The 72089-nt window shown below is 43.2% G+C and overlaps 1 protein-coding gene across 1 annotated transcript; it reads right to left on the bottom strand.

Annotated features, from left to right (window-relative positions):
* Window positions 1–39129: 39129 nt before the first annotated feature.
* OTOR (otoraplin) lies at window positions 39130–42619 on the bottom strand. The gene is made up of 4 exons (XM_063125870.1): window positions 42490–42619; window positions 42030–42169; window positions 41315–41425; window positions 39130–39153 (listed from the first exon to the last, which is right to left on the bottom strand). Exons 1-4 carry the CDS (start codon window positions 42611–42613, stop codon window positions 39130–39132), a joined length of 399 nt encoding a protein of 132 aa, XP_062981940.1. The 5' UTR covers window positions 42614–42619.
* Between the last annotated feature and the right edge of the window lie 29470 nt (window positions 42620–72089).

Here is a 72089-nt window from a genome sequence, read left to right as displayed (position 1 = left end):
AGGTTTATCTACTCCCCAATTCATGGCATGTTGGGATTTCCTTTGAAATGGCCACTGTCTGCAGCTTTAAATCCCTGAGATACTGGGGTGTCCGGTTTTCAAAAATTCCCAAAAAATCAGGGGAGGCTTGGATTGGCTTGAGGCTTGGCAAGCAGGCAGCCTCTCCTACTGTGAAAGTCAAACGGGCTAGTCCTCAGTTCATTCACTCATCACAAGTGTTATCTTTGAGACGCTACCTCACACTGCAACTCATGGCAGTCGTTGACTTCACCACAGCCACTACTTAGGCTTTGCCCAGTGGTTCAGCAGAAACCAAGCAGTCCTCTGTTTGCTCTTTCATTGTTCTTCCAAAAGAAGGTGAAGTGCGTATGAACAGTTTAAGTTTTCTGGGAAGTGAGCTCTCACTTCAACTCATGTCAGTCATTGACTTTAGCACAGCCACTACGGTGGATGCAGTGGTCCTCCAGGATGTGGGTGAGGATTAGCAGCAGCTGGCCGAGGCTCTCTCCTCAGTCTCATCCCACCCCTCTTCCGCTGTAACCCCCCTTTAAGAAGCAACCTGTCACTTCAACTCATTGACTTCCCCTTTTTGAAGGAGCTAAGCTCCAGCAGTTGACCGGTCTCCCGTTGTTACACTCTCTTAAAAGAAGGTGAAGTGCATATGAACAGTTTAAGTTTTCTGAGAAGTGAGCTCCCTCCCAGGAGGAGCACAGTCCAGAGGTATTGGGCACAGGCTCTGTCTGTCTGCACTGCCATGGTTGGGCAGAGAACTACCACAGCCACCGACAACAGGCAGAACACTCTAGCAGTCCACTGGTTGCCCTTTGGAGGGTGCTGGCTGAGGATTGATTTCTCCAAGTCATCCAACACATACATACACTTAGAGGTGAATCATCCAGCAACGTTAATGCTCTAAGCCAAAATGTGATTGATTGCCTGCATCATCTGCTACACTCAAAGTAACTGCTTCAATAAGCTACCAATAACCTGCCTGCCCATGCCTGCCTGCCTGGGAGCCGTCCTTGTGAGGTAGCTGGATCTGCTGGTACTGACTCCCCCGGAGATCTATGGCTTACTTGTGCAAGGTACCAGCTCCTCTGGGCCCGCCAACCCATGCCTGCCTGCCTGCCCACCGTCCTGCCTGCCTGCCTGCCTTTCCCCACCCAGGGTGCTACTGTGGTGGGGCATCTGCCGGGACTGACTCCTCCTCAAAACTAGATCTATGACATGTCTCTGCCTGCCTCTCTGCTAGCCTGTCCTCCTCCTCGGTGACCGACTCGCTGGGATGGTTTGCGTTTTGCAATGCGTGACTAACTGCTGGCTTAGAAACCAGCCATCCTTGCCTCACTTCCTTGTGCCCCTAGAAATGCCTGCTGCCTGCCTGCCTTCCCTCCCTCCTCCCTCTAGGAGCTGTACTAGATGATGGGCTTTGCGGTTCATGCCTAGCAGCCTCTGGCATGCTGGCTGCCAGTGGTCCTCCTCTGTGCCCACCCGCCCCGCCTCAATGCGTTACTGGCTGCTGGCTTAGAAATAAACAAGCCATCCTTTGCTCACTCATTACACCCGCATCACAGTGCGTTACTGCTGGATTAGAAAGAAACAAGCCATCCTTGCCGCACTTCCTTGTGCCCCCAGAAATGTCTGCTGCCTGCCTGCCTTCCCTCCCTCCTCCCCTTCCCTCCCACCTCGCCTCACAGGGATGGTTTGTGTGTGTCTTGCTTTGACTCAGGGGAGAAGTCCTTCCTGCGCTCACTTAGACTTTTGGAAGTTCCCAATCAATTTTTCAAGTGTGGAAGAAGATTCATATTTAGGTTTATCTACTCCCCAATTCATGGCATGTTGGGATTTCCTTTAAATGGCCCCATTGAGCTGTCTGCAGCTTTAAATCCCTGAGATACTGGGGTGTCCGATTTTCATAAATTCCCCAGAAATCAGGGGATGATAGGATTGGCTTGAGGTTTGGCATGCATGTGTATACATACATGAGGTGTCATGGTGCCTTATTTGAGGTTTCTTACATGAAAATTGACGTAGTTCTAGCATGGGACTTGATTTGGGGTGAGTTAAAAGGTTAAAGCCCCGCCAAAAATCAGGGGATGATGGGATTTGCTTGAAACTTGGCATGAATGTGGATCTAGATGGCATCTGTGAGGGTGCCTGCTTCAATTTTTTTATCTGTCAAAATGTCAGAGTAATTCCCATGTTTGAAAATGGGGTGTCCAATTTTTAAAAATTCCTGAAAAATCATGGGATGATGGGATTGACTTGAGTCTCGGCATGCATGTGTATCCATGGATACACTATCATGGTGCTGAATTTGAGGTTTCTAACATGAAAATTGACAGAGATATCGAAAGGGGTGTGAATTGGGGTTATGGGTAGTGCGTTAGAGGTTAAAACCACGCCAAAAAATCAGGGGATGATGGGATTTGCTTGAAACTTGGCATGATTGTGGATCTAGATGGCATTTGTGAGGGTGCCCACTTCAAAAAAAATTATCTGTCAAAATGTCGGAGAACAGTCCATGTCTGTAAATGGGGTTGTCCAATTTTCAAAAATTCCCTAAAAATCAGGGGACCCTTGGATTGGCTTGAGGCTTGGCATGCGTGTGTATACGTCCATGAGGTGTCATGGTGCCAAACTTGAGGTTTCTAACTTTAACAGAAAAAAGTTGTATACTTTTTTTGGATTTCAATGCAAGCCTATGGGGGGAAAGCGGAGCTCCAATCCAGATCTGGAGCTTTGTAGTGAAGCGGAGCGGACCATAGGTGGAGCGGGGCGGAGCAGAGTGGACCCGATCCACAATTTGTGGATCTGGAATAGAAGCGGATCGGGGGGTCCGTGCACACCCCTACTAGTTACTGTGTTTCCAACCTGCTTAGTAGAGAACGTGACAAATCCCAGCACCTCCCATTCAGTCTATCGTTCAGTGCCACATTTGTAGATCATCTTCCTTTTTAAAAAAAATAATTTTATTAAACACTAAATAAAAAAATACATCAACATAAACATCACACACATAAACTAATAATAATACATGACAAATTACTTGATTATTTAAGTGTTAACATATATAAACATAGTCAAAAAGGAAAACAAAGTGTTCCCCCCTTCCCTTTGGGATCATTCCTGATTCCAAAACCTTAAGACCTCTTCTGGAGGCGGTTTCCTACTTCCCTTAAAAAACACATATTCAAGGAACTGTCTCTAAATCCCCTAAAATTCATTCTTTTTTGCTATACCTCTTCTTACTTTAAGATTACATGTCGGGGGGGTGGAGCTTGGCGGCCATGGAGCTGGTAAGAGTTTCTTAACTTTCTAACCGGCCACGCCGGAAAAGTCAATTATCTCCTTTTAAAAGGGCATAAATTTCAAAGGAACACGATGCAAAAGGACTATGAATATTAATTGTTGATGTTGCTGATAATGGTGTAAAGTTGAAATGATTTAAAAGTGAGAAATTTGAAGCAGTTGGAGAGCTGTACAACGTCTCTAGTTGAAAGTGAAAGAGACTGCTGTGTGCTGGGAAGTGCACGGCAGTTAATTGCTTGTTATTGTTAGAGACGCGGACTTGATTTATGGCAAATCTCACTTTTTATTGGAAAGCGAAGAGCTGTTAATTACCGGCTTTACAGAGTGAAAGCAACCCAGACATAGACTGATGGACGGTGTGCTAATTTGAGATTATAGGGGGGGGAAATGGACTGCAGCATTTGGAGCACTTGCAGCATTTGGGGAGGGGAGACGACTGCTTGATACTGTTGGAACTGTGTTTTATGGTTGTTCGATCTCCCCCAGCGAATGCTGTCTTGATATATGGTGAAATTTCCCCCCCCCCGCAGAGAAGAAAGAGTTATTAAGTATTGAAAAGTACAGAGCGATAAAAATAGCCTGGGCAAGATGGGGAGCCGGGACTTAAGAAAGAGATTTATGCCCTATGTCGAATATAAAAAGAAAATTAAAACGGAATTTGCAAAAGTTACGTGGTCAAGGAAACGACCCAGTAATCACAACCTCCCTCATTTGGAAAAATTGGCTTCGGAAGAAGAGCAGGGAGATACAGACACAGCAGCAGAAGATACTAAAATGGCAGAAGGTGGAAAATCAGCTGGCAGCCAGACAGCCACCTTAGCTGAAATCAAGAGTGTTATTGCAGAAAATAATGTAATCATTTTTTAAAAAAATGGACCAGCAAACGGAAAAATTAGACAAGCGGATGATTGTGTTGGCTGATAAAATAGCACAGAATGTCAAGAGTATAAAGGATTTGGAGGCAGGAGCAGACCTGATCGAGAAGAGACAGGAGGCTTTTGAAAAATTGTCCAATGTGCAATTACAGGACCATGAATTAAGGCTGATAGCTTTAGAAGATCAAAATCGTCGTTCATCACTTCGTATAAAACATTTAATTCAAGTTCAAGGAGAAAATTTGCGAGATATAATTCTGCAGTGATTCAAAGAGATGATGCCTGATTTGGAATTAGAGGACTGTGATCTGGACCGAGTCCACAGAATGGGGGGGGCAAATTATAGAGGAGCTACCAGAGATATTTTGGTGAAATTTGGCAATTATTATAAAAAAGAGCAAGTTATGAAGAAATTGAGATCTATGGCCCTGCTACAGTATAAAGGCAAATCAGTGCAAATTTATAATGATCTTTGTCAGCACACATTGAATTGGAGATGCAGTGTCAAGCCAATAACGGAAATATTAGTGAAGAAAACAATAAAATATACTTGGGGTTTTCCTGTATTTTTAAGATTTACATATGGTGGGGGAGAGCACAGAGTAACCTCTTTGGATCAGGGAAAGGAGTTGCTGAAGAGCTTGGGTCTGTATGAGGAAGCAAATGTGACTGAAACAGGCGGGGGGAAGTGAGGCTGGGGCATCTGGGATGTAATAGAATTGTTAACTGCATTATGAGATAATTGTAGATAGAAATGTTAAGCATAGAGACCTTGCCGGCCAGGCGCAGCACTGCCTCCCCCCCTCCCCCAAAGTAGATGACTGGAGTGTTAGACTTATGGGGATTTGGGGGGGGAAGAGGTGGGGGAGGGGTGGGGGGGAGGGGGGAGGGTGTGGGTTAGAGTAAGGGGTTTGAGGGTTTTGTTATGGTGTTTGTGTTTTTATGTATGTGAATTTGAGTTACAGAGCACAAGGGATCGGAAGAGACATCAAAAGTGTGAATATGGATAAAAAAAAGTATCAACACTCAATGTTAAAGGTTTGGGGGCAGTCGTGAAAAGGAGGAGAATAGAACAAATGTTTAATAAGGAAGGATCTGACATTATTATGATGCAAGAAACACATCAAGGGTACGAAAATGTAAATATGATAAGGACAAAGTGGTTAGCTTATTATGAAAAGTCATTGGGGACTTCAAAAAAAATGGAGTGGCCACTTTGATTTAAAAAAAAAGTGGATTTATATTAGAAACCATAAAAAAGGATGATAGTGGTAGATATCTTATGATAAAAGGTAAAATTGAAGGAAAGGTATATACATTAATTAATGTTTATGCCCCAAATGAAAGACATAGAGAGTTTTTTATAAAATTATTTAAAGAAATAGAAGAATTCAAGGAGGGGTATGTTATCTTAGCTGGGGATTTTAATATGGTTATGGATAATAGATGGGACAGGTCAAACCCCACTAACGTTGAAAAGAGGAATGATATCACTATATTGAATAAATTAGTAAAAGAAAATGATTATGTGGATTCTTGGCGTCTACTTAATGGGGCCAAGCCTGGGTTTTCATATTACTCCCCAGTTCATCATACATACTCCAGGATAGATCACATATTTGTCTCAAAAGATTTTGCAACTAAGATTTGTAAAATGGAAATGGGGGTAATAAAGGTAACAGACCACGCATTGTTAAGTTTAGAATTTGCAGTTAAGAAGAATTACAAAGAAGCGTACAGGTGGAAAATGAATATAAAAATATTGAAATATAATAAAGTGGAAGAAAAAATTCAGAGGGAATTGTCAGAGTCCTGGGAAATTAATGAAAAGGGAGGAACAGCTGGGTCAGTTGTTTGGGACACCATGAAGGCTGTAGTAAGAGGAATCTGTATTAGAGAAATGTGTAACTTAAAAAGACAACAGCATGCAGAGCAGGAGAAGTTAGAAATAGAAATTAGGAGTTTGGAGGAAGAATATTGGCAGGGTAAAAATAAATATAAATTAATAGAAATACAAGCTAAGAAGAAACAATTAGAAGATTTAAATTTAGAGGAAGTTCAAAAAAATTTAATATATATGAAAAGGGAGTATTTTGAAAATAGTAATAAGAATTCTAGATTGCTTGCCAGACTCACACAAAAGGAAAAAGCGAGAAATGGGATAGGAGCATTGAAGGATAATCAAGGGAATTATTGTCATACAATGAAGGATAAAATAAAAAATTTTCAGAAATTTTATCAGGAATTATATAAGGGTAAAGAAATTCAAAAAAAGAAGTTGGAGGACTATATAGGAAGGTATATAAAGAAGGGAATAAAAATAGTACATAAAGAGCAAATGGAGAAGGTAATAACTCAAAGAGAAGTTGAAGATGTAATTGATAATTTGAAAGTGGGTAAATCACCGGGAGCAGATGGTTTAGGATCAGAATACTATAAGGTTTTTAAGGAGTTTTTAGTTCCGAAATTATTGAAACTGTACAATGCTATATTACAAGGAGAGAAGATACCAGAATCATGGGAACACTCATTGATAATATTAATTCCAAAACCAGACAAAGATTTGACTACCCCTGATTCATATAGACCTATTTCATTAATAAATCAAGATGCTAAAAAATTTTCATCTATTTTGGCGAAACGGTTAAATAAATTTATATCAGAATATATAGGAGAAGATCAATGTGGATTTGTGGCGGGGAGACAGATGCATAGTTTAGTGGGAAGAGTTTTAAATGTAATACATGCGATAAAAAAATCAAAGATCAAGGCAGGAATTTTGGCATTGGATATTTTTAAGGCTTTTGATTGTGTAAGCTGGCAGGCATTAAAGATTATTTTAGATAAAATGGGATTTGGAAATAAATTTAAAACTATAATAGAACAGTTATATTCCCAAAATACAGCTGTAGTGGTGGTAAACGATGGACTCACTGATAAGATACGACTAGCCAGAGGTACAAGACAAGGATGTCCGCTCTCGCCGGTCCTGTTTGTAATGGTTATGGAAGTATTGGCGAACACAATAAGAGATGATGGAGAGATAGAAGGAATTGGAGATGAAAGGAAAATAAAATTGAATATGTTTGCGGATGACACCCCATTGACTATTAAGAATCCAATAAGAAAAATAGATAGAATTAAACAACAATTGAGAGAATTTGAAGAAGCTACAGGATTAAGAATAAATTGATCCAAATCAGAGATGATTTTGTTTAATTACACTAAGAAGGAAGAAAAGGAATGGGAACAAAAGGGAATAGAAATGAGAGTTAAGGAACAGATTAGATATCTGGGAATTAAAATTACAAAAAACTTAGATAATTTAGAAAAGGAGAACTTAACAAGGTTAAAAAAAGAGGTATTAGAAAAATTGGAAAAATATAAAAGACTAAATTTATCCTGGTTTGGAAGAATAGCATTAATAAAAATGAAGATTTTAGCAAAGATTAATTTTGTGTTTAGGATGTTACCAATAAAAATTTCAGAAGTTGAGATAAAAAGTTGGCAAAATATTATAAACAAATATTGTAACGGAGATAAGAAAGTGAGGGTAAATAAGAATAAATGGTATTTAAGCCAAAAAAAGGGAGGATTGGGTCTTCCAAATATAAAATTATACTATGTAGCAAACAGGTTAAGACATATTGTAGAAGCAATTATAGGAGTAGAAGATTTAGATTGGATGGAGGATAAAATTACTTGTAATGTAGAGATGAGTTTGGAAAATGTTGTTTTTAAGGAAGGAGAGAGAAAGTGGGTTGAAAGTATAGATAATCCACTCCTGAGGTCTCAATGGGAAATTTGGAGTAAATTTAAAGGGAAGCTGCTTCGGAGCAACTCTCCCTTGTCACTGGTAATAATTAGGGGTGTGCACGGACCCCCCGCTCCGCTTCACTTGCAGATCCGCCATTTTCAGAGCGGGCCGCTTCGCCCTGCCCCCGCTCCGCCCACTTCCGCTCCGCTCCGCTCGGAGCTCCGGATCAGGATCGGAGCTCTGTTTTTCCCCCCATAGGGTTGCATTGAAAGCTAAAAAATTATACAACTTTTTTCTGTTCAAGTTAGAAACCTCAAACTCAGCACCATGAAAGCTTATCCACGTGTCCACACGCACGCCAAGTTTCAAGCAAATCCCATCATCCCCTGATTTTTGGCGAATTTTTGAAAATCGGGCACCCCATTCAGACCCCTTGGGATAGCTCCGTCAATTTGCACGTTAGAAACCTCAAACTCGGCACCATGATAGCTTATCCATGTGTCCATGTATAAGAATATAATAATATGTTTAAGAATATTACTAAACGTAGGGAAATGGGACAAGAAGTGTGTGTATGCTTTCCCCAAAATGCTCAATATGTGGCTGTTGCACTACACAAAAGCAGTGCACTGCACACACTCAGGCTTTAAGAGAGGGGAGGGGGGAAATGAACCAACCAAACAAACACACACTCCAAAATTTAAAAATAAAGTTTATATTAAATCAAAGTAAGAGAAAAACACAGAGCAAACTAAGCAAAAAGTCAGAAAGAAGCAAACAAACACACGCGCCAAGCTAAAATCCTAATCTATCTCCAAAGTACACAGCAGCAGCTAACGAACGCTAAACCCACAAGACGCTGAGAGCTCAAAGATCTCAGGATGACTCTGCCTTAGTCCCCCCCTCGAACGCTGGGATTGGAGGATGCTTCATGAGGAGATCAATTATCTTCAGGATTGGGAGTTGAATGTGCCTGTCATCGCTTCAAAAAAAAAAAAACCAAACCATTTGTTGACCCGATTTTTAAAAAATTCTAGCACGCGACCCGCACGACGTAGAGAGGTGAGAGTAGTCTCAAAATGACCCCCATCCACGACTCTCTGTGCACAAGAAGTTTCAGAATGATAGCTTAAAACCCCCCCAGTTATCCCCGATTCTTTCCCGCAATGCAATCCTATGGGCGAAAAGCCGAAAACCGCCGTTTGAGCCGCTCTGTCCCTGTTTGTTGACCCGATTTTTTAAAAAATATAGCACGCGACCCGCACGACGCAGAGAGGTGAGAGTAGTCTCAAAATGACCCCCATCCACGACTATCTGTGCACAAGAATTTCCAGAACGATAGCTTCAAAAACAACCCAGTTATCCATGATTATTTCCCGCAATGCAATCCTATGGCGAAATGTTTTCAAGATGGCGATCGGAGCGCTCCGCCTGAAAGAGGAGCTCCGAAAAATGGCCGCTTCTCTTCGCCTTGCTTCTAGGGGTCCGCGGTCCGCTTCTACTCCGCCTCTGGGTAAGGCGGAGCAGGCCAATCTGCTACTGCTTCTCCGCTCCTAATTGGAGTGGAGCACATGCCTAGGAATAATGTTAAAGAATTTCCCAGAGGAACTGAAGGGTAGATTAAGTAAAATATTAAAAGAGAAAAATAAAATGAAATTAAAGGATTGGTTAAGAGATATAAATACAAGAGAAGATATGGAAGAGCTGTTAAAGGAGAAAAAATTATCTTGGTTAGAGTATAGGCAATTAGAACAGTGGAACAAAAAGTGGATTAAAGAAAATAGAGTTTGTAGAGAAATGACGAAGTTTGAGGAGTTAATAGTTAAAAAGGAAAAATGTAAAGGAGGAAGCTTAGTCTTAATAGGGTTAATGAGCGAAATATATAAAATATTGTTAGAAAAAGGGCTAATGGATAGTTCAGGAAAAATGGTATGGGAGACAGATTTGAAGGTACAAATAGGGCGACAGAGCTGGGAGGGACTGTGGAAACAAAGAGTGTTGAGAAGTATGTCAGTGAGAATAAAAGAGAATTACTTTAAAATTTTGTGGAGGTGGTACCTAACCCCGATTAGACTGAATAAGATAAATAATCAGCATTCAGCAAATTGTTGGAGAGGTTGTGGGGAAAAAGGAACGTATTTACATATGTGGTAGGAATGCAAATATGTACAAAGATTATGGAAGATGGTGTTTTTTGGAATTGAAGAAATAGTGGGAATGAAAATAGAACAAACACCAAAAATTGCATTACTGTCACTATTTGAAGATTTAAAATGTGGAAAAGAAATTAAAGAATTGATATTGAGTTTGCTGACTGCAGCACGATTGATGGTAGCTAGGAACTGGAAGATTCAGGGGGAATATTCTATTGAAGAATGGTATAGAGAAGTTTGGGATATAGCTATTAATGATAAATTGACTTGTAATATTAAGTGGAGGAAAGGTATAACTAAAATAAATGAGTTTGAAGGAATTTGGAAACAGTTCCTAATATTTGTGTTTTCTAAGGGAAGTGGGAAACCGCCAGCGGAAGAAAGCATGAGATTTTGGAAGCAGGAATAGATCCCGAGGTGGGGGGTGCACTTATATGTTAAGAATGATTATATTGTATGATAGGATAGGTTATAGTTAATATTTACTCAATATATATGTATTCAACATTTATTCAAAATGTATGTAGTATGTTGTGTTGTTGTTTCTTTTTTGTAAGATGTTTTAATTTGTGGTAAATAAAAAAAAAATTAAAAAAAGATTACATATCAGTTTATCCCAAACTTCTTTATACCATTCGCCAATACTATAATCTCCTTGAGTCTTCCAGTTCCTTGATACAATTAATCTTGCAGCAGTCAGAAAATTAGTTATCAATTCTTTAATTTCTTTGGTACACTTTATATCTTCATAAAGTGATAATAATGCCACTCTTGGTGTCTCTTCAATCTTTATTCCTAAAATATCTTTAATCTCAATAAACACCATCTTCCACAATTTTTGAACAAATTTGCATTCCCACCACATATGTAAATACGTTCCTTTTCCCCCACAACCTCTCCAAAAATTTGCTGAATACTGCTTATTTATGATATTTAATCTCACAGGAGTTAAGTACCACCTCCATATAATTTTATAATAATTCTCTTTTATTCTCACTGACATATTCTTTAACACTCTTTGTCTCCATAATCCTTCCCAACAATGCTGCCCTTTGTACCTTCAAATCTGTCTCCCACACCATCTTTCCTGAGTCTTCCATCACCCCTTTCCCAAGCAATATTCTATATATCTCACTCGTTAACCCTTTTATCACTCTATTATCTCTCCTATCAGTTTCTTTTTAACAATTAATTCCTCATATTTTGTCAACACTTTACAATCTCCATTTACTCTTACCCAATTCTTCATCCATTGTTCCAATTGCCAATAATTTAACCAAGTTAATTTCTTTTTTTTAACACCTCTTCTATTTTCTCACGTGTATCCATGCCTCTTAACCAATCTCTTAACTTCATTTTATTTTCCTCTATTAAAATTTTATTTATTCTGTTTTTTAAATTCCCAGGGAAATTCCTTAACATTATTGTAAGGATGGGGTTAAATCATACAAAGAAAGGCTGTTTTAAAATGTTAAAATGTTTTATTGTTATGATTTTTAGGAGCGGAACAGATAAGCGCCAGCTGCATGTGGGTGTTCTGGCACATTTGGAACCTCTTGGGGCAAGGCCGATCGGCCTTGAGCGAAAATTAACATCTCAGGGAAGGTGTGAAAGATCTTCGCAAGGGAGGGGGGAAAGAGCAGGGGAAACTATCTATAAAGAGTATGCTTTTGAAAGGGTTTTTTTGTTCTGAGCTGGATGACCACATGGCTGGGTGAAGTATAGTTTGCAACTTAGTTATTTAGTTTGCTTAGACTGGGTTCTTATTCTGTACCTGCATGTTTTATCCATTGAATGCTAATCTTGTATTTCCTACCCTTATCCTCAATAAATTTGGGCCTAACCCTCCAGTTTGGAGCTGTGTGCGTGTGTTCTTGGGATCTGTGCAAAATCCAGTGGAAAAGCCAGCTTTGCTGGCGCGTGCTTCCTTTACAATTATCACCGGTGTTAAAGGAGAAAAACTCGATAGTAACTCCTTTTTATATTTTCTCCAAATTTCCCAATGGAACTTTAAAAAAGGATTACTTATACTTTCAACCCAATTTTTACTTCCTTCTCTAAAAAATATATTTTCCAAATTCCAATCTATTTCCAACCATTCTAAATCTCCTACCCCTAACATTGCTTCTGCAGTGTGCCTTAACCTATTGGCTACATAATATAGTTTAATATTGGGGAGTCCCAATCCTCCTTTTTTTTTTTTTTGGCTTACATACCATTTATTTTTATTTATCCTCACCTTCCTATCCCCATTACAAAAATTGTTTATAATATTCTGCCAACTTTTTAATTCTATTTCTGATATTTTTATTGGTAGCATTCTAAAAATAAAATTAATCTTTGCTAAAATTTTCATTTTTATTAACGCTATTCTACCAAAACATGATAAATTCAACTTTTTATATTTTATCAAATTATCTATAACCTCCTTTTTAGTCTATTTAAGTTTTCCTTCTCTAAATTATCTAGGTTTTTTGAAATTCTAATTCCCAGATATTTAATCTGTTCCTTAACTCTCATTTCCTTTTCCTTTTCTTCCCAATCCTTCTCTTCCTTTTTAATATAATTAAATAACATCAACTCTGATTTTAACCAGTTTATTCTTAATCCAGTGACTTCTTCAAATTCTTTCAAATGTTGTTTAATTCTTCCTATTTTTTCAACTGGATTTTTTACCGTTACCAATGTATCATCTGCAAACATATTCAATTTTAATTTTTTAATGCTTTCTATCCCTTCAAGCTCCCCATCATCTCTTATTACGTTTGCCAATAGTTCCATAACCAATACAAATAGGAGAGGTGAGAGTGGGCATCCTTGTCTTGTTCCTCTGGCCAGACATATTTTATCTGTAAGTCCATCATTTACTAAAGCTGTATTTTGAGAATATAATTGTTCTATTATACCTTTAAATTTATCTCCAAATCCCAATCTTTTTATTATCAACTTTAATGCTTGCCAACTCACACAATCAAAGGCCTTAAATATATCCAACACTAATATTCCCGCCTTAATCTTAGTCTTTTTTACTTCCTGAATTATATTTAGAACTCTTCCAACTAAATTATGCATTTGTCTACCTACTACAAAACCACATTGATCTTTTCCTATATAATTAGCTATAAATTTATTCATTCGTTTAGCTAAAATAGCTGAAAAAATTTTTGCATCTTGATTTATTAATGAAATCGGTCTATACGAATCAGGGACAGTCAAATCCTTATCTGGTTTTGGAATTAATATAATTAATGATTGTTCCCATGATTCTGGAATCTTCTCCCCTTCTATTATTCCATTATACAAATTTAATAATTTTGGTATTAATAGTGTTTTAAAAGTTTTGTAATATTCAGTTCCCAATCCATCTACCCCGGGGGATTTACCCCTCTTCAGATTCTCTATAACTTCCTCAATTTCTCTTTGAGATATGCTCATTTCCATTAATTCTTTATGTTCTTTTATCAATCCCTTCTTTATATACTTTTCAAAGTAAACTTCCATCTTCTTCTTCCCACAATCCTTTTCTTTATATAATTCTTGATAAAATTCCTGAATTTTTTTTATTTTACCTTTCATTGTACAACAATAATTCCCTAACTTATCTTTCACTATTCCTAACGAATTCTTAGCCTTTTCCTTTAGTGTGAGCCTAGCAAGCATCTTAGAGTTTTTTTATTATTTTCAAAATACTCTCTTTTCATGTAAATTAAATTCTTCTGAACTTCCTCTAAATTTTTATTCTCTAACTCTTTTTTCTTTGCTTGTAATTCTATTAGTTTTTGTTTATTTTTTGTATACCAATACTCTTTCTCCAACTTCTTGATCTCTTCCTCTAACTTTTGCTGTATTACAACCTGTTGCCTCTTTAAATTACATGTTTCTCTAATACAAATCCCTCTCGCTACAGCCTTCATGGTATCCCAAACAGTTGACATTGAGTTTCCCCCTTTTCATTAATTTCCCAAATTTCTGACAGTTCTTTTTGCATTTTCTCCACAACTTTATTATATTTTAAAATCCTAGTATTCAGCTTCCACCTAAATGCTTCTCTATAATCCTTCTTAACTGTAAAATCTAAACTTACTAATGCATGATCTGTTACTTTAATTACACCCACATCCATTTTACATACCTTAGTTGCAAACTCCTTTGAAACAAAAACATAATCTATTCTAGAATAAGTATTATAAACTGGAGAGTAATATGTAAAACCGGGCTCCCCCCCTCTAATTAAACGCCAACCATCAACATAATTTTTCTCTTTTATCAACTTATTTAAAATTGTAATATTGTTCTTCTTTTCCGCACTAGTGGGGTTAGACCTGTCCAATCTATTATCCATAACCATATTAAAATCTCCAGCTAAAATAACATATCCTTCTTTAAATTCTTCTATTTCTTTAAACAACTCTTTATAAAATTCTTTATGTCTCTCGTTTGGGGCATGTACATTAACCAACGTGTAAAGTTTACCTTCAATTTGCCCTTTAATCATAATATATCTACCTTTCCCATCTGTTTTATTTTCCATATTAAATCCACTTCTTTAAGAAATCAAAATGGCCACTCCATTTTTTTTAAGTCCCCAAGGACTTTTCATAATACACTGACCATTTCAGACGAATTTCATTTACACCATTCCTTACTTGATGCATTTCCTGCAAAAAGATAAAGTCAGATCCTTCTTTATTTAACAATTGCTCTATTCTTCTCCTTTTCACCACTGCCCCGAGACCTTTGACATTGAGTGTTGTTATCCTTAATTTCTTATCCATATTCACTTTGTTCATGTTCTTTTAGATCCCTTGTGCCCACCCTTAACGATAACACAAATTCAAACACATAATAACACAAAAACCCCTTTTTAAACCTTCCACCCAACAAAAAATAACCCTTCAACATTTTTTATCTATTCTTGCCCCTCCCCACCCCCCCTTGTCCCCTTTCCTTCCCCCCCCCCACCCCTCTACCTCTTTCCCCCCTCTAAATCCCCGGGAGTCTAATACTCCGGCCATACTAATTACCCTAAGGGGGGGGAGATGAAGCCCACAGTCCCAAAACAGTAAGCCTTTAACTTTAAATTTGCTACTTTTTTATTATCTCCATAGTGTAAATGTCACATTCCAGTTCCTCCAGCTCCTTCCTTTCCTCCTTCCGCTTGCTTAGACATGGCATCATCGTAAAGTCCCAATTTTTTTAAGAGCTCCTGACCCTGCTCCAGTGAGATTACTCTCTGTTGTTTCCCCGCATATGTAAATCTCAAAAAAACCGGGTAACCCCATGAATAAAACACTCCTTTCTTCTTTAGCTTCTCTGTAATTGGCTTAACACTTCGTCTCCGATTAATAGTTTGCTGACAAAGATCGTTGTAGATTTGGACAGACGTATTTTGAAACTTCATCATAACAATTGACCTTAATTTCTTCATGAGCTGCTCCTTTTTAAAATAGTTGCCAAATTTCATCAGAATATCCCTTGGAGTGGTTTTAGATCTTTGTCCACCGACTCTATCCACCCTGTCCACATCTTCATAGTTAATCAATAGATCTGGCATCATCTCTTTAAACCAACGCAGGATTAACTTCCTCAGATCTTCTCCTTGGGCCTCAGGGAAATTTTTAATTCAAATCGAAGAACGTTGATTCTGACCTTCAAGCTGAATCAGTCTCTTTTCATGTAAATCAAACTCCATATTATGCTTCTTTTCAAGCTGATCCATTTGCTTTGACAGATGACTTACTTCTAATTGAGTTAGTTTAATATCTTTGTCATTTTGAGCTACCTTTGTGGCAAGCTCATCCAATCTTTTATTTACATCTTCTCCTACTTTGTCTATCCTTTCAAACAGAGCAGTGTTGTTACTAAGAATAAATTCTTTAATCTCAGACACGTCATCACTTGGCTTCTTTCCAGCTTTTGACGCCATTTTATAGCTAGGATCCGTTTCTTCTTCAGAATCCGTTAAAGATATTTTTGTTAATCGGGCAGAAGTATGGTTAGAAGGATGGGCTCGCAATCTGCACCATGTAGTTTTTTTTATCTTGTCCCCTCTCGAACTTTTCACACTCGACATCAAAGTCGACTGGTATTCATTCCCAGATGGAAGTCAGCTAACTAGATAAATCTTATTCTTTATCACTCTTCCTTTGTCTGGGGTTAAAATTAGGGGTGTGCACGGACCCCCCGCTCCGCTTCACTTGCAGATCCGCCATTTTCCAGATCGGGCCGCTCCGCCCCGCCCCCGCTCCGCCCACTTCCGCTCCGCTCCGCCCGGAGCTCCGGATCCGGATCCGGAGCTCCGTTTTCCCCCCCCCATAGGCTTGCATTGAAAGCTAAAAAATTATACAACTTTTTTTCTGTTCAAGTTAGAAACCTCATGTTTGGCACCATGACACCTCATGGGGATATACACACGCACGCCAAGTTTCAAAGCAATCCCATCATCCCCTGATTTTTGGCGAATTTTTGAAAATCGGGCACCCCACACACAACATCCCTGCGAGGTGGGCAGGGGAGGAGGGAGGGAAGGCAGGCAGGCATGCAGCTGGCATTTCTGGGGGCATAAGGAAGTGAGCCAAGGATAAGCCAGTAATGCATATAAAATGGAATAAATCAATCAATAAACAAAGGAGGGGTGGAATTAAAAGCAGCAGTGTTGCTCAATAAACAGCAAGAAGAATTTTTTAAAAAAGGCTATATCTGTCTTTTACCAGCAATAGGGGGACGTGCCCGGGGGAGGGGAAAGTAGCTGCCAGTTCAAGACAGCCACCGACAGCTCTGAGAAGAAGTAAAACGCTCACTTCAACTCATAACAGGCATTGCTCCACCACTGAGAAGTAAACGCTCACTTCAACTCATAATAGGCATTGCTCCACCGTTTTACTCTCTTTGGAAGGCTCTAATGGCCTTCCAGTGCAGGAGAGAGTGGGGGCACGTCCACGATGAGATGCCCTAGGGGAGCTCATCCCCTTGCACCACATCTATTCAGTTGTTCACCAAGGTTAGGGTGGGGAGTAGTGCTGTGTTTCTATCTCTTATTCTTGGCTTAGTATATGATTTCAGGTTGTGTTTGTGCATTTGGTAGGGCTACTGTTTTAAAAAACACGGGGAAAAGCCCGTTCAGATGAAGAAAGAGAAGTTTCCCAGAATCCCAAGTTACCCGTTTTGCCTATCCCCTCCTCTAACTTTGGGATCATGTGATCATGACCGGGAGCTGACTCTGCCCCTCAGCCCTTTGAAAAAGGTATTTTTCCCGCCGATTTTTAAAAAACTTCTAGCGCGCGACCCAGACAACGCAGAAAGTTGAGAGTAGTCTCAAAATGACCCGCATCCACGACTCTCTGTGCACAAGAATTTTCAGAACGATAGCTTAAAAACCAACCCAGTTATGCCCGAGTCTTTCCCTCAATGCAATCCTATGGGCGAAAAGCCGAAAACGCCGTTTGAGCCGCGCGGTTGACCCGATTTTCACAAAAATATAGCACGCGACCCAGACAACGCAGAGAGGTGAGAGTGGTCTCAAAATGACCCCCATCCACGACTCTCTGAGCACAAGAATTTCTAGAACGATAGCTTTAAAAAGAACGTAGTTATGCGCGATTATTTGCCGCAATGCAATCCTATGGTGAAATGTTTTCAAGATGGCGACCGGAGCACTCCGCCTGAACTAGGAGCTCCGAAAAATGGCCGCTTCTCTTCGCCTTGCTTCTAGGGGGTCCGCGGTCCGCTCCTACTCCGCCTCTGGGTAAGGCGGAGCAGGCCAATCCGCTACTGCTTCTACGCTCCTAATCGGAGCAGATCACACCCCTAGTTAAAATAACTTTACAGGTCTTCCAAATAACACTCGATCACTTTTTATCTCTCTGCTCTCCGACAGACAGCTTTACTGGACGTTAATTAGGCTGCGCTAATAAACAGTGTAGAAATAGTCCTACGCAGCCTTAAATGCCACAGTTTTTTTTTTAACTTGCCGATGGCAGAGACATTCAGAAATAACTTCATTCCAAAATCTTGCCCATTGATTAGAGATAATAAGGTTTAAAGGCTTCCTTATTCAGGAGCCGACAAAAGACCTACCGGATCATCGGACTGCCAGGCTCCGCCCCCGTAGATCATCTTCCTAAAGAAAGAGTGACAACTTCTTCCAATGTTTCTTCAGCAACTGGAACTATTTCCAAGAAGTGCAATGTACCTTTCTATCTTGACACCACAACTGTACGTGTTTATACCCATACAGGACAATCCTGTTCATGACTTCTCAGAAGTAAGTCCCATTTAGTTCAATGGAGCTTCCTTGCAAGGAACCGAATGGGGATAAAACCGCATCCTCAGACAGGTAAGATACTAACCCAGCATAACAATAGCTGCTGGAAAGCAGGAAACACCATTAATACTCCAAACACTACAGTCATTTTCAATGCTGTGGCTGGCAGTGTTGTAATTTAAAAGTGTTCCGTTATATAAGCAAACTCAGAGGGCTCATAATTTTCAACTTGGCAAGCCAAAAATTATTAGATTTTTTTTACTTTTGTTTTTTAAACAGAGATGTTTGCTCTGAGAGTGGTTTTCTGAATGCCACAATGACAAACAAGAACGTTCTAACATGCCCACAGATATTTATTTAACCCAAGAAGTAGCAGTTTTATGGCTCAATATGATTAATAAATAATGTCAAAATTTCCATGAAGAACAGAGTGCTCTTCAGAGCATTCAAAGTGGTGGGAGCCACCAATGACTATTCCTTTGTGAGGCACCGGCAGGCTCAGTTTCAGCTGGTATCTCTGTAGCTCCAGAAGTAAATCATGGGTGAAGAAGAGAGGCAGGCAAAATGTTCTGAACGGGGTGTTCCTTAAACATTGTCCCCCATTACAGCACTGTGACCACTAAACACAGCAGGAGGAGTGGGTTCATGCCCACTAGCCACCACCATTCATGCACCTGCTAGCCACACACACCCCTGGCTGCTATGCATTCAGCATTGGTGTGAAGGGGTGCCATAGCCCTACAGATGCCAGTGTATATGGGCTCCCCTATGCAAGTAGGAACCCTGATTGGCCAGGATTCGCACTTCATAGAGGCCCCATGCAATACATGCAGGTAGTGCCCCCTTCATACTACCAATGAACATGGGGCCACCATGGGCATAGACAGAAGGGTGCCGGTGTCTGAGAGCACAGGGTGAACATGCCTGGGTGACTGTTTGAACACCCTGACGGTATGGTGGAAATCATCTGAATGCCAATTTGCTGCATTCCAAAGCCCTTCTTTTCAAGGCGGAAAATATATATTTGGTGGCTCACAGGAGGACAAGGATGTTTTTTATTATTATTATTAGCTGGGATGCAGACATAATCTGCCGCCCACCTCAGACTTCTCTGTTCTTTCTGAGCTTAGCTGCAATCCTCATGGATGCAATCCTCATCTGCGGTGGTGGTGGGAGTGCAATTTCTAAATTTGCATTTGTATATGTAAATTAGCATGTACAAATTTGTGTCCTCTTTCCTCCTCTTTTTTTTTTTTTTTTTTTTTTTTTTTTGACAATTCATAAGTCCAGGAGGAGAGGGAGGAGTTGCTCTAAGAAAATGTTGCCTCAGGATCAGACTACACATTACATAGGGTGACCATATGAAAAGGAGAACAGGGCTCCTGTGTCTTTAACAGTTGCATTGAAAAGGGAATTTCAGCAGGGGTCATTTGTATATATGGGGAACCTGATGAAATTTCCTCTTCATCACAACAGTTAAAGCTGCAGGTGCTCTGCCCTCTTTTAAATCTGGTCACTCTAGTATAGCTCCTGCAGCTTTAACTGTGGTGATGAAGAGGGAATTTCACCAGGTGCTGCGTGCATACAAATGACACCTGCTGAAATTCCCCTTTCAATACAACTGTTAAAGATACAGGAGCCCTGTCCTCCTTTTCATATGGTCACCCTACATTACAAGCAGTTACATGTTTGTTTCCTACATTTGTTTGTTAGGCTTACCATTGAGGTAGGGTTACTGCAATTGAGCGGAAGAGCAGTGGGGTGAGAAGGTTCATTACCCCTTTCCCTTCCTGCCACTGGTCCTCTTAAAGCTCCTTCCCACAAGCGTTTTACTGCATGCTTGTGACTGGGCACTCACGGAGTTTGCTCGCATGACGTCGCCTGCCTCTCATGTGTCTTCCGCCCCATCTGGCCATTATTGCGCCACAAAAAATCCCAGAAAAAGTCCGGTTGTTGCTTTCTCCTACTGGACTGATTGGGCCTCATTACTTCCTGATTTCAGGAAGCGACGTCGGAGCGACGACAGAGAAGGGACAGGAGTCACACATTTCGATCTAGCTGTGATGGGGCTTTCAGTATTGCCTTGCCCAAACTGCATTTCTCCCTGAGAAGGAAACAAAAGATAGAAATCTTGTATCTCTCCCTCACCCCAGAAAAAAACCTTGGATAGGAAGCAGCTTGGAAGTGGGGCAGACAGGAATTTTTAACAGACAAATGGCTGGCAAGGAAACAGCTAAACATCCACCTCTTCTGTTGCCAGGACCACTACTGTCATAGCCACCACCATCACCACCACCACCACCCCTCCTGTCGCTCCTCTGCACTGAGTTGCAGCATCTCAGACTGCTTTTCATTTAAAACCAAACAAACCTTGAAAGCATCAAGTGACAGAAATCATGCAGCTGCTTGTAATGTGTGTACCTTGCCCCCTCCAGGCTGGAAGAAGGTGGTGTAGGGTGGCCTCTCCACCCACCACCCACCATATCCAGTAAACACATTTTAATTGTCAAGCCTGTTTGCGCAACAGTGCACAGTCTGTCAGCACATCTCAATCCTCGATGGAAAGCATCAGTCTGCCCACTCGCATTTAGGAGTCAGCTCCAGCAGTCATTAATCTTAGTTAACAAACCTTGACAGCACTGGAGGCTGAAGCCCTTTCCTGTCGCCCTCCCCCCCGCGCCTGCCCATGCCCTTGGAGGCAAGATGCAGACAACTCTGACTGACTAGGCATCAATAATCCCATTCCTAGAACCAAAGCTCCATTTAGGGATACATCTAACCCAGCATTTTTCCCCCAGGGAGAGCAGGAATGTGTGGGTTACATATCAAAGCCTTATTGGATACACAAGACCATGGTGTGATCGCGTAGTGCTACACTGGAACTTCAGCAGCCTGGCACTCATCAAATGCTCAGTTGTACTCTTGGATTCTGCATTCCTTAGGGTGACCATATGGAAAGGAGGACAAGGGCTCCTGTATCTTTAACAGCTGTAGAGAGAAGGGGATTTCAGCAAGTTTCATTTGTATGCATGCAGCACCTGGTGAAATTCCCTCTTCATCCCAACAGTTAAAGTTGCAGGAACCTTGCCCTCTTTTATATCCGGTCAGTCTACCTATACTAAAGTGACCGGATACAAATGAGGGGACTCCTGCAGCTTGGATGCAGAACTGTCACTTGAAGCACAGGTGAACTCAGTAGCAAAGAGCACCTTTTATCAGCTTAGGTTGATATATCAACTTTGCCCTTATCTGGACAAAGATTGCCTAGCTACAGTTATCCATGCTCTGATAACCTCTCGTTTGGGTTACTGCAATGCATTATATGTGGGGCTGCCTTTGAAAACAGTCCAGAAGCTTCAGCTGGTACAAAACAGGGCAGTCCGCCTACTAACAGGGACTGGCCAGTGAGACCACATCACGACAGTCCTTTTACAACTTCATTGGCTGCCAGTCCAGGTCCGGGCCAGATTCAAAGTGCTGGTATTAACATTTAAAGCCCTAAACGGCTTGGGGCCAGGCTATCTGATGGAATGCCTCCTCTCATATGTACCTGCCCGGACCTTAAGGTCATCCACAGGAGCCCTTCTCTGTGAGCCCCTGCCAAAGGAAGTGAGGCAGGTGGCTACTAGGAGGAGGGCTTTCTCTGCTGTGGCACCCCTGCTGCGGAATGAGCTCCCCAGAGAGGTCTGCCTGGCGCCTACACTGTACTCCTTTCGTCGCCAGCTGAAGACCTTTTTATTCTCACAGTATTTTAACAGTTAATTTTTACTTAAATTTAAATTTTACTGTTCTAACTCTGTATTTTAATCTTATATCAATTTTTGCTGCTTGGTTTTATCCTGCTTGTACTTTTTATACTGTATTTTGTATGTGTGTTTTTAAACTGCTGGTTGTTTTATTATGGTTTTAATTTTTGTGAACCGCCCAGAGAGCTATGGCTATTGGGTGGTATAAAAACGTAATAAAATAAATAAAAATAATATAAATTAATTGTCGTGATGAAGAGGGAATTTCACCAAATGACACCTACTGAAATTCCCTTTTCAATGCAACTGTTAAAGACACAGGAGCCCTGTCCTCCTTTTCATATGGTCACCCTAGCACTCCTGCATGCTAGTATTATTGCTTGGCCATCCCACTCCAACCCTTTACTACATACCCAACATGCCACAACCAGCCATCCTACTTCCTGTGATGCTACGACAGGAGAATGGGCAAGACATTGTAAATTTGTCCCACTGGCATTCTCAGGGCCAAAATGGACATTAGCTTAAAATGTGTCTAGCCAGCAGCTACATCTTTTTTTCTTCCTAATTTTACTCTAGAGTAGGTGCATGGTCCCCAATGTGGATTGGGACCCTAGCGTGGGGAATAGGGATCTTTTGACATTGGCTCAACCCTCTGGGCCTGCTCTAGAGTAAAACAGAAAGAAAAATAAGGCCAAGCAGCTAGACATGTTTAAAGTCATGTCTGTTTTGGTCCTAAAAGAAATAAGTTTACAGCTTGATCCAATGTATACTTAGGAGCATGTCTTACTGTGACCACACGGTCCCAAGACATGTTGCTGCCCAAGGTAAAGGACAACACACACACACACTCCACCCCTGCATTCCATATGCAGAAGCTGAGTGGACTGGCAGTGGAATCTTAGTTTGGGATGTGTGTGTTCTCTATTGACATGTTTGGTTGTAAATCATTTTATATTATGTGCAATATATCGGGGTAATTGCTTACCCAAAATATAGCAGAGTGCGAAGTAGCAGCAGCGTAGAGTCTGGAAATGGTTTCAGCTTGAATTTAGGAACAAAAAGAAGCACTCACGGTCTTTGGTCAGTAAGAAGCTTTACTGACACTAAATAAATTACTTACAGAATAAATGGTCATATATACAGTCCTTTCACAGTACAGCAACAACGTAGCAGTATAACATCAGCAGTAAGTTCCAGCAGTAAGTTCCAGCAGTAAGTTCCAGCAGTAAGTTACAGCAGTAAGTTCCAGCAGTAAGAAGCCATACAACATGGACTTCTTAAATACACTTTTCTCCTTGGCCCAATTAACCAATAGTCTCTTCATCTTGTACATCTCGTACCGCACGTAGGCCAGGGAAGAATCTGCTTCATACTGGACTTCTCCTGGCAGAGACAATCTGGCCAAGGACATCTTTTTAACTCTTTAGAGTCCTTTTCCTTCTGTGGTTAAAAACCTAACCACAACACCCTTTCATTTTTAACTACAGAAAAAATACAATTTACATTTCATTACATTTCACCTGTAAGAAATCAACTTTACATGTTTACAACAATCCCAACATTGTGTACATTTCTCTGTGTGTTACATTTCCCAGAGACTTTTTTATATGTAAGTTTTTCTTTTCTTCTTCTTCCAAGCACTGTTGAAAAACTTTGTGCTTTGGGGCGTTGAACTACTTTGCAATCTTCCAACTTGCAAACTTTCAGCAATTTTAAAACTTTCTGCTTCTGGCTTTTTAGGTAATTTCCTTTGGAAACTTTTCTACCTCCACACCAAGGTAACACCTAAATTTTCCCCAGAGACTTCAGTTTCAACCCTTCCTGCAGCTTTGAGCTGAGTTTTCTTGAATGTGGTCTTGGGAACTCCCTGCCACCAGTAGACGAACCACTAGCTCCACAATCATGTACTCTTTTGCTTGCCCCTTTGCATACAGACACGTGTGTTTGAAAATACCCCCTTTCAGTTTTCGCTGCCTGAAAACACTTTTCTTGCTCTTGTTCAGACAATTTCAACACATCACTGTAACATTCAGGTTCAGACTTCACACAACACACACTGAATTCATCTGAATACTTTAAAGGTGGAATTCCTTTGTTTTTTCTTTGTGAACGACGAGGTACACTGGAAATTTCTTCCTCCCTTTCATTTCCCTCCTCCCTTCCACTTTTGGGAGTGGAAACACTCTTCTCAGAGATGTGAGGGCTCTGAGAAGTTAACCCCTGAGTTACTGTTTTTTCCTGGTTGTTCACAGTTTCTAACAGAACTTGGGAACCTTGAATCCTGTCCCAACCTGCTTCCTGAAAAGTAGCAGACCTAGAAACAACTACCTTCCCATGACTTAGGGAAAAACGCCAAGATTTGGATTGCATGCCAGAATAACCCACAAAACGTAATTTCACAGACTTGGTTTCACCTTTAGATCTTTTGGACTTTGGGATATGCACGTATGCCCAAGACCCCCATGTTCTCAAGTGAGACAAATCTGGCTTTGAACCAAAAAGTAAACAGTAAGGCGAACTGCCTGTAACCCTGCTCCAGGTTCTATTACACAAATAGTTTGCGGTTAAAAATGCTTCTCCCCACAAATCTTGCTCAGCGTTTGCATCAGCCATTAGAGAATCTTTCTTCATTTGAAGTACTCCAATTCTTCTCTCAATTGACCCATTTTGAAAAGGAGTTTGGGGATCTATTAACCTGTGTGTGATTCCTGTTTTCCTAAACCACTCACAGAACCTTCCAGAAACAAACTCACCCCCACGGTCCGACTGCACAGAAATAATGGGCTTGTTAAAGAACTTTTCCGCCCAAGTTTTCCAATCCCTAAAAGTTTCAAAAGCTTCTGATTTTCGCTTCAGTAAATAACACCAACTAAAGCGTGTGTAATCATCCAGAATTACAAGCACGTAACTGGATCCCCCTTGTGTAGGCGTGAATGGCCCTACCAAGTCAATAAACACCAGTTCAAAAGGCTTTTGTGACACCCTGTCACTTTTCCTGCAGATGTTCTGCACCCGGGATTTGGTCTGATGACAGATTGAACAATCCAAGAAATTTTTACAGTTTCGCAAGCTTAACCCTGTACACACTTGAGGCATGTGACTTAACACTTTAAAACTTGCATGACCTAAACGCCTGTGCAACTCATGAACACAATTTTTATGGTCTGGCACGTTACCAGTTTGTGCCACCCTTTCTTTACCTGCACCCATGTAAAACAGTCCATTTTTAACATGTCCCAGTGCCACATTTTGTCCATCCTTAATCACTTGGCACTCATCCTTCTGAAACGTAACAACGTATCCTTCAGACGTTAGAGCACTAACAGAAAGGAGACAAAAATCTAAATCTGGAACATACAGAACCTGTTCACACTCCTTTTGCAGACATGGAACGTAGCAACAGCCAATTCCTTCCACCCTCGACGTTCGTCCATCTGCAAGCGTGATTGACTTCACCTTGCTTGGTTCCAACTTCCGAAATGCCTCTGGATTATTAGAAATTGTTCTGGACGACGCAGAATCAATCAGCCAAACCTCTTGGGCCTCGTTACACCTCACTGTGGCTGAAACAAATGCATTCGAGCATTCCTTCTCCTCTCCAGCCTGTGTAACTCCCTTCTTCCTCTTTTTACAGAAGCGTTTGATATGACCCGGCTGTTTGCAAAAATAACACTCTCTTATTGCAACTGCGGTTCTCTCCACACTGTTGCCTTGGAAACACTTATCTCTCTGCATTCTTTCTCCGCTGCCAAGGGCTGACTGCTTAACCCTTTCCTGGCAGTTTTCCTCCTTCCTGGAAAGACGCCGTTTCTCTTCTTGGAGCAAACGACCCGTCAAATAATGAAGAGTGAGTTCATCAGTCTTCATACTTTCCAGACTGGTTGTCAGAACGTCCCAGCTTTGAGGCAACGACCCCAAAATCAGGTAGCACTTATGCTCTTCCGTAAAAACGATTCCGACCTCCTGCAACTGGACAAATAGAGATCTCACCTGTTGGAGATGATTTGCCAAACTTCCAGCCTCCTCCAACTTTAACCGATACAGCTCTCTGGTGAGGCTCAGCCGTGTGCTTGCCGACGCACGCACATAAATCTGTCTCAGCGCATTCCAGCTGTCTCTTGCCGTCTCATCTCTGTTGATATGGACAATTTGCGAGTCCTCCATACTCAAGACAATGTTTGCTTTGGCCCTTTCATTCTGCTCTTCCCACACTTGTGCTTCTTGAGCAGTCTGACCAACCGGCCTCGGGACACTCACGACGTTCCAACATCTGTCCCGCTTCAAAAACATTTCCATCTTGAATGACCACGTTAAGTAATTTCTCTCATTCAGCCGTTCCACCGGAATACTGGATGCCATCTGAACCTGGGCCATCCTCACCGGCTGGGCTGGAGCGCGACTCACACTGGATACAGACCCGTCTGAGCTCGATGAACTGCCTGAGCTCGACTCCGTCTTTCCCTCCAGCGTTCCTTTGCTCTCAAGCTTTCCAGCAACCAAAAATTATGCCTTCCAGACTTTCTCTGGGCGCATAACCTATCGGGGTAATTGCTTACCCAAAAATATAGCAGAGTGCGAAGTAGCAGCAGCGTAGAGTCTGGAAATGGTTTCAGCTTGAATTTAGGAACAAAAAGAAGCACTCACGGTCTTTGGTCAGTAAGAAGCTTTACTGACACTAAATAAATTACTTACAGAATAAATGGTCATATATACAGTCCTTTCACAGTACAGCAACAACGTAGCAGTATAACATCAGCAGTAAGTTCCAGCAGTAAGTTCCAGCAGTAAGTTCCAGCAGTAAGTTCCAGCAGTAAGTTACAGCAGTAAGTTCCAGCAGTAAGAAGCCATACAACATGGACTTCTTAAATACACTTTTCTCCTTGGCCCAATTAACCAATAGTCTCTTCATCTTGTACATCTCGTACCGCACGTAGGCCAGGGAAGAATCTGCTTCATACTGGACTTCTCCTGGCAGAGACAATCTGGCCAAGGACATCTTTTTAACTCTTTAGAGTCCTTTTCCTTCTGTGGTTAAAAACCTAACCACAACACAATACTGTATTTTTAAGGCTTTTAATCTTTGTAAACTGCCCAGAGAGCTTCGGCTATAGGGGGATATAGAAATTTGACAAATGAAATGAAATTATATCTGTTCCTGCCTTCATTCGCTCAAAGGGAAGATGGCTATTGTTCTGAAAATCTCTCGCCATCCATTACTGTGAAACTCTGAGAATCTGAGCTCCCAATATTCCCTGGTGCCAAAATGAATCTGGAGGGAGCCAGTCTTATCCCCGAACGGAAAGCGTTCTGTATACGAAGCAACTTTTACTGAGTTTATTCATGTGGTCATATTGTACGGTGCCCTGAAACTGTTCTTTGCCCTGTGAATAATCCGATGTGATAGGTCTTTGCGGACATATGAGATGTTTTTGAATAGACTAGGGTCTCACAGACAAAATAATCCCTTTAACGGCTCCTCTGAATTACTTCTAATTAATCTCTCAAGGGCATCCAGAGATTATAGGTTAGTTTTAACAAGATGATAGTGAACACATAGCAAGTGAGAATTAAACACCAAAGGGCATTTCCTGAAGGATAAGCAGGCAGGCTTGCCAAGTGACACAGCAGATTTTGACAGGAAAGACTTTAGCAGAGTGCTGAGAAAAGGGCCTGACCAAGGCAATGATAAAAGAGTTGAATATAGGAAACTGTTTCCCTTTCCAGCCAATTTCAACATTCAAACACTTGGTACGTAGCTGAAAAGCTCTTATTAGTGCTTTTCTTTCCTTTTTTTTGAAATAACTGACCCTTTTTAATGGTATTGTGTGTATATATATCATCATGGTATGAAACTGACATATGAAAGAAATAGTAGGATCTAGGGAAGCATCCTCCATGCTTTCCAGAAGTTTTGGACTGCAATTCCCATCAGCCCAATGGATAGCAATGCTGGGAGCTGTAGGCCAATGCTGGACAGTTCTGGCTGGTTCTAACTGAAACCTAGAATGGATTCACAGTCTCACCAAAATTGGAGCCCAACATTGACAGGATATCCAGAAACCCTCACTAGGGCCATAGCTAGACCTAAGGTTTATCCCTGGATCGTCCAGGGGTCAAACCTGTTCATCTAGGTGACACACAGGGGATCCAGTGCTCAGGCAGGGGCGAACCCTGGATGATCCCAGGATAAACCTTAGGTCTAGCTGTGGCCTGGGTCTCATACAAACCTTTACCTGCTGTTTAATACGGATGAGCAAATAAGCGATTTTCACGATCGCTGAGATTCTCCAAAACGCCACTCAGCTCACCTCATTTCCCATATTTGATTGAGCTCTTTTTTGGTCTTGTTTGAATAGGAACAGTGTGCACTTCAAAGGGAGAAAATGCACATTGTTTTTAAAAAAATGTCCCCAAAATGCATTATTTTCCCCCCATAGAGAAAATATGCTTTTTTCAAATGTAAATGCAAGTTGAGGAATTTGTGAACATTTTCAGAGGACATGTTCTCCTCTCACATTCTGGGTTGCGAATGGGACACGTTGATTGATGAATTTAAACAAAATTCTTATACATTCCTACTGTTTGGTTGTGTTTTTGAATGAAACTAGGAGGACATCTAGAGGTGAAAGGATGCAGTTAGTCCATTTAAGTCTAAGGGCTCATCTACACCAAGCAGGATATTTCACTATGAAAGTGGTATGAAAGCAGTATTTAAAAGGCAGGAGACACACGGCTGCTTTATAGCGGTATTGAAGTGCACTGCAGTGCACTGTTGGGGCCCATTGACACAGCTACACCAAGCAGGATATAATGCTATGAAAGTGGCATGAAAGCGGCATATGGTATACTGTGTGTGTCAATGGGCCCCAACAGGGGTCACTGTACTTCAATACCACTATAAAGCGGTAGTGTGGCTCCTGCCTTTTATATACTGCTTTCATAGTGAGCAGTGGTGTGTGTGTGTGTGTGTGTGTGTGTGTATGCACCACCCTCCCTGCTGCTTAGTGGAATATCCTGCTTGGTGTAAATGAGCCCAAAGATTGCTTTCCCCAAATAATTATTACACCTGCCAACTGAAATTGTGGTTGATAACCACTGCCACAATCATCTCTGCTGCCCTTCCAGATCTCAAATCGAGCTACTGACCAGGTTCACACACAATAATATCCCAGAATTTAAAATGACGGATTACTGGGAACAAGGCATCCTGCTGGTCCATGCTGCCTGATCGCTCCCACTGCAAATGGGAACAGCTAAACAAACAGCAGTTGTACTGTTTGTGGCTTGGTTAGAGTTATGTGTGAACCAGGAACCCTAGCTTGTCTCTGCTCTGACAAGCCAGAGAAAAGGGAGAGGCAAGCCAGAATCCCTGGTTCAGACATAACACTAACCAAACCATGTTAACAATAATCCAGAATTTTAAAACATTCTAGGTTACTGATTTGTACAAGCCGTGCCATTGTGCATGTGTTTTAGCTGTATAAACCATTTTAAAAATTTTGCATGTTAGAGAATTTATATTATATTTTTATTATCTTGTATTGTGGTGTGTATTTTTTGTGAACTGCCTGGAGAGCTTCTGCTATTGGGTTGTATGGAAATGAAATACATCATCACCATATTTTTTCCATTCAAGTGACAGATTCTCTGGGGCACAAACCATATAATATAGGGTCAAATCCAACGTTGCACGAGTGAATATCCACTTGCACAATAGGGTCTCCTCAACACCCTGTGCCTGCCCCAAATCTGCTTGCGTAAAGGAGTCCTTGTGCAACAGTACCCCTTTACTCTCCTCCCCACTGGGCCTGCCCCCAAATCTACTCTGGAGAGACCCCCAACCCCCATAGCAAATTTGAGGGGCACTTGGGGGGCAACAGGGAGAAGGAGAAATCTGTTTTCCGTTCTTCTTGCATAGAGACAGCATTAGAAACATAATCCCCCAATCCTGTGGCTTTTACTAAAGCAGTTTGCCCTGCCCTCTGCTGGGATAGCTTCTTGAGAGTAACCCCTAGAGAGCAATAGGAATGGCTGCCTTTGGAACTGTAATACAAATTGGCTCATATTTTCCACTTATAATGACCCTGTTCAGACGACACACTAAGCTACAGTGGTTAAGCGTTTTGAACCAAACATTCCGGCTTAGCGTGTCGTGTGAACCATGATTTAGCAAGTCATTCCTAACCATGGTGGCTACACAGCCATAGTTTAAACATGCTCACTAACCATTTGCTGCAAAGGGTTAGCGGCTTAACCGTGGCTTAGCATGTTGTCTGAACAGGCCCAGGGCCTCCTGTTGTACCCAAGCTGGTAGATCATTGGTCCACAAAGCCCATTGCTTCAGAGCACAGAACAGAAAATAGTGATAGGTTGAAAATACTGCAGTCAAGTAGTCATTTTACTGTAAAACCTAAAGTATAATACAACCACTGGAGGTCAGTGCAAACCTACTGAACAGTTGTGTATAATCTATGAAAGAAGACTCCTAATCTGTCCCATCAAGGACTGTTCAGGTGATGTGAAGGTGGCTAAAAAAGAAAAAAATGCAGAATATAGCTGCACATGACAAAACGGAAAGTGCATTTGTCTACATTAGGACACCATCCTAGACAGAATGTTTAGATGGGAAAAAAAGAAGTCCTACAACGCCCACCATCCCTCCAGCCAGCCATTTTTCTGTCTCAACATGCATAGGATTGTGCCCAAAGGGAATCAAGAGGTTGCTGCAAAATCTAGAGGAGGAGAGGAAAGTTGACATGCCCACACAGCATCCGAGTGTAAGAGAACCTCTCATTTAAACTATTTTGTCACAATGAGGCTTCTTGTGACTTGGCCCCCATGAGGACTTCTGCATGGGTCTGATGCACAATTGACCCAGATAATCTGAACTACAGTATCTGCATTTTTATCAGTAATCTAGAAAATGTTGAGCCCCGATTGCTAAACCTATAAAAAGAACAGGACTGTTGTTGTTAGCAGCAGCAAGGAGAACCTGGCTTAATATACTTACCTAGGACAGAACAGGGGCCAAATCAAAGTAAAAGAGGGTTGTGAAGTGCTTTAAAGGCCCTCAAAAGAAGGATCCTATTGGATGCATATCACAATTGACTATTGGTCCAGTGACTGAGCATTATTGAGTATCATACCAAGGGAGTGTATAGAGATCTAGACTGCAGCATGACACACAAAAACACCTGGTATTCCATCTCTCTCTCTCTCTCTCTCTCTCTCTCTCTCTCTCGTACTGTTTGTATTGGATTATAGTCAGAGAAACCTTGATTTGAGCTAAATCAGACATGCAGGAAAGTGCTCTGAAACCATTACGGGTTGAGGCTGGCACCACTTATCAACTACACAATTCATGAGGCCTGTTGTTCCTCTGGCTATTGTCATTGCAGAAACCAAAGTTCTTGGGTACAATCCGAGGGACCTCCCAGGAACTACTGAATGCCGTATCATCCAGCAGAACTAGAACAACCTGAAACAGCCTCAAATAAACTTTTTGTAGAATTGCAAAATCCTACAAAATCCTTGCAAGCATACAAAGAGAGGCAGATCAGAGAGTTTGATTACTAAACTGTGTGGTGGGGGGAGGTGCTGCCCTATGCAGGACACCTGTGGTGCTCCCAGTGCCCCAGACTTCCATGTGTGGGAGTACAGCATAGCCATGTAAAATGCTATGAAAAATCCAGAATCTGTAGGCTTGAACTGCACAATCATGTGATAAAATCTGAAAATTGACTGCACAATTTGGGCCTAGGCACACTGGATTTTACACAGATGTGCCTATTGCAAGGGTGCACAACCTGGGCCCACACGGCCTTTAACTGTGGCCCTCCAGGGGTGTCAAATTTCTCCCCATTATCCATGTACCCACTGTCTGTACTCTTCACACCTTCCCCAAGAGGTCCTCATACAGATTGCTCTTTCTCCAATGTTCTCTGCATGGCAGTCGCTGGAATGTGAAATAATCATTCTCTCTTACTGTCAATGATGTTACACTTACTCCAGTCAAGGAAGCTTGTAGTCTTGGTTTTATAATTGACTCCTCGCTCTTCTTTATTTCTTATATTGAGGCAGTAGCTAAATCCTGTCATTTTTTCCTATATAATATTGCCAGGATTCGATCATTTTTGTCTGTCTCTTCTGCCAAGACTCTTGTTCATGCATTGGTTATTTCTCGGTTGGACTACTGTAACCTTCTTCTCTCTGGCCTTCCTTCTTCTCATATCAGTCCATTGGTTTCTGTTCACCACTTTGCTGCTAAGATCATCTTCTTGGCTCGCTGCTCTGACCATGTTACTCCACTTCTGAAATCTCTTCATTGGCTTCTAATTCATCTCAGAATCCAATATATACTTCTCCTTAGGGTGACCATATGAAAAGGAGGACAGGGCTCCTGTATCTTTAACAGTTGTATAGAAAAGGTGATTTCAGCACGTGTCATTTGTATATATGGAGAACCTGGTGAAATTTCCTTTTCGTCACAACAGTTAAAGCTGCAGGTGCCCTGCCCTCTTTTAAATCTGGTCACTCTAGTATAGCTCCTGCACCTTTACCTGTGGTGATGAAGAGGAAATTTCACCAGGTTCTCCATATATACAAATGACACCTGCTGAAATCCCCTTTTCTACACAACTGTTAAAGATACAGGAGCCCTGTCCTCCTTTTCATATGGTCACCCTACTTCTCCTGTTGACCTATAAAACTTTTCACAGTCTATCTCCTTCCTATCTTTCCTCTCTCATCTCACACTATTGCCCCGCTCATGCTCTTCGCTCCTCAGATGAGATGTTTCTTACCTGCCCAAGGGTCTCTACTTCCCTTGCTCGGCTTCGTCCATTTTCTTCCGCTGCCCCTCATGGTAGGGTGACCATATTTTGGAAACCAAAAAGGAGGACAACATGGTCGCCCCAAAGTGGGCATGTCCAGTACCAAGGGGGCGTACCCACCCGAACATAGCCTTGGTCACATGTCTGATTTTACAGCACACATTTAAGACAAATCTGTTCTACATAATATCTTAATGTTAAAATCACTGAAATAAAGAACAAGTGAGAGATTCAATGTATCTGAAATTAACTTCACTTACTACTACTTTTGTAGGTTTTGCTGTACTTTGAAGGTTTTGCTATACTCTGTGAGTTACATTCTCCCCTTCCCTCAAATATCTTTTCTGACTGTATCTTCGCTCATTGCAAGCTGCTGTTGTTGTTAACAGGATTTGATACTGGCCCCAGATCTGTTTCAAATTTGGTATGGCTAAAATACCTAAAAGCTATCATGGTGCCAACTTTCAGCTCTTTATCTTTAAAAATGACAGTTTTAAAAATAATAATTTTAAAACCTCATTTTTAAAAAAATTCCTAAAAAAATCAATGGATGGATGGATCTGTTTCAAATTTGGTGTGGCTAAAGCTCTACCTAAATCCTATCAGGGTACAAAGTTTCATCTCTTTATCTTTAAAAATGACAATTTTAAAAATAATAATTTTAAAACCTCAATTTTAAAAAATTTCCTAAAAAATCAATGGATGAATGGATCTGTTTCATATTTGGTATGACTAAAGCCCTTCGTAAGAGCTACCATTGTGCCAAGTTTCATGTCTTTATCTTAAAAAATGATGGAGTTATAAGCATTTTTGTTAATTCCCATTAGAGCTGCTCTTTGGAAAAATCCGGATTTCCCCTCCCCCCTTCCGGATTTGCCATCAAAAAACCAGACAACTCAGGGCAAATCTGGTCATATGGTCACCCTACCTTATGGTCTTCCAGAACATTTGCGAACTACAAGTTCTATTGCAGTTTTTAAAGCTCAGCTAAAACCTTTTCTTTTTTCTAAAGCTTTTAGAACTTGATTTTGATCTTACTTTTATACTGTTAGTTTTACTCTACCCTGTGCCTGTTTGGTGCATTCTCTTCTAGGGGTGTGCACGGACCCCCCGCTCCGCTTCTCTTCCAGATCTGCAATTTGCAGATCGGGCCGCTTCACTCTGCCCCCGCTCCACCTATGTCCACTCCGCTCCACTGCAGAGCTCCGGATCCGGATCGCAGCTCTGTTTCCCCCCCCCCCCCATAGGCTTGCATTAAGCTAAAAAAGTATACAACTTTTTTTCTGTGAAAGTTAGAAACCTCAAGTTGGCACCATGACACCTCATGGAGGTATACACATGCACGCCAAGACTCAAGGCAATCCCATCATCCCCTGATTTTTGGGGAATTTATGAAAATCGGGCACCCCATTCACACCCCTTTCGATAGCTCTGTCAATTTGCACGTTAGAAACCTCAAACTCACCACCATGACAGCTTATCCAGGGATACACATGCGCACCCAGACTCAAGGCAGTCCCATCATCCTCTGATTTTTGGGGAATTTATGAAAATCGGGCACCCCATTCACACCCCTTTCGATAGCTCCGTCAATGTGCATGTTAAAAACCTCAAACTCACCACCACGATAGCTTATCCAGGGATACACATGCACGCCCAGACTCAAGGCAGTCCCATCATCCCCTGATTTTGGAGGAATTTATGAAAATCGGGCACCCCATTCACACCCCTTTCGATAGCTCTGTCAATTTGCATGTTAGAAACCTCAAACTCACCACCATGACAGCTTATCCAGGGATACACATGCACGCCAAGACTCAAGGCAGTCCCATCATCCCCTGATTTTTGGGGAATTTATGAAAATCCAACACCCCATTCACACCCCTTCCGATAGCTCCATCAATTTGCACGTTAGAAACCTCAAACTCGCCACCATGATAGCTTATCCAGGGATACACATGCACACCTAGACTCAAGGCAGTCCCATCATCCCCTGATTTTGGGGAATTTATGAAAATCGGGCACCCCATTCACACCCCTTACGATAGCTCCGTCAATGTGCACATTAAAAACCTCAAACTCACCACCACGATAGCTTATCCAGGGATACACATGCACGCCCAGACTCAAGGCAGTCCCATCATCCCCTGACTTTTGGGGAATTTATCGGGCAGACGTGGACTGTTCTCTGACATTTGGACAGATAAAAAAGGGAAGTGGGCACACTCACAGATGCCATCTAGACCCACAATCATGCCAAGGTACAAGGCAATCCCATCATCCCCTGATTTTTGGCAGGGCTTAAACCTGCAGACAGCTCAATGGGGCCATTTCAAAGGAAATCCCAACATGCCATGAATTGGGGAGTAGAGATAAACCTATGAATCTTCTTCCACACTTGAAAAATGGATTTGGAACTTCCAAAAGTCTAATTGAGCACAGGAAGGACTTCTCCCCCGAGTCAAAGCCAGACACACACAACATCCCTGCGAGGCGGGCAGGGGAGGAGGGAGGGAAGGCAGGCAGGCAGCAGACATTTCTGGGGGCATAAGGAAGTGAGCCAAGGATAACCCAGTAATGCATATAAAATGGAATAAATAAATAAATAAATAAATAAACAAACAAAGGAGGGGTGGAATTAAAATCTGCAGTGTTGCTGAATAAACAAGAAGAACTTTTTTAAAAAGGCTATATTTGTCTTTTACCAGTAATAAGGTGGGGGGTGGACGTGCCCAGATAGGGAATCATCAGCCAATTTAACTGGTCCTGTCTAGGAACCAGTCTTTTAAGAAGCAAAGCTCTCACTTCAACTCATGATAGGCATTGCTCCACCGAGTTACTCTCTTTGGAAGGCTCTGATGGCCCTCCAAGTACAGGAGAGAGTGAGGGCACGTCCACATGCCCTAGGGGAGCTCATCCCCTTGCACCACATCTTTTCAGTTGTTCCCCAAAGTTAGGGTGGGTAGCAGTGCTGTGTTTCTATCTCTTATTATTGGCTTAGTATATGATTTCAGGTTGTGTTTGTGCATTTGTTGGGGCTACTGTTTTTAAAAACTCTGGGAAAAGTCCGTTCAGATGAAGAAAGAGAAGTTCCCAGAATCCCAAGTTACCCATTTTGCCTATCCCCTCCTCCAACTTTGGGATCATGTGATCATGACCGGGAGTTGACTCTGCCCCTCAGCAATCGAAAAGGTAATCTTTTTCCTGCCTTTACCCTACTTTTTAAAAAATTCTAGCAAGCGAACCGCACCATGCAGAGAGCTGAGAGTAGGCTCAAAATCACCCCCAGCCATGACTCTCTAAGCACAAGAAGTTTCAGAAAGATAGATTCAAAAACAACACAGTTATCCCCTTTTCTTTTCCGCAATGCAATCCTATGGGCGAAATGTTTCAAAATGGCGATCAGATCGGTCCGTGAAAAGAGAAGTGCTCCGAAAATGGGCGCTTCTCTTCACTTTGCTTCTAGGGGTCCCCGGTCCACTTCTACTCCACCTCTGGGCAAGGCGGAGCAGGCCAATTCGCTTCTGCTTCTACGCTTCTAATCGGAGTGGAGCACATTCCTATTCTCTTCCCCTTCTTATTGTTTTACTATGATTCTATTGGAATGTAAGCTTATGCGGCAGGGTTTTGCTATTTTATTGTTTTACTCTGTACAGCACCATGTACACGGATGGTGCTATATAAATAATAAAATAATAATAATAATAATAATAATAATAATAATAATAATAATAATAATGCATGTACATGTGTTTATCTATGTAAGAGATATTCCTACAATAGATAAGATTTCTGGTATAGGTAAAGTAGGATATAAGGGGAGAATTTAAAGGGCACTAAATTTCCTGCCCAAATGACACTGTGGTTTAATTTAAAAGGGTCATAGATGGATCCGTTGCCCAATTAAGAAGTTATCCTTGAGTTCCTACCTGAAGTGGCCATTGCCATTGGCACTGGAAAGCACTGACCCATAAGTAACATACACCTTTTTATTAATAAGAAAGACAATATTATACTTACACACGCACACACCACATACCTTATGGAAAAACAGGAAATGCTATCCAGACAAAGTATAGACCATATATTATCAATACAGCTTTTGGCTAGCAGAGGTAAACCACTGCTGGGAGCAACCCCACACCCTACCGGTATTTTCCCTTTGCTTGTATGGTTTTACATTTGAACATGATGTTGTCCCCCAAATGGGGAGGAGCAGCTCATTACTTGGGCGCATAACTTCCCAATCAAACACACGAGGCTGGAGGATTTAACTTAATCTTTTACTTCCAATACTGCAATATGGGGTACTACGGCAAAATGCAAATCAGAGCACCCAGAACAAAGGAATTCCACATGTATATTATAGACTCTGATTACAAAAGGGTGTTAGTCTCTTCATTGGTCAGTGTCATTACATTCTATCCCTTTTATTGGTCAGTGCTGGCTTAGCAAGCTAGGTTACATTCAATAGCAAGTTAAGGTGCATAATTTCAATGAGTCATAGGTTACATTTGAAGCCCCATTGGTCACAGTCCACAATTGAGGAATGCACGTTCAGCATGTAGCCACCCATAGCCACCCATGGCAGAGGGGCGGTCCTTAACCCTTTACCTGGCACATTACATTATTTCACAAGATGGAATTCCCTCTGCAGACATCAATGACATGTGATGAGATTGCTTACTGTTCTTTGATTAGCTACAATACTCTTTTAATCCCAACTCATTTTTAATCATATTTGGCAACGTCTCTCTACAGTTCTATAGAAATTTCCCAACTTGTTCTCTGTAGTTTTGGCCTGTGTCTGGGGCATGAACCTTATTGAGCAAAACATTTTCTCATAATGTTCTCTATTCCCCACGCAAAACTTCCTGCCAGTAAAGGTCAACAGTAAACTTTGGTTCAGATTGATTTTTAAGCTAGAGCTCTTTGAAATGTCTGATATGACCATTGTCTTAATATTGCCTATATGGTTGTCCATTGTGAATATGTGCGTTTAAGTGAGCAGGCATGTCTGTATATGTGTGCACACATGTGAGCAGCCCCCAAACCGTCATCAAGGCCAAAAAGGAAAGAAAGAGGGGCTTGTGCACCCCTGATCCATTGCAATGTTACCTTCGCACATGAGCATATAAGGCATCAGTGCCAGGAACGAAAGGAAACGTTCATTTCCTCATTATACAATCAGATATGCTGAGGGTAGCAACACACACCCATCCTCAGCCCCAGAAGTGCACCCAGGAATGTTTGATGTTTCCAGTACTATAATTAATGAAAAATGAAGATCTTCTGAATGGAGAAAACTCCTCCTGCAATATGTGTACAATCATTTCAAAACACTGCACAATGGTATGGCTTGTGATTCATACAGGGCAGGAATAGTGAACTGAGGGACGGACACGGACACACACACACACACACCTGAGCTGCAAAACACTGTGTGGTCTGCAGGGGCCCCTGAATTATTATTTTTAAACTACAGTTTGCCACCTAAAACCAGTGGCAAACTGTTCTGTAGTGCTAAAGGGGTTAAATTTAGCTTGCTCTGATGCTAGATTGATTGATTGATTGCATTTTTATACCGCCCAATAATCGAAGCTCCCTGGGCAGTTCACAAAGGCTTTAGCGCTCTGTAAGAGCGATGAAGTGCTAATGGTCAAATTTCACTTTAGGATAAGCTAAATTTTAGTCTTTTAGTGCTCTGCATTGCAAAAAGCACCTTTTTTGGGTGCTGAATTTCTATTTGGCAACCCGTCATGGTCCACATACAGCCCACGAACCACTTGTTATAGGCTACTGACAAATGAATCAGAATAAAATGTTTCCCTTTCTGTTCTTATTTAGCAACTCAAAACATATCAGGAGAGACAAAATGCTCAGAGAGATGGTCAAAGTACAGATGAACACAAAGCATTTAGGGTCCTACCCAACATAACGAACCTTTATTTCTTTGAAACAAAGATAGTACAGTAGTTTGAAAGACAACAGCGTTTTGGGAAGTGCAATACAGCAAAGTAAATAAAAATGGCATACAGCTATCCTTTTTAAATGTTTTTCTTCTCTTTTGCTTTTTTTTTTTTTTTTTTTTGGAAAGACCAGTTTTCTATTTTTTCCAAGAATTTGCAGAAGAGGAGGGAGAGGTTTTTTTTTTTTTTTTTTGCTCAGGGCTTCTGAACTACATGCTTCTATTCACAGAAGAAATCAATGGCCTGAAAAACAGATCAAAAAGTGTTTGTTGCTACTTTAATAGCATAATGGGCTGGTTAAGGTGCAACACTAAAGCATAGTTCAGCATTACAAGTCTGAACTTCCTGTGACCGTGTGCAATCTCCTCTCTTGTATTCCAGCATGGCGATGAGAATGACTTTGGAAGCTTTCCCTTCCATTTTAGTTTAACTGCAGCTTGTCATGACATCTGAACCTAGTGATAGTGGAAACAAGCCATCTTCAAACCACAGTTTATGAAGTTGGCTTGTTTTCACTAACTGACCATAGTTTATGATTCAGGCAATATGTTAAATTGTGGTTAATATGAAGTAGGAGATTCTGATCTCCATCCCAGTGATGTATCAGTGGAGGAGAGGAAGCACATGAAACTGGGGCCATAGCTCGACCTAAGGTTTATCCCTGGATCGTCCAGGGGTCAAACCTGTTCATCTAGGTGACACACAGGGGATCCAGTGCTCAGGCAGGGGTGAACCCTGGATGATCCCAGGATAAACCTTAGGTCTAGCTGTGGCCTGGGTGGACTTTAGACTCATTCTTGTCATGCTAGACCATAATTTAGTATTATGTCTGAACACAACCATTGCCTTTTAGGGCGATCTCTATCCATCCTTGTACCAATTACACACACATGCACCATGCTACTGGCATGTGCAGAGAGCTTCTGGAAGAGGCCAGGGATTCTCTCACTTGCACTGCAGTATGAAGAAGCTAAGAATAAGCAAAACACCTCCTGCTTCCCCTTTGTACTTTCCCCAAACTGCTGCAGATGTGATAAGACTCTACCTCTTTTCCATGGCCTTCCATAAGCACAGAGGGATTGAGAGAGGTGAGGTCTGGTGGTCTGACTTGTACAGAGGAGTGAAAAAAGATAGAAACTTGTGAGAAAATCCCCACGTTTCATCTAGGCCCTCTGTGCTTGCTAGAGGGCTGGGGAAAGGGGAAATTTTTAGCTTGTTTGCAGGAAGCATTAGTCGTGCAAAGACACACCAGACACTTCTTCCTGTGGCTTTTCCAAAACTTTCAGCAAGTCAAGAAAACTCCACCTCTCCCCCTAGAAAATATGTAGGGTATGAAGGAGAGACAAGGTCTAGTTTTACTTCTGCGAAGCCATACATAAGGACAGAAAGAGCAGGAGACATGCTTACTTATTCCCGCCCCCTTCCAAACTGCTGTGCAGGTAAGAACCTGTCTGAAGTTGCTGCAAGTCTGACTCTCCAGAGAGTAACAGCTTGTCTACATTAAGGAAAAAACCTGCACCCTTATCAGACTTTTTTCTTCTGAGGTCTTTCCACGTTTACTACAGCTCCTTTAGATGGTGACCAAGGGCAACCATGTGATTTGTAATTGAAAATTTCCCCTCTCAGCAATTCTCCATAATGTTCAATGAAACATCGCCATCTAGTGGCTGAATTATAGCTCAATGCCAACTTTACACATTTGGGAATATCTCACTCTATTTTTAAATAGTGCATTATCTTTGATCTTTTTTAAAGTGAGATTACCAGAAGGTGCAGGAGATGTCCTGGAGATCGGTGTTGTATAAAAGCCCCACAAACTTCCATGAGTGGCCAAACATGAGCATGCAATAAATTGCCCATGTAGAGAAGTTCTAAGAGGCAGGCGCCCCCAGGAAGCAGGCATGTAGAATTGTCAACACCTGGATACAGCCAAGATGCCAGTTTGCCACTTCAGTAAGAGCTAGACCTGGGTTATGTTGACGAAGCCTTCAGGTTTTCAGAACTCAAATAAGGAGGGGTGGGAGAGGTATAATCTTGATATTCCTCAGGTTTTTCCTCACAAAGGAAACCAATTAGGCAGAAAGAGAAGATGTGGCATCCAGCCCAGTCAGGAAAAAGGCTGCTTCTAGCAACAGGATGCAGTTCTGCTGGAAAGCACAGTGCTTAACTTGTTCCCAGAGGAGTGTACCTCTCAGTGTACACAGGGCCTGAGCCAAGTCAATAAGGAACATTCTGCAGAGGTTTATTCAATAATTTCAATGAAGCTAGATTGTCACTCAGCTAGCTTAGGAGAAATATTCCTCCGAATAAGAGAGGTCACTGCTATGGTTATATACCACAAGGTTTTGATGATAAACCCAAACTGAATAATTCAAAACATTCACCCAGCCAGTTCATTCTGTACCTTTGTGGAAATTGTCTTGTTTGCTTCCTGATAGACGTGCTGTTCCGTGACTAAACTCCTGGGGAAATAACTAACAGTGCCCATCTGGTCCTCATACTGTCCGCTATAAACCTGATAGGTTACATCAAACAAATCCAGAATTAAGCACAGCCATTTATTCAGAGTATACTAGCTTGCTTCTTTGTTGAACCAAGGCTTACTATTACATTTTTATATATCGGAGATTATTTTGGCCACATTGAGGTGCTAACATAGGGTGACCATATGAAAAGGAGGACAGGGCTCCTGTATCTTTAACAGTTGTAATGAAAAGGAGATTTCAGCAGGTGTCATTTGTATACCTGGAGAACCTGGGGAAATCCCTCTTCATCACAACAGTGCAGGAGCTAAACTAGAGTGACCGGATTTAAAAGAGGGCAGGGCACCTGCAGCTTTAACTGTGGTGATGAAGAGGAAATTTCACCAGGTTCTCCATATATTCAAATGATACCTGCTGAAATTCCCTTTTCCATGCAACTGTTAAAGATACAGGAGCCCTGTCCTCCTTTTCATATCGTCACCCTAGCTAACAAAACAGATCATTGGTGAGGTAGGACCCAGAATATTCCCCCCTCCCTTGGCCTTTCAAGGACTGTGGTAAAGCCCATCTCTTCAAATTGTGGGTGCTGAGAGTAAATAGCCAAGGAGAGAGGAGATACTATTTAGATTTTCTTACACTTCCAGCCCAGAATTCTCCAGCTCCTCTTTCTTTCACTAGCTTTGAGTAAACGTAGATCAATTGCCCCTTCTTAATATTAATGAATCTGCAGTCTGGTGCTTTGTAGTCATCTTCTGCTCTTGCCAAGGAAATGGAATCTGGGGAAAAAACAAGTATGACACAGACTGGTTTTATAAAGAGTGCAGTGGGGTTGAGGGAAAGGCTACCTTTGTAAACCTGCAAATGCAGCCATACTTCATATCATCAAGAAGCAGTTTGCTCATTTGCACTGCAGCCACAATTCTCCCCCTTCTAAAGCACAGAATGCTTTTGCAGGCAGCACTTTAGGGAGAGATTTGTATATATTTCTTGATAGATAAGGATTAACTCCAGGATGTGGCTCCCGCAAATAAACTCTAAACAAGACTGCGCCTTAAGAGCACACAGGTTAACAAATGAGTGGATGAGACACACTTACATAAACACTCCTCATCAGCACACAGCTTCTCGCTGGCGAGTTTGTCCATAAAAATGCCCTTTACGGTCGGGAAAGTAAATCCAAGACACAGGAGAAGTATCAGCAAACAAACCGTCTGGGACATTTTCTTTTGCCTGTCCGCTCCCTCTCTCGCAAGCAGCTCGCTGCTCCCTCGCATAAATGAAAGGCAAGTTAAGGATGAGTCTCTTTTATAGGAACACCAAGACACATGTGGTGGGGAAATTATGAGGGCTCTCAGACCAATGGAAAGTTATGAAGGCTTAACATTCCATCACTTTTAAGGAGCTGCAAGACTTCTAAGGGACCCTCTTGCTTGATTTTCCAGGGATTCTAAAATACCTCTCTCCACCACACAGACAACTGAAAGTGATGTTCATACCATCACATCAGCCTTTCCCAACCAGGTGTCCTCCAGATGTGTGGGATTTCTAGTCCAACACATCTGGAGCACACCTGGTTGGGGAAGGATGTATTACATCAAGCAGGCTTTGCAGAAGGATGAAAAAGTACCCAGCCCCTGGGTTTGTTTAAACTGCAGTGGTGCAAGCAATTCCTATGTTGGGCATGGATTGGGGAGGGAAGGAGGGAGTAGCAGAGCAACATTGCCGAAGAAAACTGGGGCTAGGGCCTAGGGCCTCCCCCTCCACCTCAGTAAAAAGGTGTTTCAAAGATAGGTTTGTTGCAAATGAGGAATGCAGTATTATATAAAAATAAAACTTTTATTGCCTCAAACAAAAATAGCTTCTAACTAACTTCTCTCCAGCCCTGACTCAGGGATAAATGCCAAGGGATAAATGCCAAGTTCTACATTTAGGGAATAGAAACCAAATGCACAATTACAAGATGGGGGACACTTGGCTCAGCAATACTACAAACGAGAAAGATCTTGGAATTGTTGTAGATCGCAAGCTGAATATGAGCCAACAGTGCGATATGGCTGCAAGAAAGGCAAATGCTATTTTGGGCTGCATTAATAGAAGTATAGCTTCCAAATCACGTGAGGTACTGGTTCCTCTCTATTCGGCCCTGGTTAGGCCTCATCTAGAGTATTGTGTCCAGTTCTGGGCTCCACAATTCAAGAAGGATGCAGACAAGCTGGAGCGTGTTCAGAAGAGGGCAACCAGGACGATCAGGGGTCTAGAAACAAAGCCCTATGAAGAGAGACTGAAAGAACTGGGCATGTTTAGCCTGGAGAAGAGAAGATTGAGGGGAGACATGATAGCACTCTTCAAATACTTAAAAGGTTGTCACACAGAGGAGGGCCAGGATCTCTTCTTGATCCTCCCAGAGTGCAGGACACGGAATAACGGGCTCAAGTTAAAGGAAGCCAGATTCTGGCTGGACATCAGGAAAAACTTCCTGACTGTTAGAGCAGTGCGACGGTGGAATCAGTTACCTAGGGAGGTTGTGGGCTCTCCCACACTAGAGGCATTCAAGAGGCAGCTGGACAACCATCTGTCAGGGATGCTTTAGGGTAGATTCCTGCATTGAGCAGGGGGTTGGACTCGATGGCCTTGTAGGCCCCTTCCAACTCTGCTATTCTATGATTCTATGACTGACTCCTGAGAGTGCTGAGTCACTGACTGCTGTGTCACCTCCTGATTGGGCGAGTATTCCTTCAATCAAAGTCTGTGTCCCTTACTTCCTCTTCGATCTAACTTCCTGTGTGTCTCACTTAGTTCTACCTATTGATACAGCTTTCCTTTTTTTATTTTAACCAACAATGCATTACAAGTCCGATTTACCCCCCCCCCCCCCCAAAAAAAGTTAAACATCGTCTTGTAGATGGTGTGGCTTCTGTACCAGGCGACCTGCTCGAGTTCTTACTTGTTTTCCTATAGGAGATGTAGTTTCTCTGGGGTGATAAGCGGTATCATGGGTATCCCTAGGATGTGAGGACATTTCAACTATCTCCCCAGTCTCTCTGGCAGGGGATTCCGAATGACCTCTTGCCTGGAGGCCAGACTGTGAAGTGGGTGCTCTCTCCTCCTGGAATTGCTGTTCTTGGTGGTGGTTCTGCACACCTGCATTTGATACTAGTTGGCTGCTCCTCCGCAGATGTCTACGTTTTCTTCTGAAGAATTGACCCTCTGGTGTCACCACCTCAAATGACCGTGTGTTCACTTGCCTTTGTACTTCTGCCTTTCGCCATTCCTTGTTCTCTTGCCCTGCTGGCTGAATCCAGACTTGCTCACCACTGTGTAGATCAGGTAGATCTTCGGCCGACTTATTATAATAATGGGCCTGTCTAGATTTTTGTTCTGCTATAAAGTCAGCTTGTCTTTTATGGATTTCTGGCTGCAGCAAATTTCCTCGCATTGGAAGTAAGGTCTTAGTTCTTCGACCCATGAGACTCTGAGCTGGACTCGCATCCAAGCCTTGTGATGGGGTGTTCCTGTGGTCTAAGACAGCTAGATATGGATCTGTCCCAGCTTTCTTGGCTTTGACCAAAATACGCTTTGCTGTCTTGACAGCTGACTCAGCTTTCCCATTGCTCTGGGGATAGGCCGGTGACGATGTCTGATGGTCAAATTCCCACTGTGCTCTGAAGGCCCTAAATTCTTCAGACACAAACTGAGGGCCATTGTCGGAAAATAAAACATCGGGTATTCCATAACGGGCAAAGTGTCCTTTAAGCTTTCTGATAATTGTTCGAGATCGGGTATCTAGCAAGGAGTCTATCTCCCAGAAATTGGAATAGTAGTCCACCGTTATGAGGTAGTCTTTGTCTTGCAACTTGAATAAGTCTACTCCTACCTTTTCCCAAGGCCTCCTTGGAATCTCATGTGGGTGGAGTGTTTCTTTTTGCTGTCTGTCACCTAGAGAATTGCAGATCTCACATTGTGCCATGTAAGTTTTCAGCTGATCATTCATGCCAGGCCAATATACGCATTCTCTCGCTCTCCTCAGACAGCTCTCAATTCCCATATGTGAGGAGTGTATCCTTTTCATTATGTCCAAGCGCATTGCCTCTGGGATGATAGCTCTGTTTGCCCTAAAGAGAATTCCATCTTGCACACTGAGCTCCTCTCTCATTGAGAAATAGGGTGTAGCTTCCACTGGTAGCTGATGTTTGGTCTCTGGCCAACCATCCAGGACAATGCGTTTAACTATCTGTAAGTTGGTATCCTGCTCTGTGCCTTCCTGTATTGCTTGTAGGCGTGGCCGTGAAATGGGTAGATATTGCAGCATATTTATTGACTCTATGTCCTTTTCAACTGAACCATCTTCACTGGGCTTTGAGAGATATGCTCTGCTTAATGTGTCTGCCATTACCAGGTGCTTGCCTGGATGATATTGGATCTGTACATCATACTTTTGCAATCTCATCAACATCCTTTGAAGCCTCTTTGGGGCACTCAATAATGGTTTCCGCACAATGGTTTCCAGTGGCTTGTGGTCAGATTGGACATGTACTGTCTGTCCAAAAGTGAGCTGGTGGAAGCGTTCCATCCCAAAAAGGACAGCTAACAGTTCTTTTTCAATTTGTGCATAACCTCTCTCTGTTTCTGACAGTGCTCTACTGGCAAAAGCAATTGGTTGTTGTTTTTGTAAAAGGGCCGCTCCAAGCCCCTTTTGTGAGGCATCACATTGTAGGACCAGCTGTTCTCCTGGGCTGTAGTACTTCAGTACAGGGGTCTTGGATATAGTATCCTTAATTTTATGAAATGCTTGCTGATGACTTTCTGACCATTGCCATTCTACTTCTTTGTGTGTCAACTGTCGGAGTGGCTCACAGTCAGCTGCTAACCCTTTACAAAACTTCGCCAGGTAGTTTACCATGCCGAAGAATCGTTGCACACCTTTCACATCCTCGGGTCGTGGCATCTCTCGGATTGCCTTAACTTTTCCAGGGTCCACCTTCAACCCATCTGCAGTCAGCAAGTGGCCAATGTAAGGTACTTCTTTCAGTCTTAATCTGGCCTTATCCTGATTCAATTTGATGTTCCTCTCTCTGCACCTCTCCAGAAAATGGCACAACTTTTTGTCACGATCCCTTGTTGCTTCTATTATCGTATCTCCTTCTCCCACAATTAGGATATCATCTGCGATTATCTTCAGGCCTGGGATGTTCTCTAGCTCTTGATTCAACCTGCGTTGAAACACTTCTGGGGCAGGGCTGATGCCCATTGGCATTCGTAACCAGTGGTATCTGCCAAAAGGGGTTGCAAATGTGGTCAGGTAGCTAGATTCCTTATCCAGTTCTATGTGCCAAAATCCATTTTTCACATCAAACACTGAAAAAACCTTGGCTCGTGATAGGTCACATAGAACATCGTCAATGGTTGGCAGGGGATAATGACTGCGTTTTAATGCCTTATTTAAAGGTTTAGGGTCAATACAAATACGAAGTTTTCCAGAGGGTTTCCGTACAATGACCAAGCTGCAGATCCATTCTGTGCTAGTCTCTACTGGAGCAATTATGCCTTTACTTTGAAGGCTTGCTAGTTCCTTCTTCAGTGGTTCTGCCAATGCCATAGGAACTCTCCTTTTAGGGATCTTTACTGGTTCTACTGAAGGATCTACCTCAAGTTTCAATTTCCCTGCCAAATGTCCTTCCCCTTCAAAAACATCCCCAAAATCTTTCAGTATTTTCTCCATAGTCCAAATCCTGGACTGGTTCTGCTCACTGGCTTGTACAGTGTTCAGGATGTTCCTATGTTGCACGTGAATCAATTGCATAGCTTGGACTGCTTTGCTTCCTAGCAGTCGTCTGTGGGCATTCCCTTCCACGATGATGAACTCTAAGCGATAGAGTCTATTATTCTTTGGATTGCGAATCTTTAGCCTGCACTTCCCCACAGGTTTCAGGGTACTGCTATTGTACATAATGAGCAATTGGCCACATGGTTCCAGATCTGTTTTCTTGTCTATTAGAGCTAATGGCAGCACATCGCAGGTGGCTCCACAATCCAGTTGGAAACAAACTGGGTGTTTGTTCAACAACATAGTGGCAAACAATGCGGTGGGGTAGGTTACCTTCTTCCCTGTATTCCCCACTATGTGGACATCATGATTCACTGGACCCAAAGTGAGGCTTAAAACATCCTCACAGTTTTCAGACTCATCGCTTTCATTCTGTATTGTTCTCACAGCCAGCCTATTAGGTTTCTTCTCACTCTTGCACTGACTTTGGAAACGGTTGGGTTTGCCACAACCTTTACACTTCTGTCCATATGCTGGGCACCTTTCTTTTCTCTTTTTGTGTTGTTTCCCACAGAACATACACTGTATTTTAGGCAGTCGTCTCTGAGGCTGCCGGCCCTGCTCATTATACGGACTTGACTGGTGTTGGACTGCATGCACCTGCACCTCATGGGTGCCTTCTAATGTCCTAAGCCTTTCTTTAGTAGCTTCAGCTGCCCTAGCAATCTCCAAACAACGAATCAGTGTTAAATCTGGCTCCCGCAACAGCCTCTCACGGAGATGTTGGTCTGTGGTCTCACAGACAATTCTGTCTCTGATGAGGGAGTCTGTGATAGCCCCAAAATTACAGGTTGTTGCCAAAGTCCTTAGTGCAGTAACATAAGCATCCAGTCTCTCTTCAGACCCCTGCTGCCTCATAAAGAATTGATATCGTTCCATTGCTTCATTTTGTTTAGGTATGCAGTAATCATCCAGCCCTTTTACTAGCTGTTGCAGACTAGAAGTAGTACTAAACCCAAGAGTTTTGCATATCTCTCGCCCCTTTTCTCCAATCAGATAATATAATAACTTTACCTTTTGCTTTTCTTCCTCTTTTGTGAAGGCAAGATCCAGGTACAATTCAAACTCCTCTTTCCAGTTCTGCCAAGCTTGAGCCAGATTAGGCCCAGTGAAATCCAGTGATGGGGGGGGGGGGCTTTCAAACCTTGCTCCATAATGCAAAATCTCAAGCTGTTTTTGTTGTTGTTGTAAATGGGTCCCTGTTAGACTTCTGACACCATGTTTCAAAGATAGGTTTGTTGCAAATGAGGAATGCAGTATTATATAAAAATAAAACTTTTATTGCCTCAAACAAACATAGCTTCTAACTTCTCTCCAGCCCTGACTGACTCCTGAGAGTGCTGAGTCACTGACTGCTGTGTCACCTCCTGATTGGGCGAGTATTCCTTCAATCAAAGTCTCAGTGTCCCTGACTTCCTCTTCCATCTGACTTCCTGTGTGTCTCACTTAGTTCTACCTATTGATACAAAAGGGACAAGTTGTTTTTCCGCAGCCTATGGGAGTCCACCAGGAGAAGGGCCTTCAGTGAGGTACCCTCCCCCCTTCCTATGCATTTCCTTGCTTTTGGAGGTCAGGCAGGTGCCAACGTTGCATAGCTTTCGGCGCCTTCTGAAAATGTTGTTGTTCCGCGAAGATTTCCGTGAATGACTGGCCACTGTTTTATCTGAACCTTGTTCTTTAAAAAAATGTAGTTTTTAATGGTGTTTATATTCTGTTTTTATTCTATATGTTCAATCTTCAGTTAGGGAGCAGTACATGAATACTGTAAATTAAATAAATAAATAAATACAGGAACCTCAGTGCAGCAGCTCATAGAATCATAGAATCATAGAATAGCAGAGTTGGAAGGGGCCTACAAGGCCATCGAGTCCAACCCCCTGCTCAATGCAGGAATCCACCCTAAAGCATCCCTGACAGATGGTTGTCCAGCTGCCTCTTGAATGCCTCTAGTGTGGGAGAGCCCACAACCTCCCTAGGTAGCTGATTCCACCGTCGCACTGCTCTAACAGTCAGGAAGTTTTTCCTGATGTCCAGCCGGAATCTGGCTTCCTTTAACTTGAGCCCGTTATTCTGTGTCCTGCACTCTGGGAGGATCGAGAAGAGATCCTGGCCCTCCTCTGTGTGACAAGCTTTTAAGTATTTGAAGAGTGCTATCATCTCCCCTCAATCTTCTCTTCTCCAGGCTAAACATGCCCAGTTCTTTCAGTCTCTCTTCATAGGGCTTTGTTTCTAGACCTCTGATCATCCTGGTTGCCCTCTTCTGAACACGCTCCAGCTTGTCTGCGTCCTTCTTGAATTGTGGAGCCCAGAACTGGACGCAATACTCTAGATGAGGCCTAACCAGGGCCGAATAGAGAGGAACCAGTACCTCACGTGATTTGGAAGCTATACTTCTATTAATGCAGCCCAAAATAGCATTTGCCTTTCTTGCAGCCATATCGCACTGTTGGCTCATATTCAGCTTGTGATCTACAACAATTCCAAGATCTTTCTCGTTTGTAGTATTGCTGAGCCAAGTGTCCCCCATCTTGTAACTGTGCATTTAGTTTCTATTCCCTAAATGTAGAACTTGGCATTTATCCCTATTAAATTTCATTCTGTTGTTTTCAGCCCAGCACTCCAGCCTATCAAGATCACTTTGAAGTTTGTTTCTGTCTTCCAGGGTATTAGCTATCCCACCCAATTTGGTGTCATCTGCAAATTTGATCAGCGTTCCCTGCACCTCCTCGTCCAAATCATTAATAAAAATGTTGAAGAGCACTGGGCCCAGGACTGAGCCCTGCGGCACCCCACTCGTTGCCTCTCCCCAGTTTGAGAAGGTTCCATTGATAAGTACTCTTTGAGTCCGATTCTGTAGCCAACTGTGGATCCACCTAATAGTTGTTCCATCTAGCCCACTTTTAGCTAGTTTGTTAATCAGAATGTCATGTGGTACTTTGTCAAAAGCTTTGCTGAAGTCAAGATATATGACTGGGATGCAAAGGAATCCATTTCAGTCCTCAAATAATGGGCTTCTCCAAACAGCCGTTGGTTTTGATCTCCCTCTCAGAGCCGAGTGTTATCTCGACATGTTGACATTGGAAGCGTGCAGTGCTGGCTGGGCTTACAGAGTGCCTTAAGAAAACTGATTGCATTATTATACAGTACCACCATCAAATGTAAGACGTGGAGACTGTCTATACATTCTGGAAGCCCCGAGGTGGCTCAATTATATGATGCAGCAGCCACCTCAAAGCCATCACAGGGCTTTCCAGAAAAGCTCCACATTTTAAAAGTTAGAGACTTAACCCTACTTTTTAGGATGGAGCCAGGCGTGCAGCATGGCCCTTCTGCCATCTAACATCACTCCATCCTTGATGCGGAGGCATGGCTGGGCAGATGGCAACCCTTGACTGGTCACTGTCCGCCCTGGCAGAGGGTGGGCCCGACCTCTGGAAACCCTGCATTTTTGCTGTGCGTCGGGATTAGCCATTCTCATGGCGGCAACCCACTGCTGTATAGGCAGCCCCCTGGGCACCCTCAGGCCCTTTGATCTATTGGGTTAAACCTGGAGATCCCATCAGTGGAGTGAGAGGATCCCACTGACAGAGGGCAGGAGCGATACCTCCTTCCACCTGTTGTGGCCCAAACATTACGAAGACACTTCTTATGATCCAACACATCTTTAATTGATAGAAAGGAATTCAAATTGCAATGGAGAGAAGACATACCTCTGCCAAAGAATACTCTTCTCTGAGGATTGCTGGGTGTGCCAGCTGTTTTATTAGCAAGTTCTGGTCACGTAAGCATAAAACATAGAGCATGTGCAGAGTATTGTTAATGAAATAGGAAACTTAGGTAACAGCTGTTTCCTGTAATTTCTATGGCTGTTAGCTCTTCCCTGTTTGTCCTGTAAGAGGAACTTGCTTATCAATCAGCCACTTGAAAGTTCACCCAGACTGAATGTTATTTCTGCACCCGTACAAGTTTTTTTTTAATGAACATTTCACCTCCAGTGCCAACATGGCTTTGCTTATGCTAAGATGAGCCCACGGCAGCCATTACACACCTCCATCAAATCTACTGCAAAGATTAAAGGATACTCCACAAAAATGTGGAAGGTGGCACTGGGTTGGAGGGAGGTTGGGAAAAATGGGATCAGAGAAAATCACTGCCCCCTATTCAGCCTCCAGAAACCTCCACTAGAATTAGGCTAGGGTGACCATATGACCAGATTTGCCCGGAGTTGTCTGGGTTTTTGATAGCAAATCCAGGAGGTGGAGGGGAAATCCGGATTTTCCAAAGCGCAGCTCTAATGGGAATTAACAAAAATGCTTATAACTCTGTCATTTTTTAAGATAAAGACATGAAACTTGGCACGATGGTAACTCTTAGGAAGGGCTTTAGTCATATCAAATTTGAAACAGATTCGTTCATCCATTGATTTTTTAGGATTTTTTAAAAAATTGAGGTTTTAAAATTATTATTTTTAAAATTGTCATTCTTAAAGATAAAGAGATAAAACTTTGCACCATGATAGGATTTAGGTAGAGCTTTAGCCACACCAAATTTGAAACAGGTCTGTTCATCCATTGATTTTTTAGGAATTTTTTTAAAATTAAGGTTTTTAAATTATTATTTTTTAAACCATCATTTTTAAACATAAAGAGCTGAAAGTTGGCACCATGGTAGCTTTTAGGTAGAGCTTTAGCTGTACCAAATTTGAAACAGATCTGTTCATCCATTGATTTTTAGGAATTTTTTAAAATTTGAGGATTTAATTTTTTAAAAATATATATTATTTTTAAAGATAAAGAGATGAAACTTGGCACCATGATTGCTCTTAACAAGGACTTTAACCATGCCAAGTTTGAAACAGATCTGTCCATCCATTGAGTTTTTGGATTTTTTAAAAACGTTTGAGGTTTTAAAATTATTATTTTTAAATGACATTTTTAAAAGATAAAGGGCTGAAAGTTGGCACCATGATAGTTTTTAAGGAGAGATTTAGCCATGCCAGGTTTGAATCAGATCTGTTCATCCATATTTTTTTTAGGATTTTTTTAAAAGTTCAAAGTTTTAAAATTATTGTGTTTTAAAACTGCTGGAGGCATATCCTTCGAACTCAGGTTGTCAAACCTCCTCTTTGAGGTTTTGCATATTGAGCAGTTTCAGCACTTGGCATTAAGGGGATCTCCAGTCTTTAGGTAAACTGCCACAACACCCACCCTAATGTTAGAGTAGAGAAACTTGTGACAATTATACACAAGCTTTTTTAAAAAATTGAAATTAAAAAAAGCCAGCCAGCCATCCGGCCGGCCAGTAGCAAACCCTGTTAACAACAATAGCAGCTTGCAATGAGTGAAGATACAGTCAGAAAAGATATTTGAGGGAAGGGGAGACTGTATCACACAAAGCATAGCAAAAGCTTCAAAGTACAGCAAAACCTACAAAAGTAGGAGCGAGTGAAGTTAATTTGAGATACATTGAATCTCTCACTTGTTCTTTATTTCAGTGATTTTAACATTAAGATGCTATGTAGAACAGATTTGTCTTAAATGTGTGCTATAAAATCAGACATGTGACCAAGGCTATATTCGGGTGGGCACGCCCCCTTGGTGCTGGACAAGCCCCCTTGGGGGCCAACCATGTTGTCCTCCTTTTTGGTTTCCAAAATATGGTCACCCTAAATTAGGCTCTTCTGTGAATGACAAGAGTGCTGATGAAGGATAACTCTAGATCGAAGCCATTATATTTATACCCTGCTTTTCACCTAAGATTGGCTTCCAAAGCAGTTTACAATTAATTCTCAAAGAGATACCGAAAAAGGCAAAGGTAGCCAGCCAGTCATCTATCAGAAAAACTCCAAAACCCATGCTGTTGTAATACTTTTATAAGGACAACCAAAAGATCAAAAATTTAAACCAATCTCTTCTGCAGGCAAGATGTTCACAAGGCAGTGGGGGCTGGGGAGGAATATGGAGTGGGGAAAGTGATTGGATGGTGAAGCCAGATTATCTGCAAATCCAAACTAGTTAGCCCCAGGTGTAGTGTGGGATGAGTCTGCAGGTCATATGATGGTTACAGGAGGACTGTTGCTCTGGGTTATGCTGGGAAGAACGGGTGGATGTTGCATCCTCCATTTGGGGGCCATATGAAGGTTGTCCATATGGAGGTTGTCTCAGATCTGGTGTTGAGGACCCCCAGGATGATGGTTCTGGGGGATCTCAACTTCCATGCTGAGGCTCCTGTATCCGGGGCAGCTCAGGACTTCATGGCCGCCATGACAACCATGGGGCTGTCTCACCATGTCATCGGCCCAACACATGCAAAGGGACACACACTTGACTTGGTTTTCTCAACTGGGCAGGAGGATGGTGATCTGAAAGTGGAGGAATTAACATCTACCCCCTTGTCATGGTCAGATCACTTCCTATTGAGGTTTAGACTTTCGGCGGCCTTTCCCCTCTGCAAGGGTGGGGGGCCTATTAAAATGGTCTGCCCCCGGAGGCTAATGGACTCCGATGGATTCCAGAGGGCTCTGGGGGATTTTCCTGCTGGTATGGCTGGTGCTCCTGTCGAAGCCCAGGTCGCTCTGTGGAATGCAGAGATGACTCGGGCGGTTGACACGATCGCGCCCAAGCGCCCTCTCCCTCTGAGCAGAGCCCGGTCAGCTCCTTGGTATACACCTGAGCTGAGGGCAATGAAGCAAGAGGGGAGACGGCTAGAACGCAGGTGGAGGAAAACTCGTGCTGAGTCTGATCGAACACGGGCTAGAGCTCACTATCGAGCCTATTCTGTGGCGGTGAGGGTGGCAAAGAGACAGTTCTTTTCCACCAGCATTGCATCTTCTCAGTGTCGTCCGGCAGAGCTTTTCTGTGTGGTTCGTGGCCTGTTACACTCTGGGCCAGGGCGAGAGATGGTGGAACCCTCGGTAGCACGCTGCGACGAGTTTGCACGGCACTTTGAAGATAAAGTCGCTCAGATTCGTCATGAATTGGACACCACACTTAACGCAGCTCCACTAGTAGAGGTGTTCGGAGCGCCGTCCGGTTCAGTTTTATTGGATGAGTTTCAGTTAGTGAGGCCCGAGGATGTGGACAAGGTGCTTGGCCAAGTCCGGTCGACCACCTGTGTGCTTGACCCTTGCCCCTCTTGGCTCATTACATCAAATAAGGAGGGGATCGCCGGCTGGGTCCAGGAGGTTGTAAATGCCTCCTTGAAAGAGGGAGTGGTGCCGGCCTCTTTAAAAGAGGCAGCAATTAAACCACTCCTGAAGAAGCCTAACCTGGACCCGGAGGATGTTAACAACTATAGGCCGGTGGCTAATATCCCTTTCCTGGGCAAGGTGCTTGAGCGGGTGGTTGCAGGACAACTCCAGGCACTCTTGAATGAAACGGATTATCTAGATCCATTTCAATCGGGTTTCGGGCCTGGTTTTGGAACACGGAAACTGCCTTGGTCGCCCTGTGGGATGACCTCTGTCGGGAGAGAGACAGGGGGAGTGCGACCCTGTTGGTTCTCCTAGACCTCTCAGCGGCCTTCGATACCATCGACCATGGTATCCTTCTGGATAGGTTGTCTGAGCTGGGAGTTGGAGGTACTGTGTTGCAGTGGTTCCGCTCCTACTTGGATGGCCGATTCCAGAAGGTGGTGCTGGGGGATTATTGCTCTGTGCCGTGGCACCTAAGCCATGGGGTTCCACAGGGCTCTATCTTATCCCCTATGCTGTTTAACATATACATGAAGCCGCTGGGGGAGGTTATCCAGAGATGTGGACTGAGGTGTCATCAATATGCGGATGATACCCAGCTCTACCTTTCCTTTTCATCAAACCCAGGTGAGGCAGTGGCTGTTCTGAACCAGTGTCTGGGCACGGTAATGGACTGGATGAGGGCTAATAAACTGAAACTCAATCCAGACAAGACGGAGGTACTGTTAGCGGGTGGTTCTTCTGTCCGGCGAGGTGATGTTTGCCCTGTCCTGGACGGGGTTGCACTCCCCCTAAAGGATCGGGTCTGTAGTTTGGGGGTGCTCTTGGATCCAGAACTGTCACTTGAGGCACAGGTGAACTCAGTGGCAAAGAGCACCTTTTATCAGCTCAGGCTGATATACCAGCTGCGCCCTTATCTGGACAGAGATAGCTTAGCTACAGTTATCCATGCTCTGATAACCTCTTGTTTGGATTACTGCAATGCGTTATACATGGGGCTGCCTTTGAAAACGGTCCAGACACTTCATCTGGTGCAAAACAGGGCAGCAAGCTTACTAACAGGGACTGGCCGACGAGACCACATTACGCCAGTCCTTTTCCAGCTTCATTGGCTGCCAGTCCAGGTCCGGGCCCTATTCAAAGTGCTGGTATTAACACTTAAAGCCCTAAACGGCTTGGGGCCAGGTTATCTGAAGGAACGCCTCCTCCCATATGTACCTGCCCGGACCCTAAGGTCATCTTCAGGGGTCCTTCTCCGTGAGCCCCTGCCAAAGGAGGTGAGGCAGGTGGCTACTAGGAGGAGGGCCTTCTCTGCTGTGGCACCCCGGCTGTGGAATGAGCTCCCTAAGGAGGTTCGCTTGGCACCTACATTATATGCTTTTAGACACCAGGTGAAGACCTTTTTATTCTCCCAATATTTTAACAATCTATAAATTTTAAATAACATGGTTTTAAATTTGTAATTTTGCATTGCTGCTGTTTTGTTTTTATCTGGTTGAGCTTTTATATTGTATTTTATATTATGGTTTTATACTGTTGTTTTATATTTTGAATGGTTTTAAATTTTGTGAACCGCCCAGAGAGCTCCGGCTATTGGGCGGTATAGAAATGTAATAAATAAATAAATAAATAAATGAAGTCCAGCTGTTCCCAGGAGTGTTTTCCATCTTGGTTAAAGTGTATGGGCTCCTTTTGCTGGTGGTTCAGAGAAAAATTAACCAGTCTTTATATTGACAAAGCAGGAGGTAATATATAATATATTGAAGAGCATGAAACACCCTAAAACAGGGCTAGTCCTACTAACAAATACATGCTTAAAACTGAAATTCATGGTTGGGGGTGGGGGAACCTCAAAGCTACATACAGATTTTGCCAAGTAAAACATACCAAGGGAGCCAGGAACATATTTGAAACGCAATGGGAAATGGAGCAGTTGATATGCAGGAATTACAAACTTGAGCAAAAAACAAAACACACACACACACCCCTCACCACTGCATGATTAGCATGCGGAGCTAGATTTCCGTGAATTCCCAGCAGAAATGATCCCCAGAATGGAATGCTTGAGTAGATATGTGGCAGATATGTGGCATGGTCTTGTCCCTGTGTTTGTGTAGCCTTATTATGTGGCCTGTTATTGCTGGCGAGTAACTGTTTCAAGTGGGGTGGGGATTGTGAAGTGTTCTGGTTTTACTGCTATATGGAATGGAATGATTTTAGTTTAGGTGCCAAATCTCTCATGAAGAAACCCCTTACGAGTTCAGAAATGAGGGCCAGAGGGTGTACTGCCCCCTTGCCTTATATAATGCCTTCCACCAAAGTCCTATTTAGAAGGCTACAGAGTGGTGGTTGAGGTTGTGGTTGCAAGATTGATGGGAGCAGGATGTGGATTTCACTTAGGGCGCAATCCTGTACATGCTTAGAATCCATGTACATGTCTTTCTGTCTAAACATGCATAGGATTGCACTTTTTTTAAAGACCTTGGTGGGGGCGGGAGCAGCAACTCTGGGCTCCCCTCATCCCAGAACTGACAATATAGGCAGCTAGCAGCAAGTACAACTCCAGAAGCTTTGGACTCTAATTTTCAACATTCCTGACCACTGGGCTTGGTGTCCCTGTACCGTATTTATCTAATGCAGGGAGCCTCAAATCCTCCACCACCACCACTGGTCGCTCCACCCACCCACCCCTTCCTTGCAACCAGGCCAACACTGGTGAATAAAAGAGCCCAATGCCATTTCTGGCATCCCATCCAACTCCAATTTCAGCCCTGTCTGCCTTTTCATATGGTCACCCTCGCCTGAACTTTATTTTTGGTAAAAGTGCAAAGCAGCCACTGGCCATCATTTTCCATGGTGAGCTCCAGGTCTCATATGTCCGTGGTGAAACTCTTGCATTTGGAAGCGAGAGTGGGAAACCTGTTCAATTGTAATCCGGAAGTGGGGGTGGAGTAACACTCTTCACTTTTCCTCTATCGTTGCTTTCCCCCTACACAGCAAGGCAGCAGAATCGATCCCATAATAGTCAATGAGCGAGGTCGCTGCCCGACGACCTTACAATCATTGATCAGTCATTTTCCGCTTTAGGAGTGCAGCTGAGCGGGCTCCGTGTATTGCCGGCGGGGCTTGCAAAGATGAACGTGGGGTGGGGGAATCGTGGCTTAAGAGAGGCTTAGCTCAGGAATTGATCATTGTTTAATTCTGAGACGCAGCTCCAGAACATGGATTTTGGAGGAAAGATGCCCCTGAGTATGTATAGAGTGCTTTTTTTTAATTATCACCCTACTTGTGGTCAGAGCACTTGGAACAGAGAGCTTTGGCTATGGGGCAGTATATAAATGTAGTAAATAAATAAATAACAAGCCTCTTTTTTTCAAAGCATGTTGCATATCCTCTTTGCAGGGGCAGGCAGTGGGCGAACTGAAATGTTAATGCTTTGAGATGGCACACACTGCGCAAAGGAAGCATGGGACTGGCAAGTGCAGGAGCTCCTGCAAGCATTGGATGAGTGTGCATCTCTCCCTCCGTCTGTAATCCCCTTGCTATTTCCAATCTGTGCTCAGAGATAAGGGGATTCCTTTTTTGTGCAGCTGGCCCTCCCATTGGGAGGGGGAGTGGCACACAGAGGGATTCCCTTGTTATCTCCAATCTGTTATTGGAGATAACAAAGGGATTCCTCTCCCAAACTCCTTCCCAAAGCCCCCATGAGCTGAATGGTGAACCTCTTGCAGGCTGGATTAGGCCTGTGAACTGGAGGTTCTCCTTCCCTGCTGTACAATTCACTCATAGCCGCAAAAGACTAATTAAGCATCTGAATGTTAATTTGGACTTTTCAAGCATCCCTCCGCATGATAGCTAAGATAAGAAAATGTGGCGATTGGTAGAGAACACACAAACTAACATAGTTATTCTCAATAGAAATAAATCCTCAGATATGACATTTCAGAGCCTATTGTGCAGCGGAATCCTACAAATGTTTACCCAAAGCTCCTACTGTGTTTCATGGGGTTTGCGCTCTAGTAAGTGAGGTCATGTTTGCATCTTTTGAAAGATGAAGAATGGGAGCTTTGTTATGCAAGAAAACATTTGCAGCTGAGTGTGCAATAAGTTTTTTTATTACTGTGTTTCCTTAGAGGATTAATATGTGACTCAGCAACTTCTGATGAACCTATGAAGGTAGTGAGTTAGAAATATGCCTATATTAAGGGAAAGAATGTTTACTCAATAAAAACTGTTTAGAATTATTGAAAAATAAAGATCACCAAAATATATACTTCAATTTCCCTGAGTTGCCCACGGGAACACATTCCTAAAAGTACAGACGATGAATGCTTGGAATCAGTTTGCTGGCAAAATGCCTTGATTTGTGTGAATGGGAAATCATGAACTATTTTTCCAAAAAGGGCCGCTTTGCAAGGGGAAGCCCAAACCTAGTAGTGTATATATTTTAAAAATGAAATTATAAAGCATCTGGTGATTAGATTGCTCGATGTACTTGGTGCAAACACAGGAGAGTGGAAGATGGGACGGTTATATCTCTGTATCTCTTCCTGCATTGTCCCTTGCTCCCAGAGAAAAAAGAGAAAGAGGATAGAGGAAGAGACACGAAGGTATAAAAGGGGCTGAGAGATATTTCATTTCTCATTTTCTAGATATGGTCTTCTCTGGTTCACACTGAGAAGCTATTTTCAAATGTCCCCAAAAATGAAAGTAAGAGCTGCTCATAGAATTCAAGGGAGAAATCCAATATACTAATGTGGCTGGGATTGGGCACTGAGGAGACCATCACCAAATAAAACCCAAAAGGTAGTAGCAAGGAAAAGAGTTCCTGCTCTGTCTAACTAAATTCTTATTTAAGAATAAATGCAATAACCTTTCATCTGGTATGCAATAACCCTGCAGTGTAGTTCACCGTTATATGCCATTTCACATTGGTGTGTGTGCGCGCGCATGCGCTGAGGCAGAGTAGTACACAGCAGTCTTGAAATGTACACACACACACACACACTAATGTGGGATCTACACTACTGCTTCAAAGTGCTTTATAACAGTTTTGACAACTGTTGGGGCCCAGGACACACTGTATATACAGGTTTCAAAACGTTTTCGAAGTGCTTTAAAGCGATTTAAAAGCAGTAGTGTAGATTCCCCCTAACTCTCAGGGTGCAGCAAAGATTGATCTACTTATGTTGCTGTCTCAGACCATGGCCTCCCAGGCCAAATCCAGAACTCAGCCATATGCAGAAGCCTCATGCTCCACTGTACTGTATACAGACTGGTTGCACTTTTAAATGTTCAAGAACTTTATTTTAAAAACCCTCTCAATTTTGTAAATGAAGTAAGATCCGAGCCCTGTCTTTAATACTACCCCCCTTTTCTTTTCCACCACAGGCTTTGGGTACACATGCGCCTCAAGGACACATTGCAACATTCTTTACTTTTGCGTGCTGAAAGAAGACATCCAGATCTTTTCTACCTGAGGCTGTTAATTGGCTGTTAATCTGTTGTGTCTCATCCAAGCACAACATGAGCAGCATTTCCTTTCCTGCTTTTCCACTATATTACCTTTAGGGGACACTGTGATATAGCAGAATAGCACCAATACAAGAGAAAAGTGTGCTTTCTTTTACTTTCACAATTAAATGCTGCATTTTGCCTACTCTAAAAAACAAAACAAATTTAATTTAGCCATGCCAGGTTTGAATCAGATCTGTTCATCCATATATTTTTTTAGGATTTTTTTAAAAGTTCAAAGTTTTAAAATTATTGTGTTTTAAAACTACTGGAGCCATATCCTTCAAACTCAGGTTGTCAAACCTCCTCTTTGGGGTTTTGCATATTGAGCAGTTTCAGCTGCATTAAATACTTTTTAGAGCAACCAGCTGAAGATCTGAGAGTAACAATACTGGCTTGGTTTAAAGAACTGATACCAGATTTGATAATAAAGGATAAAGATGTGGCAAGCATTCACAGAGTGGGAGTAAACCGGTCTAGATCTTCCCCAAGAGATATTCTGATGAAATTTGACAATTACTACAAAAAGGAGCAGCTTATGTCTAAACTAAGATCTACAACATTGAAGTTTAAAGGCTCCACAGTTCAAATCTACAATGATCTCTGCCAGCAAACTGTTGAATGGAGACACAGCATTAAGCCTATTACAGAGAAACTTCGAGCAAATGGAATAAAGTATGCGTGGGGGTATCCAGTTTTTTTGAAATTTACGCATGCTGGAAGATTCTGCAGAGTGACCTCCTTGGAGCAGGGGCAAGAGCTTCTGGGTCTGCATGTGAATGGAAGGGCAGTTCAATTGGAAGAGGGAGAAGAAGCTGCTGGAGCAAGTGGGATGTGACTTTCAATATTCTATATATATATAAAAATTTCTTTCTTCAAATAAAAGGCTTGCTGACTTGGGACTGTAGGCTCGTCTCCCCCCCACCCAGGTAATTAATGGCCGGAGTGTTAGACTCATGGGGATTTAGTGGGGGGGGGAAAGAGGTGGGGGGAGAGGGGGAGGAGGGGGAGGGGAAAGGAATGGGGAGGGGAAAGAGTATATAGAAAAATAACAACAAGAGGGGTGGGATATGATTGGGTGGGTATGAAGGGAGGAAAAGAGATTGTAGGTTTTTATGTTTGTGAATTTGAGTTTCAGAGCACAAGGGATCGGAAAGAAAATCAAAAAATGAATATGGATAAAAATTTAAGGATCTCAACGCTTAATGTTAAAGGTCTGGGGACAGTCGTGAAAAGGAGGAGAATTGAACAAATGTTAAATAGAGAAAGATCTGATATCATTATGCTGCAAGAAACACTTCAAATAAAGGAGGGCCAAAATGAAATAAGAATGAAATGGTCAGTCTATTATGAAAAGTCACTGGGGACTTCAAAAAAAATGGAGTGGCCATTTTGATTTCAAAGAGAAGTGGATTTACTATGGATAAGGTAAAAAAGGAAGGCAATGGTAGATATCTTATGATAAAAGGTCAAACTGAAGGTAAAGTGTATACATTGGTTAATGTTTATGCCCCAAATGAGAGACAAAGAGTATTTTATAAAGAATTATTTAGGGAAATAGAAGAATTTAAAGAAGGATATGTTATATTGGCTGGAGATTTTAATATGGTAATGGATTAATATGGTAATTGGACAGGAATAATATTACTATATTGAATAATTTGATAAAAGAAAAAGATTTTGTTGATGGATGGTGTTTAGTTAATGGGGTTCAACCCGGCTTTACATACTATTCTCCAGTACATTATACATATTTGAGGATAGATCATATTTTTGTTTCAAAAGAGTTCGCAACTAAGGTTTCTAAAATGGAATTGGGGGTAATTAAAGTAACAGACCATGCTTTGCTAAGTTTAGATTTTACAGTTAGAAAGGATTATAGAGAAGCATATAGGTGGAGATTGAATACAAAGATATTTAAATAAAGTGGTGGAAAAAATGCAAAAGGAATTGTCAGAAACTTGGGAGATTAATGAAAAGGGAGGAATGTCAAGAGCAGTTGTTTGAGATACCATGAAGGCTGTAACAAGAGGGATATGCATTAGAGAAATGTGTAATTTAAGGAGGCAACAGGTTGTAGCGCAGGGAAAGTTGGAGGAAGAGATTAGGAACTTGGAGAAAGCCTATTGGCAATCAAAAAATAAGCATAAATTAGTAGAATTACAAGCAAAGAAAAAACAATTAGAAAATATAAATTTGGAGGAAGTTCAGAAAAATATAATTTATATGAAAAGAGAGTATTTTGAAAACAGGAACAGTAATTCCAGACTGCTTGCCAGGCTCACACAAAAGGAAAAGGCTAAGAATGGGATAGGAGTAGTGAAGGACAAACAAGGGAATTACTGTCATATTATGAAGGGTAAAATAAAAAATTTTCAAGAATTTTATCAAGAATTATATAAGGAGAAGGATTTTCAAAAAAAGAAGATGGAGGAGTATATAGTAGGGGTGTGCACGGACCCCCCGCTCCGCTTCACTTCCAGATCCGGGATTTGCGGATTGGGCTGCTTCACTACGCCCCCGCTCCGCCCATGTCCGCTCCGCTCCGCTCGGAGCTCCGGATCCGGATCGGAGCTCCGTTTTTCCCCTCCCATTGGGTTGCATTGAAAGCTAAAAAAGTAAACAACTTTTTTTCTGTTCAAGTTAGAAACCTCACGTTTGGCACTATGACACCTCATGGACGTATACACATGCACGCCAAGTTTCAAGGGAATTCCATCATCCCCTGATTTTGGGGGAATTTTTGAAAATCGGGCACCCCATTCACACCCCTTTCCATAGCTCCGTCAATTTGCACGCTAAAAATCTCAAACTCGCCACCATGAGAGCATATCCAGGGACACACACACACGCCCAGACTCAAGGCAGTCCCATCATCCCCTGATTTTTGGCGCGGCTCTAACCTCTAACGCACCACCCATAACCCTAATTCACACCCCTTTCGATAGCTCCGTCAATTTGCACGTTAGAAACCTCAAGCTCAGCACCATGATAGCTTATCCATGTGTCCACATGGACACCAAGTTTCTGTTGTGGTTAGGTTTTTAACCACAGAAGGAAAAGGACTCTAAAGAGTTAAAAAGATGTCCTTGGCCAGATTGTCTCTGCCAGGAGAAGTCCAGTATGAAGCAGATTCTTCCCTGGCCTACGTGCGGTACGAGATGTACAAGATGAAGAGACTATTGGTTAATTGGGCCAAGGAGAAAAGTGTATTTAAGAAGTCCATGTTGTATGGCTTCTTACTGCTGGAACTTACTGCTGGAACTTACTGCTGGAACTTACTGCTGGAACTTACTGCTGGAACTTACTGCTGATGTTATACTGCTACGTTGTTGCTGTACTATTGGTGAAAGGACTGTATATATGACCATTTATTCTGTAAGTAATTTATTTAGTGTCAGTAAAGCTTCTTTACTGACCAAAGACCGTGAGTGCTTCTTTTTGTTCCTAAATTCAAGCTGAAACCATTTCCAGACTCTACGCTGCTGCTATTTCGCACTCTGCTATATTTTTGGGTAAGCAATTACCCCGATAGGTTATGGGCCCAGAGAAAGTCTGGAAGGCATAATTTTTTGGTTGCTGGAAAGCTTGAGAGCAAAGGAACGCTGGAGGGAAAGACGGAGTCGAGCTCAGGCAGTTCATCGAGCTCAGACGGGTCTGTATCCAGTGTGAGTCGCGCTCCAGCCCAGCCGGTGAGGATGGCCCAGGTTCAGATGGCATCCAGTATTCCGGTGGAACGGCTGAATGAGAGAAATTACTTAACGTGGTCATTCAAGATGGAAATGTTTTTGAAGCGGGACAGATGTTGGAACGTCGTGAGTGTCCCGAGGCCGGTTGGTCAGACTGCTCAAGAAGCACAAGTGTGGGAAGAGCAGAATGAAAGGGCCAAAGCAAACATTGTCTTGAGTATGGAGGACTCGCAAATTGTCCATATCAACAGAGATGAGACGGCAAGAGACAGCTGGAATGCGCTGAGACAGATTTATGTGCGTGCGTCGGCAAGCACACGGCTGAGCCTCACCAGAGAGCTGTATCGGTTAAAGTTGGAGGAGGCTGGAAGTTTGGCAAATCATCTCCAACAGGTGAGATCTCTATTTGTCCAGTTGCAGGAGGTCGGAATCGTTTTTACGGAAGAGCATAAGTGCTACCTGATTTTGGGGTCGTTGCCTCAAAGCTGGGACGTTCTGACAACCAGTCTGGAAAGTATGAAGACTGATGAACTCACTCTTCATTATTTGACGGGTCGTTTGCTCCAAGAAGAGAAACGGCGTCTTTCCAGGAAGGAGGAAAACTGCCAGGAAAGGGTTAAGCAGTCAGCCCTTGGCAGCAGAGAAAGAATGCAGAAAGATAAGTGTTTCCAAGGCAACAGTGTGGAGAGAACCGCAGTTGCAATAAGAGAGTGTTATTTTTGCAAACAGCCGGGTCATATCAAACGCTTCTGTAAAAAGAGGAAGAAGGGAGTTACACAGGCTGGAGAGGAGAAGGAATGCTCGAATGCATTTGTTTCAGCCACAGTGAGGTGTAACGAGGCCCAAGAGGTTTGGCTGATTGATTCTGCGTCGTCCAGAACAATTTCTAATAATCCAGAGGCGTTTCGGAAGTTGGAACCAAGCAAGGTGAAGTCAATCACGCTTGCAGATGGACGAACGTCGAGGGTGGAAGGAATTGGCTGTTGCTACGTTCCATGTCTGCAAAAGGAGTGTGAACAGGTTCTGTATGTTCCAGATTTAGATTTTTGTCTCCTTTCTGTTAGTGCTCTAACGTCTGAAGGATACGTTGTTACGTTTCAGAAGGATGAGTGCCAAGTGATTAAGGATGGACAAAATGTGGCACTGGGACATGTTAAAAATGGACTGTTTTACATGGGTGCAGGTAAAGAAAGGGTGGCACAAACTGGTAACGTGCCAGACCATAAAAATTGTGTTCATGAGTTGCACAGGCGTTTAGGTCATGCAAGTTTTAAAGTGTTAAGTCACATGCCTCAAGTGTGTACAGGGTTAAGCTTGCGAAACTGTAAAAATTTCTTGGATTGTTCAATCTGTCATCAGACCAAATCCCGGGTGCAGAACATCTGCAGGAAAAGTGACAGGGTGTCACAAAAGCCTTTTGAACTGGTGTTTATTGACTTGGTAGGGCCATTCACGCCTACACAAGGGGGATCCAGTTACGTGCTTGTAATTCTGGATGATTACACACGCTTTAGTTGGTGTTATTTACTGAAGCGAAAATCAGAAGCTTTTGAAACTTTTAGGGATTGGAAAACTTGGGCGGAAAAGTTCTTTAACAAGCCCATTATTTCTGTGCAGTCGGACCGTGGGGGTGAGTTTGTTTCTGGAAGGTTCTGTGAGTGGTTTAGGAAAACAGGAATCACACACAGGTTAATAGATCCCCAAACTCCTTTTCAAAATGGGTCAATTGAGAGAAGAATTGGAGTACTTCAAATGAAGAAAGATTCTCTCATGGCTGATGCAAACGCTGAGCAAGATTTGTGGGGAGAAGCATTTTTAACCGCAAACTATCTGTGTAATAGAACCTGGAGCAGGGTTACAGGCAGTTCGCCTTACTGTTTACTTTTTGGTTCAAAACCAGATTTGTCTCACTTGAGAACATGGGGGTCTTGGGCATACGTGCATATCCCAAAGTCCAAAAGGTCTAAAGGTGAAACCAAGTCTGTGAAATTACGTTTTGTGGGTTATTCTGGCATGCAATCCAAATCTTGGCGTTTTTCCCTAAGTCATGGGAAGGTGGTTGTTTCTAGGTCTGCTACTTTTCAGGAGGCAGGTTGGGACAGGATTCAAGGTTCCCAAGTTCTGTTAGAAACTGTGAACAACCAGGAGAAAACAGTAACTCAGGGGTTAACTTCTCAGAGCCCTCACATCTCTGAGAAGAGTGTTTCCACTCCCAAAAGTGGAAGGGAGGAGGGAAATGAAAGGGAGGAAGAAATTTCCAGTGTACCTCGTCGTTCACAAAGAAAAAACAAAGGAATTCCACCTTTAAAGTATTCAGATGAATTCAGTGTTTGTTGTGTGAAGTCTGAACCTTAGAGTTACAGTGATGTGTTGAAATTGTCTGAACAAGAGCAAGAAAAGTGTTTTCAGGCAGCGAAAACTGAAAGGGGGTGTTTTCAAACACACGTGTCTGTATGCAAAGGGGCAAGCAAAAGAGTACATGATTGTGGAGCTAGTGGTTCGTCTACTGGTGGCAGGGAGTTCCCAAGACCACATTCAAGAAAACTCAGCCCAAAGCTGCAGGAAGGGTTGAAACTGAAGTCTCTGGGGAAAGTTAGGTGTTACCTTGGTGTAGAGGTAGAAAAGTTTCCAAAGGAAATTACCTAAAAAGCCAGAAGCAGAAAGTTTTAAAATTGCTGAAAGTTTGCAAGTTGGAAGATTGCAAAGTAGTTCAACGCCCCAAAGCACAAAGTTTTTCAACAGTGCTTGGAAGAAGAAGAAAAGAAAAAACTTACATATAAATAAGTCTCTGGGAAATGTAACACACAGAGAAATGTACACAATGTTGAGATTGTTGTAAACATGTAAAGTTGATTTCTTACAGGTGAAATGTAATGAAATGTAAATTGTATTTTTTCTGTAGTTAAAAATGAAAGGGTGTTGTGGTTAGGTTTTTAACCACAGAAGGAAAAGGACTCTAAAGAGTTAAAAAGATGTCCTTGGCCAGATTGTCTCTGCCAGGAGAAGTCCAGTATGAAGCAGATTCTTCCCTGGCCTACGTGCGGTACGAGATGTACAAGATGAAGAGACTATTGGTTAATTGGGCCAAGGAGAAAAGTGTATTTAAGAAGTCCATGTTGTATGGCTTCTTACTGCTGGAACTTACTGCTGGAACTTACTGCTGGAACTTACTGCTGGAACTTACTGCTGATGTTATACTGCTACGTTGTTGCTGTACTATTGGTGAAAGGACTGTATATATGACCATTTATTCTGTAAGTAATTTATTTAGTGTCAGTAAAGCTTCTTTACTGACCAAAGACCGTGAGTGCTTCTTTTTGTTCCTAAATTCAAGCTGAAACCATTTCCAGACTCTACGCTGCTGCTATTTCGCACTCTGCTATATTTTTGGGTAAGCAATTACCCCGATAGTTTCAAGGCAATCCCATCATCCCCTGATTTTTGGGGAATTTTTGAAAATCGGGCACCCCATTCACACCCCTTTCCATAGCTCCATCAATTTGCATGTTAGAAACCTCAAACTCAGCACCATGAAAGCTAATCCATGTGTCCACATGGACACCCAGACTCAAGGCAATCCCATCATCCTCTGATTTTTGGCGTGGCTTAACTCACCCCAAATTGTCCCATTCTACAACTATGTCAATTTGCACGTTAGAAACCTCAAACTCGGCACCATGATAGCTTATCCACATGTCCACATGGACGCCAAGTTTCAAGGCAATCCCATCATCCCCTGATTTTGGGGGAATTTATGAAAATCAGGCAGCCTATTCACACCCCTTTCCATAGCTCCGTCACTTTGCACGTTAGAAACCTCAAACTCGCCACCATGAAAGCTAATCCATGTGTCCACATGGATGCCCAGACTCAAGGCAATCCCATCATCCCCTGATTTTTGGCGCAGCTTAAACTTTTTAACTCACCCCAAATCAAGTCCCATTCTACAACTACGTCAATTTGCACATCAGAAACCTATCCTTTGGTCCCATGACAGATTACCCATGTGTCCCCATGGACACCAAGTTTCAAGCCAATCCCATCATCCCCTGATGTTAGGGGAAGTTTTGAAAATAGGGCACTCCAGTATGTCAGGGATTTTAAAGTTGCAATGCAGACAGCTCAATGGGGCCAGTTCAAAGGAAATCCCAACATGCCATGAGATAACCCTAAATCTTCTTGCACACTTGAAAAATGGATTTTTGAACTTGATAAAGTCTAAGTGAGCACAGGAAGGACTTCTCCCCTGAGTCAAAGCAAGACACATACACCATCCCTGCGAGGCGGGAAGGGGAGAAGGGAGGGAAGGCAGGCAGGCAGGCAGGCAGGCAGCATGCATTGTAGTGCCGCAAGGATGGCTTGAGCAGTAATGCATAGCAAACCAACCCATAAGCGGGCGCAAGGAGGAAGTGAGGCAAAAATGGCTGGTTGTTTCTTTCTAAGCCAGCAGTTAGGCATTGAGGGGCACAGAGGAGGACGACTGGGAGCAAGTGTGCCGGAGGGTGCTGGGCACGAACCGCAAAACCCATCTCCCAGGCACCAGGCTGGCAGAGAGGCAGGCAGAGCAGGCGAGGAGTCAGTCCTGGCAGATGCCCCACCACAGTAGCACCCTGGGTGGGGGAAAGCAGGCAGGCAGGCAGGCAGGCATGGGTTGGCGGGCCCAGAAAAGCTGGTACCTTGCACAAGTAAGCCATAGATCTGCGGGGGAGTCAGTCCCAGCAGATCCAGCTACCTCACAAGGATGGCTCCCAGGCAGGCGGGCAGGCGCATCCACTGTAGTGGCTGTGCTCAACTCGGCACACTACAAGATGAGTTGAAGTGAGAGCTCACTTCTCAGAAAACTTAAACTGTCCGTACGCACTAAGTGGCTGTGCTACGGGTGATCGGTGCATTGCTGGAGCTTAGCTTTTTCTCAGAGGGGAAGTCCATGAGTTGAAGTGAGAGGTTACTTCTCAAAGAGGGGGTGACAGCAGAAGAGGGGTGGGAAGAGACCGGGGAGAGAGGCTCGACCAGCTGCTGTGACTAATCTTCACCCACATCCTGGAGGAACACAACATCCAACACGAAGTGGCTGCAGTGAAGTCAATGGCTGTCATGAGTTGAAGTGGGAGCTCACTTCTCAGAAAACTTAAACTGTCCGTACGCACTAAGTGGCTGTGCTACAGGAGATCGGTGGACTCCTGGAGTACCACCCGCACATAGGGGAAGTGAATGAACTTAACTGACGGCTTGCTTCTCAAAGAGAGGGTTACAGCGGAAGAGGGGTGGGACGAGACCGGGGAGAGAAGCTGGACCAGCTTCTACTACTAATCCTCACCCACATCCTGGAGGAACACAGCATCCACCGCGAAGTGGCTGTGGTGGTGAAGTCAATGGCTGTCATGAGTTGAAGTGAGAGCTCACTTCTCAGAAGTCCATGAGTTGAAGTGACAGCTTGCTTCTCAAAGAGGGGTTACAGCGGAAGAGGGGTGGGACGAGACCAGGGAGAGAGGCACGGCCAGCTGCGCCTCCACCATAGGGGCTGTGCTCAAGTGTCTGAACTTGAAGTTGAAGTGAGAGCTCACTTCTCAGAAAACTTAAACTGTCCGTACGCACTAAGTGGCTGTGCTACGGGAGATCGGTGGACTGCTGGAGTACCACCCGCACATAGGGGAAGTCCATGAGTTGAAGTGACAGCTTGCTTCTCAAAATCACCAGACTGGATCACGAATAGTGCATCTGATCCCTGAGCTCTCAAAAGGGCGACCCGTGGACTGCTGGAGTTAACCTCCCTCAATTGGGGAGTGAGTCCCAGCAGATCCAGCTACCTCACAAGGACGGCTCCCAGGCAGGCGGGCATGGGCAGGCAGGCAGGCAGGCAGGCATGGGCAGGAAGGCATGGGCCGGTGGGCACAAAGGAGCTGGTACCTTGCACAGGTATGCCATAGATCTCTGGGGGAGTGAGTCCCAGCAGATCCAGCTACCTCACAAGGACGGCTCCCAGGCAGGCGGGCATGGGCAGGCAGGCAGGCAGGCAGGCATGGGCAGGCAGGCAGGCAGGCAGGCATGGGCAGGCGGGCATGGGCAAGCAGGCGGGCATGGGCAGGCAGGTATGGGCCGGTGGGCACAAAAGAGCTGGTACCTTGCACAGGTATGCCATAGATCTCTGGGGGAGTGAGTCCCAGCAGATCCAGCTACCTCACAAGGACGGCTCCCAGGCAGGCGGGCATGGGCAGGTGGGCATGGGCAGGCAGGCAGGCGGGCAGGCAGGCAGGCGGGCATGGGCAGGCAGGCATGGGCCGGTGGGCACAAAGGAGCTGGTACCTTGCACAGGTATGCCATAGATCTCTGGGGGAGTGAGTCCCAGCAGATCCAGCTACCTCACAAGGACAGCTCCCAGGCAGGCGGGCATGGGCAGGCAGGCAGGCAGCCGGGCAAAAAGGAGCTAGTAGTTACTGAAGCAGTTACTTTGAGTGTGGAAGATTTGTGTGCAGGCTTGGAGCATTAACGTTGCTGCTGGATGCAAAGTGGAAGTGTTGGATGACATGGAAAAACCAAGCCTCAGCCAGAACCTTCCAAAGGGCAACCCGTGGACTGCTGGAGTTTTCCTCCTGTTCCCGGTGGCTGGGACGGGTCTCGGCTTCTCAAAGCCATGGCACTGGTGTGTATGCACTGCAGCTTCTCCTACGAGAGCTGTCCCACGGATGACCGGTGCCTTACTGGAGCTTAGCTTTTTCTCTGAGGGGAACTCCATGAGTTTAAGTGACAGCTTGCTTCTCAAAGAGGGGTGGGATCATTGGCGTGCGCACAGGGGGTGCAGAGGGTTCAACTGAACCCCCTAATGTGCTGCCGCCGCCATGTTTGCCCCGAGAGGGAAAGGGAGAGTTTAAAGAAGATGAGGAAGGAAGGCGGGGGTGCAGAAGAAGAAGATATTAATGGGGGAAATGGGGGGAAAGGAGGGGAGAGAATTGTGAAGGGAGTTGTCGTGTGGAAAGGACGAGGCAGAGAAAGAAGTATTAAAATGATGGGGGGGAAGTGGATGATGGATGGGGCTGAGGAGGAGGAGGATGGAGAGGAGAAGGAGACGGTGAGGGGGGACGTGAATGGCGGTGGGGAAGGAAGGAGCAAAGGCTTTGAGGGCTTCCAAGGAGCCGGATCAGGCCCGGCGGGTTTTCCCTTCTCGCTCGCTGGGCTCCAGCGCCGCCTTCGCTCCTTCTCCCAGGCGGCCGGAGTCACCTCAGGCGCCGCCATCGCTTGGCCCCCATCGCCGCCGGTGACAGAATCCAGCCGGCCCGGGAAGGAGGGACTGAGGCGCGGGGTGAGGAGGAGGAGGAGGCCGACGAGGGAAGGCCGGCCCCGGCCTCTGACGACGACGATGCCATTCGGCTCCGCCTCAAACCGAGAGCACGGGAAGCCTCGAAGCCGGGAAAGGGAAGGAAAGGAGGAGCGAGCGAGGCCTTGTCGTCGTCGAGCCGGTGAGATTCCAGGCAGCGGGGATGTCTGTGTGGCTGACGGTGGAGGGAGGCGAGCGAGGTTGGGGGGCTTTACGTCCCCTCAGCAGCACTCTCCTCCTCAGGCCTGGCAGAGTCGGTGTATGTGTGTGTGGATTTGTAATAAAGGCCGCTGCCCCCTCCTCGTAGTTTGGGGAATAAATGAGGCATTTTATCCCTCAGCCCAGCCTTTCCGACCCTGTCACCTTCCTGGCTTGTTGGACTACAACCCCCATCACCCCCAACCTGGCACCGTCCCGGTGTGTTTGACTACAGTCCCGTTGCCCCCAGGTGGTATGCCCCAACCATCAGGTGTGTCGGAGTACAGCACTCTCAGGAGTGTTGGACTACAACACTCATTATCCACAGCTAGGATGCTCTTCTACTCTCCATGGGGTGGTGGTGGAATGAACTGGCCTGTGCCACCCATACAAAAGCTCCCAGTTCTACTATCAAACACCACCCTTCTGCCCACCCAAAGGAGCTAGTAAAAACTTGGAAAGTTGTGGGAAAATATGCAAGGCTATTTCTTGTATTTTTAAACACCCACCCACCACTTTTTTGTATAATTTACAGGGGTTGCAGCATTTGAGTCTGCTTGTTTCACACATCACATAGCAGGGGATGGGCCTACTTGCAGGGGTATGTGTTTGTAAGCCCATATTTATTTATTTATTACGTTTATATCCTGCCTTTTTTCTTCCAAGGAACCCAAGACGGCGTACGTAATCCTCCTCCTCTCCATTTAATCCTCACAACAACAACCCTGTGAGGTAGGTTGGGCTGAGAGTTTGTGACTGGCCCAAAGTCACCCAGTGGGTTTCCATGGCCAAGTGGAGACTAGAACCCGGATCTCCCGACTCCCATTCCAACACCTTAGCCACTACACCACACTGGCTCTGTTCGTCCATTATGCTAAATTTTATTTATTTATTATTGATTCATTACGTTTCCATACTGCCCATTAGCCAAGGCTGTCCAGGCAGTTTTCAAGATTTACAAGATACA

This window comes from Elgaria multicarinata, chromosome 4 (genome assembly GCF_023053635.1).
Source record: "Elgaria multicarinata webbii isolate HBS135686 ecotype San Diego chromosome 4, rElgMul1.1.pri, whole genome shotgun sequence".
Taxonomy (NCBI): domain Eukaryota; kingdom Metazoa; phylum Chordata; class Lepidosauria; order Squamata; family Anguidae; genus Elgaria; species Elgaria multicarinata.
This window is presented reverse-complemented; position numbering and strand designations above follow the sequence as displayed.

What these genes read in the sequence shown, in the direction of transcription:
- OTOR (XM_063125870.1), bottom strand. Translation starts at nt 42,613, where the DNA reads ATGTCCCAGACGGTTTGTTTGCTGATACTTCTCCTGTGTCTTGGATTT. An exon ending in GAGAATTCTGGGCTGGAAGT is followed by an intron (nt 41,426 to 42,029) that starts GTAAGAAAATCT and finishes GTAACCTATCAG; the next exon opens with GTTTATAGCGGACAGTATGA. An exon ending in ACAAGACAATTTCCACAAAG is followed by an intron (nt 39,154 to 41,314) that starts GTACAGAATGAA and finishes TCTGTTTTTCAG; the next exon opens with GCCATTGATTTCTTCTGTGA.